This window comes from Malaclemys terrapin, chromosome 7 (genome assembly GCF_027887155.1).
Source record: "Malaclemys terrapin pileata isolate rMalTer1 chromosome 7, rMalTer1.hap1, whole genome shotgun sequence".
Lineage (NCBI taxonomy): Eukaryota > Metazoa > Chordata > Testudines > Emydidae > Malaclemys > Malaclemys terrapin.
The window spans coordinates 61,593,600-61,665,688 of NC_071511.1; the positions used below are offsets into that span (position 1 = coordinate 61,593,600).

The 72,089-nt window shown below is 46.1% G+C and overlaps 1 protein-coding gene across 1 annotated transcript; it reads right to left on the reverse strand.

The window, feature by feature from the left end:
• Positions 1-25,107: 25,107 nt before the first annotated feature.
• CXCL12 (C-X-C motif chemokine ligand 12) lies at positions 25,108-45,760 on the reverse strand. The gene is made up of 4 exons (XM_054033546.1): positions 45,633-45,760; positions 39,692-39,809; positions 36,380-36,466; positions 25,108-28,497 (listed from the first exon to the last, which is right to left on the reverse strand). The coding sequence occupies exons 1-4, from the start codon at positions 45,691-45,693 to the stop codon at positions 28,482-28,484; spliced, it is 282 nt and encodes a 93-aa protein (XP_053889521.1). The 5' UTR covers positions 45,694-45,760; the 3' UTR covers positions 25,108-28,481.
• Positions 45,761-72,089: the final 26,329 nt, after the last annotated feature.

Sequence of the window (72,089 nt, forward strand, 5' to 3'; positions counted from 1 at the left end):
ACAGATGCCCCTGTCCTGAAGTACAACCAGCCAGGAAAGCCACTGACACTCCAGTGTGATGCTTTGGAGAAAGGATTGGGTGTAGCTGGTCATCTCTGCCAGCAGTGGCCTGTCACAGATGCCCAAATAGAAAAAGAGCTTCTGGCAGTGGTCTTTGGAGTGGAGCAATTCCATCAGTACACATATGGCCACCCAGGAATAGTGCAGTCAGACCACAAACCCTGGAGACAATCACGGCAAAGCCCCTTCTTAGTGCTCCAGAGAGATTTCAGCATGTCGATGCACTGCCAGGGAGAGCTTGGTACTGTCCAGAACAATTAGTGGTGTTCACTGGCACCCTGAGCAGAGCCTGTTTACCCAGCATCTGCAAGCTGGGGGAAGAGGATCAGGATGTAATAAGGCATGTCAATGGGTTTCTCTCTGGGGTTCAACAGTGAGACTGATGGAAATCAAAGAGACTGTGTAAAAGGGCATCCAACCACACGCCGTCAAGACAGCAATGCTAGCAGGGTGGCCAAAAGACAGCAGCCAAGTGCCGGTAGGAGGAGAACCATATTATCAAATTAAAGATGAGTGGAGTGTGCTGGATGGAATCATATCAAGGCCAGAGAGCTGTTGTCCCCAACTCATTACATAAGGATGTCATGCAAAAATAAAAATTAAATAAAAAAAAAAAAACAAAAAAAACCCAACAACAACTTCCTGCCTCACACCTGGGCATTGACAGCTGTCCGAGACAAGCTTGAGAGTGTGTCTTCTGGCTGGGAATGAAGGAGACTCTGCTACCACTTGAACTGCCCTCCCGACTATGGGAAAAGGTGGAAGTTGACTCATTGACCTTCAAGGGAAAGTAGTACTTGATTACAGTTGACCACTAATCAAACTTTTGGGAGATCGATGACCTGCATGATATAAGAAGCAAGTCTGTGATTGGCAAACTGAAGGCTCCCTTTGCAAGACATGGCACTCTGGACACTGTATTCACTGACAATGGACCCCGTTTTGCCTCAGGAAAATTGAAGGAATTTGCACGCAAATGGGAGTTTGACACCAGAGCCTCATCAGCATTCCACTTTACCATTACTCTGTGGGTATCAGCTGTGAAAACAGCTAAGAGACAGTTACATCAGGTTGTTTCTTCTGTTTCGGATCCCTTCTGAGCATTTTTGGCGCACAGGAATTCCCCATCACAAGGCACCAAAACTAATGGGGCCAAGAACCAAAACACTGTTACCAATGAGGGGAGATCTGTTGCAGCCAGAAGGAGGGGGACACCATTGTGAGAATATGGCCAAACAGTCAGAGAAAGCAGGCACCAGAGTACAACAGGACATCCAAGGACACACCAGCTCTGGAGACAGGCACTGCTGTGAGGATCCAGCCATTAGAGGAATCTGTGAAGGAATGCACTAAAGGAGACATGAGGGGTGCAGTGGCATACAGGTCATACAAGGTGACTGCAAGAAGGACAAGTGACCCAAAGGAACAGGGGGCACTTACAAGCCAGGAGACGACACCCAGAGAGAGCCTACAAAGATCATCACAGACCAGACAGAACCATGCAGGGGCCAATCCCATAAGATGGGAAGAGACTCCACAGAGAGAGTTTGCTGGCTCAGAGACAGAGAGAGGTCCCATCTGGTGCAGTCACCCGTTGAGGAGACCAAACTACAAAGACTATGTAACCAGCTGTATCTGTAGAAAAGATAATACTTCAACTTGGCTATGTGCTATCAGCCTCTGTCAGAAGGGATGTGGGGTGGGGGTGAGGGGGTCTGGGCATCAATTATTTGTTTTTAATAAATATTTATATTAAAATATTTGTAAAATAGAGAAGATGTGTCATGACCAGTGGAACGAGACTCAAAGGGCCCATATTCCCTGGAGGGACGGTTATTGGCAGAACACCAGGAAAACAGCATTTGTGAGGAGTTGGGCTGGAAGCAACTCAGCCAAGTGGACAAACCAGTGCACGGAATTTAATAAAGTTCCATTTGTTCCACTTAACCTGCAGCTTCACTCTTTGCTAATGAAACAGGCCCCGCCTTCCCCATCTCCCTGCAGTACCTGATGAGGGTGCGTCTGTCTCGGCTCCTGCTGACATGAGTTACACCAGCGTGGCCCGCCTGTCTCACACACGCACAAATTATATGAGGTTTCTACCACTGTAATGATGCTGTCATCAGCAGAATCTAGTGCCGTGCCAAGTGTTGGGTTTGGAGGATAGGGTAAAATATGTTACACTAAATACTATGTCGTTCCTATAACCTCAGCTATAAAACTTTCACTCTTCTCTACAAAGTCCCATCTATTTCTTGCAGTAAACTTGCTTTGACCTGGTTATCTATTACACCAATAATTGGTCTCTAATTAGTCCATCTGCTAAATTCAAATTCACATGATTTATGTTTATTACATGAATCTGTAGCATAATGGTCTCATCTGACATATGGTTTCTTGCAAAGAAAATGTGCCTTTCCCAAATAATATTCTTGTGTGGATAACAGTATTCTTGAAACGTCTGAATGACTAGAGTGGATCGAAAATAGAAATTCAGATACTGAAATATTTGTTTTCAGTTTGAAGCAGGATAAAATATCTAAACTTGGCATGGAACAAAAAGTTCCAACAATTTTTTGGTTGGAACGGTCTAAATTGTTTCATAAGAACATAAGAACAGCCATACTGTGTCATACCAAGGTCTGTCTAGCCCAGTATCCTATCTTCTGACAGTGGCCATTGCCAAGAATGAACAGAACAGGTAATGATCAAGTGATCCATCCCCTATTGCCCATTCCCAGCTTCTGGCAAATAGAGACTAGGGACACTAGTCCTGCCCATCCTAGCTAATAGCCATCAATGGACCTATCCTCCATGAACTTTTCTAGTTTTTTTTAACCCTGTTATAGTCTTGGCCTTCACAACATCCTCTGACAAAGAGTTCCATAGGTTGACTGTGTGTTGTGTAAAGAAATACTGCCTTTTGTTTGTTTTAAACCTGCTGCCTATTCATTTCATTTGGTGACCCCCTAGTTCTTGTGTTAAGAGAAAGTAAATAACACTTCCTTATTTACTTTCTCCACACCAATCATGATTGTATAGACCTCTATCATATCCCCCTTAGTAGTCACTTTTCCAGCTGAAAAGTCCTAGTCTTATTAATCCCTCCTCATGTGGAAGTCGTTCCATACCCCTAATCATTTTTGTTGCCCTTTTCCAATTCCAATATATCTTTTTTGAGATGGGATGACCACATCTGCACACAGTATTCAAGATGTGGATATACCATGGATTTACATAGAGGCAATATGATATTTTCTGTCTTATTATCTGTCCCTTTCCTAATGATTCCCAACATTCTATTAGCTTTTTTGACTGCCACTGCACATTGAGTGGATGTTTTCAGAGAACTATCCACAATGACTCCAACAGATCTTTCTTGAGTGGTATCAGCTAATTTAGATCCCATCATTTGGTATGTACAGTTGGGATTATGTTTTCCAATGTGCATTACTTTACATTTATCAACATTGAATTTCATCTGCCATTTTTGTTGCCCAGTCACCCAGTTTTGTGAAGTCCCTTTCTAACTCTTCGTAATCTGCTTTGGACTTAACTATCTTGAGTAATTTTGTATCATCTGCAAAAGTTGCTTTCTCACTGTTTACCCCTTTTTCCAGATCATTTATGAATATGTTGAATAGGACTGGTCGCAGTACAGATCCCTGGAGAACTCTGTTATTTACCTCTCTCCATTCTGAGAGCTGACCATTTATTACTGCCCTTTGTATCCTATCATTTAACCAAGTATCAGAGGGGTAGCCGTGTTAGTCTGAATCTGTAAAAAGCAACAGAGGGTCCTGTGGCACCTTTGAGACTAACAGAAGTACTGGGAGCATAAGCTTTTGTGGGTAAGAACCTCACTTCTTCAGATGCAAGTAATGGAAATCTCCAGAGGCAGGTATATATCAGTGTGGAGATAACGAGGTTAGTTCAATCAGGGAGGGTGAGGTACTCTGCTAGCAGTTGAGGTGTGAACACCAAGGGAGGAGAAACTGTTTCTGTAGTTGGATAGCCATTCACAGTCTTTGTTTAATCCTGATCTGATGGTGTCAAATTTGCAAATGAACTGGAGCTCAGCAGTTTCATTTAACCAGTTACTGATCCATGAGAGGACCTTCCCTCTTAATCCATGACAGTTTACTTTGCTTAAGAGCTTTTGGTGAGGGACCTTATCAAAGGCTTTCTGAAAATCTAAGCACACTATAGCCACTGGATCCCCCTTGTCCACATGCTTGTTGACCCCCTCAAAGAATTCTAGTAGATTGGTGTACCATGATTCATGTAACGTGCTGGGTAATAATATGGAAGACTCCATGTTTCTAAAACTAAACTGGCTCTTTATTATAAGAACTATTTATTGAGATGCTGCACACAGACTGGCTTCCTGGTGCCTCCTCCAAACTCTGCCCTCTTGCCACCTGTGCTCCTCCCTACAAGTTCCACACAGATTGGAACAGAAATGCTTTGTTTTGGCTTGACATTAATCTCGCCATCTGCCCGAGCCACTTGAGTGCCACATAGGAGTTGCAGTTTTTTGTCCCACCTCATTCTAAGTGATGGGCCCTGCAAGCTGACTGGACTCCATCTCACAGGATACCCTGCTGTCACTCCCTATGGCTGAACTGCTGTAGTGGCACATGGGAAAGGAAACTGCAACTCCCATGAGGCATTGCAGCAGCTCAGGTGGATTGAGAGATTACTGTAGATTCAAACCAAAATGTTTTGTGTTTCCGTTTCATCCCTTCCTGGTTGCTTTGTGTTAGTTTTTCTAAATGAGCTGCTGTTGATCGAAGAGGAATTGTTTTGGGGAACTTGGTGGCCTGTGTTATACAGGAGGCCAGGCTAGATGATTACAGTGGTCCCCTGAAATCTATACATCTATTAATTTTCCTGATGGAATATTTGACCAAATCTTTTTTCCAGAGAAAGTTTTGATTTCCAATGGGAAGATGTGCCATGTGACTTTTCCCGGCCAGCCCTAGGAGTGGGTTTGCCTGGCTGTGTGTAGTCCCCTCGGTGCTCCTCAGTGCTTGTGCTGTGCAGCAGCTGGGAGGGTGGACTCTCTCCTGTTTCACTGCAACGCCACTTGCTTCCAGGCAGCTTGGGAAGCCCTGCACCTCCTCACGCAGTTCTCTGCCAGCCTCCCTTCCAGACTGAGCCATTCGGGGATTTTCCTCTGTGGACAAAGATTATTTTCCTTCTTCTCATACCTTGAATAAAGGGTGACTTACGGGAATACTGGACTGAGACTTGTCTTTAATTCTGGCCCTCATCAAATGAAGGGATGTCAGTTTTAGAAAGGGTTATAACCGCTGTCACATGGCTGGGCTCAGCATCTACAGGCTTCTGTGGCGGATAAACCCAGCTGGGACAGGGGAATGCTCCTGGTGATTTGGGGGGTGGTGGTCAGATGGCCACCTGCTACTGCCTTGCTCGTTACTTGTGAGGTGGGATTTCCACTATAAAACAGCTTTTAACTGCAATAAAGATTCTTTCTTGTCATGGGAGGTAGCACATAAGGAGCACAATGGGGGAGATTGAATTTAACCATTGTTAAGCCATAAACATGTGACAGAAACAAAGGGCTGGTGCTTTTCTACATCTGTGATCATTAAAGCAGCTTTGTGCCAGAGAATTAAGTTTGCCAAGTGGATGATCCATAATGCAGATGGATCACTTTGCATATTAAAAACTGCCCTTTGCACAAGCACAGAACTTTTATCAATCACATCAGTGACAGAGCTAGGAACAGAACCTTCTATCTAAGGTACTTACTTGGCCCCACCAGTTGAGTATCTAGCACCTCACAGTCTTCACTGTATCTAGCCTCACAACACCCTCATGCTGTAAGGAAGGGCTACAATCCCTGTTGTCCAGAGGGGAAACTGAAGCACAGAGAAGGTGACTTGTCCGAGATTATGCAGGAAGGCTATGGCAAAGCAGAGAACTGAAGGAGGGTCTCTTGAATTGAGGTTAGCATTATAAGTACTGAGCCATCCTTCCTCACCAGAACTCATGATTTCCTGGTGTCTTTGTTGCACAACACCCCTTCCCATTACAAATATAATTTTTGAGATGCAGTCTGGCACTTCTGGTCAACACCCAAGAGGGAGAGGGAGAGGGAGAATGAGAGAGAGAGAGAGAGAGAGAGAGAGAGAGAGAGAGCTGCCCCTGAAGAGCCAATGGCTTGAGCCCCGTGCTTTTTGCAAATGTGAAATACAGTAACACAAAAGAAAACATAATTAAAATGGCAAAAATGAAATACTCACCCTGCAGCGCCCGCTCCTGCCCCAGGAGCTGGGCCCAGCTCCCTGCTGCAGGCATTGTGATGTGGCATAAGGGGTTGCAGGAGACACAGGGTGCCTCTGTCACTACCCAGGTACTTCACTGCCTGGCCAGTTCGTGTGACCTCACAGTCACAAACACACACCAGGCTGTCAGCTTGTGTGTATTTATTCTTTCCTTGCAAAGCATAACAGTGTAATACAGGCTTAGAGCAAGAGGCGGCTTCCCTGCGGCCTCAGCCCAGGCTCACTCTCTGAGCTTTCCTTCTGAGCTCCCCTTGGTTCCTGTTCCTTCCACTTGTATCCTCCCAGGAGTCCCAATTACATCGTTAGCTCAGGGCTTGCCACCTAGGTGCTCTTAGAACGTGTTTAATTGCTCATAGCTGAGCCTGCAGCCTTCTTCATGCTGCAGTCACAGCAGTGACCAGAGTGCTACTAACAGTACCTTGTCACGGTAGCTTTTCTCAGGTTTGGGCTAACTGCCCGCCATCATCACGTTGAGGGGGCAGCCAGGTCAAACCTGAGTGGCATTGTGTGGTCCTGTGCCCCAGGTCGCAATGCTCAGAGACAGAAGCCACTGCTTTGGGATGAGCATGAATGCTCTGCAACTCCCCCCGACAGCCTCCCGCCCGCTCCCCCGCACAGGATACCCCCAGGGGTAGGGCCTCACCCTCCTCACACACCCCCACCCCCACCAGGGCCTCTCAGTACTCCTGAGGGCAGGACTCAAGCATTCCAGCAATAGGGCCTGCCCCCTAAGCCCCCCACCCTGGTAGGGTCTCCCCCCAGGCAGAACTCAACTCCCCAGGGAGTGGAAATGGGTCAAACAAAATAACAAGAAATTGCCCAAAAATAAAATGAAAAAATATAAAAAATAAAGAGAATTTCCTGGCGCTCTATCAACAGCCCAGTAGTTAGGGCCTGCCCTGCCTGCTTCAGAGCGTATTATTGACTCTTCTGGCTAGTAGTCTTTGCTTCTTCATGAAAAAACTTCAGACGGTCTCAGTTTCACCTTGATTTTGAATGGGAAAAAATTCTGAACTTGTAAATATTCAGGGGTGGGGGAAACTCTTTCCTGCCCAGCTCTCCACATTACTAGTGCTGGTCACAATTTTTTAGATGAAATATTTTCCTTCTGAAAAATGGGGCTTTGTAGAAAATGAAATTTTTCATGGGCAAAGAATTTCTTTTGTTAGTTTTCTTTTCAGTGGGAGGGCTTTGAAATGAAACCAAAAATGTTCATTTCCCTTCATGCAAAAATGTTGTTTCATTTCACTCTTTGAAAAAAAACTGAAACATTTCTGAAATATCATAATTTGAGGATTTTGGTTTTCCCCTTTCTCCCACTTTTTTCCTCATTTTATTTTATTTGGCACTGACTGCAGCAGAATGAATGATTGGGTCGAAAGGCTGGTTTTATTCTGTTTTACTTTTTTCTTTTTCTTTTTTTATCAACAATTTCACTTTTGGATGAAAAATTTCAAAATGAAACAAAATTCCCCTTTCAAATTAAAAAAAAAATATTTGTCACTTTTTAATTTTTTTCCCATTGGACTCTTTTCTCCTTTCTGTCCTCTCCCCCTCCACACACACTTTTCCCACTGGAAAAAAAGAGGGCAGGAAAGTAAGGAAAATTCTAATTTCTACGAAAATTAAATATTTTTGTTTCCTTCAAAAAAATTGCACACAAATTAAATTTTACATTTCAACCAACTCTACTTTTAATGTTGCTGCTGCTGCATTCCTCACATGTATCTTTGGGAAGCTATATGATTTGCAGCTCTAAAGGCTTGTTTAGTTACAAGTGACAATCTCTGCATGGTGTAATGCTCTCTCTTGTGTTTTATTTGTTAACAAACATTGAACATACGGTTGGCCTGAGAAGGAATCTTTTTTCTGTGTCCTTGAGCAGGAAAGCCTATGGTGAGATGTGTCTTGGGCCCGAATGGCAAATCCTTTTCAACAGGATTCCAGCCAAAGTCTAAAAAACTGCGAGGGGAGGATGAAAGTTAAAGATAATCTAGTTAATTCTTGTGAGGACAAATGTTCAAACAGCAGCTCAGATTTGTGGGTCCTGAGTAACCAGTAAAACTAAGTAATTGAAAAGTCCCAGGGGAAGGTATTGGACCAAGTCCCCATCTCAGTTAGCCAGAGAAACACCACTGCCTTCGGTAGAGTTACTTTGTGCTTATATCTGTGTACCTGAAATCAGTCAGCCCCATGGTTTTGGTTCATGGGCAGATCGATCAGCAGGTTTGTAACTTTTCAGATAAATCTAGGTCCTGATTCGGAGCTCACTGAGACTAGTGTAAATAAGAAGTAACTCAAGTGCAGTTGTACCAATGTAAAGCTGGCATGAGAGAGGGGAGAAAAAAGGTCTTATCCTGCTTTCTTTTGCTGGAATGTTTCCTTTTGACCTGTACATTTCTGGGTTTTAAAGATACCTGGCGTGAGGGATGCAGTTAAGAGAAGATGAACCATGTTTCAGTTTTGAACAAATCTGGGTTATTTTGTATTTCTTTCTTTTATATATTTTCTGCACTTCTTGGTTTTGTCAGAGACAAAGCAGAAATGTGAAAAAATTGTGCTCGAAGCAGACTATTCTGGTGGCATTCCCAAGCAAAATTAGCATCGGGCATCTCATATGAATGCCTGTTCTCCCAAGGTCTGATTTTAGAGACCAACGAGAACTGGAGGTACCAATATTATTGCACAGACTTGAAAGAAAAACCCAGAGCTGGACAACACCAAAGTTTGGATCCCCTGCTAGGTATGAACTTTGAAGCTCTTGCCCATCTCTAGTGCAGATGAGATCTGGAATCACATCTGAAACTCTGGCTGCTCCTCTGAGCTTAACCTCTGCCATTTTTGAGATTCACCCATCGGTAATACACATATGTTGTGCTAATAACTGAACCAGAGGCACCTCAGAGAATCATGGCAGAGCAACAAATTCTTCTCTTTTTGTTTTATCCTCCTATTTTACATTCTCTCTTTCAAACAGAGCTGAGACAGGACAAAAAATACTGTGCACTGCACATCTGCTATGATCAGAAAGAGAAAGAAACTGATTGCAATGACTTAATATAAAACAGACACAAAATGTCACATTGTATAGGTCCATAACTTGTACCTAATTCTAGCCCATCACAGAAACTTCCCTTGACTACCACTGCTTTCAGGCCCTCCTGCTGTCAAAGCAGTAGTGCTGTGCACCCATGCACTAAGTGGGAATGGTTTTCCCCTCCATACCCCCTTAATGTCCCACACATTATTCCCACTTGAGTAACGCAGGTGGAGGGTGTATGGAGTCCCCTCTCCACAGATCAGCAGCAGCGATATGAAGGGGAAACTTGTTCCCAGAACTCTGATTGACTGGGGAGGAGCAGACAGGAGAAGGCTGCTCCCAAGCTTTGGTTGGCTAATAGAGCTGGTCAGAAAACAGAATTTCCTTCTCATGGGAAATTCTGCTATTTTGAATTTTGTTTTTGGTCTGAATCAGAACAAAAAGCTGAAATTTAATCATCTCCTGAAGGAAGAAAAATCTGTGATCCAAACCGTGATTTGGAAACAGCAAAATGTCTTGTTCTAATAAGTTAAAAACATTTCATTTCAATGCTGAAACATTATAATGTTTTATATATTTACATATATAAATATTGTATATATTGAATAGAATATTAGCATAATTGTATAATGTAATACATAATATCATAATGAATGTTATAATGTTAAAATCTAAACAAAATGAAATGAAATATGAAAGTCAAAGGGAAATGTTTTTACCTTGACAAAATGAAACATCTTGATATTATCAAAATGAAACCAGAAAGTTGCAACTAATCTTTCTGACTTTCCTGTTGTCAATTTCTCCAAAATCGACATGTGCCAACAAAATGTTTTGATTTGGCAAAACTGCCTTTTTTGCAACTGAAAAGTGTTCCATCAAAATTTTTTCTGACAGTTCTATTGGCTGGAGTGCAGGAAGGAAATCCATCCCTACTTCCTGCTGCCAGCGCTCCTCCGATTGGAGAATGGGATTCGCCTTTTCAGAAGGGATTGCATGGGCTGGCAGAAAAGGCATGTGCAGCTGCTGCTGGGACAAACAAGGCAGCCAAATGACTGAGAGCTGGGCTGGGAGATAGGCACCAAGGCTGCCTTTCTCTGTGACCCCAAAGAACCTGCACTGCACCTGCACAGGAGGATTGGGCAAACCCCAAGAAGAAGGAGGCCCTCGATAAGTGACTGAGGGATGGATGCTGCAGGCACTGGGACTGGGTTTGCTGATCAAGGTGACTGTTGCTGATAACACTGGAGTGTGCCAGGAACCATGGGGTTGAGTTCTCTCAGCTGAGCCTGGGACTAGCCAGTTCAGCCTTCAGGCAGAATCAACTGATGAGCTGAAAGGAGCCAACAGGTCTGTATCTAAGCTCAGCAGTAGCAGCACATCTGGCTGCTCAATGCTTATGAGTGCAGCTGCAATTGCTCCTGTGTCAGCCTTGTTCCTAGCCATGCTCCTGTCCTGCTCCAACCCTGCTCCCTCGCCCTGCTTCTGACTACAGCTCTGACCCTTGGTTTGCTTCCTGGTTCCTGACTCCTGGTTTGGCCTATGGCCCTGGCTCCCAGTGCTTGTCTGCAGCTCTAACACTAGGTCAAACCGCCCACATCCTGGTCCTGACAGAGTGATTCCTAGGTAAATTCCTGTCCCCCACAAAGGCTCTAGGAGGGGTCTCCACGCTAAGGTAATGGGTGGGATTTATGGAATTAAATACCAGCCACGGAAACACCCCTATTACACTGTGTGATATACTTAGAGCTGGTTGAGAATTTTCTGTCACAATGTTTATTCAAGAGAAAATGCAGCTTCTGAAAAATTAAGTTTTCCCAAGAAAATTCTGATTTTGCAGAAAGTTTTGAATTAACCATTGGGAAAATTGCAATATTTCATTTCCAGTCAGTCTGACATTAATCTGTGTCTGCCTGAGCTGCCACATGAATCATGGGAGTTGTAGCTCAGCTGGTTCATTTCCCCCATTCTCTTCTATGGACTAGACTCCTTGGTAGGACTACATCTTCCATGATGCACTGTGGTCTTCTCTCTAGTTAAACCGCTGCTGTGAATCAATGACACTGATGCATCATGGGAAATGTATTTCGGACTGAGAGCCTGGCCCATAAAAGGCATGAGGCTGTCCTACAACTACATCACCCATAAGTCACCCTGGTAGATCAGGCAGATGCAGTTCAATGTCAAAAGAAGCTGAAAGAAAATGTTTAGTCATCTTCAAATTGAAATATTTTGGAAACTTCCATTCCATAAAAAGTTTCGTTCTCCTGGGTTTTGAGCCTGTTTTGGGATGAAAACAAATATTGAAATACTGGGATTTCCTGCAGGATGAAATCCCAATTTCCAGCCATCTCTAATTATTTCCTGGGATGGGATGCAGACATACACAGACACGTGAGCCCTATTCCCCAACCCCTATGCCCTGATCCATAAACCACTCTGTGTTTTCTGTTACACAGCAGTGTCTCTATGGGGTTTGAGGAGAGCCAAAATGATGGTGGAAAAGTTCCATCAGATGCTTCCCTGCTTCTCATGGGTTTCCAGAAGATTGCACAGGTGTAGCTGACAGTCAGCTGACCCTTTATTCATTAAGGTTGAGAGAAACCAGATCATGACAGAGCCTAGAGTGTTATGCTGCTTTTACATCTTCTTTTCTAAAGCAGTTATGTTACTGAGGGCCAGACTGCGTTCTCAGTTACCCTGGCATAAATCAGGAGTCACTCCACTGAATTACACTGGTGTCAAGGTGCGGTGAGACCAGGATCAGGCTATCAAAGCAATGACAGTGACTGATCTGGGCACTTCCATGTGTTGCAATTAGGTTTTGGCACTGGGAAAGACCTGAAGTCACAATTTTCTCAGAGAACATAATTCTTTTGATTTTGTACAGACAAAGGGAAAGGCTGGCCAAGCAGGCATCCAGCCTGTCAATTCTGGGAAGCCTGGAGAAAGGTGACAAAGAATTCCAAAGTCAGCAACAAATAACATCGCAGCAACAAAGAGAGAAGTCCTAGATCAGGGAAAAGTGGTGGAGAAGAGGAGCCAGAATGGCCAGGCACTTGGGATTATTGATACAGAGGATGACCTAGGTCAAGGGGAGAGCATGCCACATGGGAACGGCAGCCAGCAAACTGCAACAAAGCAAGACTTCCCAGATGCAGCACTTCCCATCCTTCTGATTCATCCTCTGCTGTCAGGTGGCCAAAACACCACCTACCTCATCACTGCTCTGCAGTCTCCTCTGGTAGCTCATTAGTTCTCCAATCCCTTAGTCCATCTGAGACTGAAATATTTCCCCTCAACCAAAATCTGAATATGGGAAAAGGGGGGAAAGTAAAATAAGATGATTCATATTTTTTACTAGCTTGGCAAATGGTACCATGTCTTGTGTTATCCTTTTCAGGCACAGAGAATAGACAGATAGTTACACTCACTGTAACCTTGATTTTAGATTCAGAGACCAGCAAAACAAGAATGAATTTAGTCAGACTGCAAGCTTTTTGGGGAGGGACCATCTTTTTGGTTCTGTGTTTGTACAGCACCTAGCACTGTGGGGTCCTGGTTCATGAAAAGGGCTTCTAGGCTCCACCACAATATACGTAATTATAATGAACAAAAGTCAGCTCTCTGAGAGAGAGAGAGAGAGCACAGTGTGTGTGTCTCCTCTAATAATCTGCACTGAGCTATAATAACAACAGGAACATTTAGCATTTAAATTTCCAGTTAAAAAACAATGTTAAACTAAAGTTAAGGTCCAGACTAGTACGTCAGTAACTTCTGGATTTAAAACACTATATGTTGTAATTATCCCCAAACCAATGATTATATAAGCAGAAAATCCAGAGTTAAAATTAAATTTAAAAGTAATCCAGGCATGTTAAGAGATGGAAACACACAGTTAATTCATACTCTGTCCTTTGTGGTGTGATGCAATAACCTTATAGTTATGACTTCCACTTCAGCTCAAACTGATTTTAAAACACATTTTAATAGTTTTCCCCTCATGACATTACTACAGGGCAGAGTTAAGGTTGTTTTGGTATATTTCCATACCTTGACAGGTCTGGGTTTCTGATTTAAAAGGGGAGGGATTCTTAACCATTAAAAGACAGCACTTCTAGAATTTGCTTATTCAGACCTTTGTGTGAAACAAATGTTAAGAAAAACAAACCGTTTCATATTCCTGTCCCTTCTCAATTGCTCAGGTTTCACTTCCATGGTGTCTGTGATGTCATACACCCATTAGGGCTCCAGTAGACCATGGAGTCTTCCAGGTTAAGCAGTGTTAAGATGGATGTGAATATCTAATGTAAAAAAGCCCCCCAAAATAATCCACCTTTCAGACCCTCTCTATGGGCCGTCCAGGAGAAAAAAGGGCTTTGTAATCTCAGTAGTAGTCAATATTTCTTATTTTTGTGAAAGTTTTTGACAAAAACTAAAAAGTTTTAGTTTAATTTTTTTCTTCAAAAGTTTTTGCTTTTCAGTGGAACCCAAGAAACTTTTGTCAAAATCAGACAGTGCTGGAAATGACATTTATATCAGTTTTATGGACAGGCACAGTTCCAGGTGCAAAGGAGCTTGGAAATCATTTTCCTGGGTATGGTGGGGGCCAGAGAGTATGGGTTACTCACACTGACCAGTATCCAGAGAATTTCTCCTTAGGCCATGCCTACACTACAAATGGACACAAGTCACATTGGCAAGAAGCAGACGCTGTTAACATATCACTTGTGCATGTGCATCAGCGCTGCGCATGCTCACCAAGAGTGCTTGTTTCAATTCACAATACACCATGGGTAGGTCTCCCAGTGTGCAATTGGCCACCATCCAGCACACTATTTGGGAAGTTTTGGCAATTCACGGTGGGCCAAAAATGAGTTGAGCAGGGGTGACTACTCTCATGCTACTTTCTCCTCCCTATGACGCCATCTCCATCCCATAATTTTTGCATCTATTTTGAAAATCCCATGAACTCATGTGGGACTTGATGCCATCCAGTCTCTCTGACAGAAGCATGGAGCCTGCACAGCTCTGTGCTATTGTCATGAGCACTGCAAGCACAGGAAAGCCCGATCCTTTGGTATTGGTAGAGACTCATGAAGAGCCAGGTGGAGCATGATGACTTCCTGGTGGGCAAGTTGCTGTGGGACATAGCGAGAGCCAATTCAAGATTGTTGTTGGGTTTATGGAGCCGCTACAGATGAGGGAGTCACACTTCTGGGCCCGAGAAACAAGCACTGACTGGTGGGATCCTGTCGCAATGCAGGCTTGGGATGACAGACAGTGGTTGCAGAACTTTTGGATCCACGAGGTTAAGTTCCTGGGTCTGTGTGCCAAGCTCATCTCCACCCTCCAGTGCAGAAATACCAAAATGAGAGCAGCACTGACAGTGGAGAGGCGAGTGGCAACCCACGGTGGAAAATTGCAACACCAGATCGCTATCCGTCAGTGGGAAATCACTTTGAAGTTGGAAAATCCACTGTGAGGGTCATTAATCATGGCCTGCTAAGCTGAGAGTCACAGTCCTGCAATGTGCAGGACAGAATGGATGGATTTGCAGCAATCGAGTTCCCAAATTATGGCTACCTGGTTAAAACATTCTTGGATGGTCTGATCCTCATGCTGGGGAGCAATGAGATCAAAGGTGTCGTCTAGAGGATGGTAGCCCAGGGCAGGAAGGGTCTCCATCTCTCGTGAGTGGAGATTAATAGGGGACCTTTCAGGAGGTGCCTTCCAGGGGTCCGGTTCTCAGGACAGACTCTTTCCAGACCTGATTGGGGAGCCCCAGCACAGGCCCAAGACCAACTCAGCCCTTGAGCATTGCCTGGGGTGAGAGGCACAGAGTGTCTATTCAGGAGCATGGGGAGGTGCTTCCAATCCTGAACAGGATTACGGACCAAGGAAAGTGCTCTGCTATCCCCACCCTGAGACGCCCCACCTGGTTGGCTACTTGTAAAATAATAGAGGTGGCTGGGTAAGTATGTCTTTCCCCATGTATGCAGGAAATTTGGACCGTTCAGTTGGGTTCAAGGACTTTGGGTGGGAGCAAGTCTCAGTATAGGAGCTTTTGGCCACAGCCAGAGTCCATTAATCCTACTACCCGGTGTGGTCCTGTCTTGATGGGAACCAGGAAGATCTTATGGCCTCCTGCTTTAGTGGGTTTGAGGTCTTATCTCATTGGATGAAGCGAGACCCAAGACAATCACACTCCATCATGGGGTACTCTTGCCACACGTGTCCCGGCTGACCCCAATGATAACATAGGATTGAGCCCTCTTGCACAGTTGACAAAGGCCCCCACGGAGTCTAATGCCTTGGAGTGCTGGGCCCTTGATATCCCTGGGGAGATAGGGATTATGTCCCTCATGGGGGCCCAGTACTGTGGGTGCCTTCTTGTTCTGGGGGCCCCAAAACCCAGGCCAGTTCCAACAAGCTTTGAATTACCAGCTGGCACAGGAGCTCCTCTTCCAGCTGGTGGTGGCCACCACCCATGCAAACATTGTAGAAAGACTTTGAGGTTATCAGAGTGAGTCAGTTCGGTTAGGATCGGCCCAGGAAAATCCTCGTGGGAGCGCTCAGCAAGATTTGTGCAAACTTCCTGGCTGCCTCAGCCTGGAACAGCAGATTCCGTCCACATTCAGCCAGCTGGGCCTCCTACGTGTGCTGCTGGGTGGCTAGGAAGGCCTCCTGGAGCTGAAGATTTCCTCCATGGGCCCCTCTTGGAGGCAGGGAGGTTCACATCCCTGTTCAGGTGCCAAATGTAAATGAGTTAGCCACCCCCAGTGCCCTCTCGTGGCTGGGGTGTCTTGCCCTTCATTCTCCCTCTTCTAGGCCCGTTTAGAGAAACTCCACACACTTGCTTGTCCAGTCACCACGCTGACTGGGGTCTGGGTTTATTCAGACAAATAACTCAAAAGGAAAACTCAAAGTCCCAACAATCTGTCCCCAGGCATGGCTCTCCCCTCAGAGCCTGGGTGAGCAAAAGGATTCCTTCCCAGAGTCCCATTCAGAAATGACCCACCCTGGGGTTTGACTTGCAGCTGTCCTGCTCAGAGCTGACTTCCTAGAGTCAGCCCTGTCAAACAACTGCTTCAGCTCTCTTATAAGGAACCAGCTGCTGGAGATAGGGAACCTCCCCACGGCAAGTGTCACTGGTTAGCTCATTTAGCAAGCCTGCTCCAGGCTTCGAGTCTCCTACAGACAGCTCCCTCATGTCCTCTATCTCCCTTTGCTCTCTCACAGTCTCCCTAGACAGCCCGTTCCTCTCAGGGACCACAAATGAAGTGGCCCTAACTAACAAACACAGACGGCAATGGGAAAATAGGGAAATGGCCCAACAGCTATGAGCTTCTAAGACCTGTGATGAGGCTTGGGATGAGGGGGAGGAATAGCTCAGTGCTTTGAGCATTCGCCTGCTAAATCCACAGTTGTAAATTCAATCCTTTAGGGGGCCACTTAGGGATCGGGGCAAAAATCTGCCTGGGGACTGATCCTGCTTTGAGCAGGGGTTGGACTAGATGACTCTCTGACCCTGACATTTTATGACTCCAAGTTGTGTGGGGGGCACTGAGGTCTGTCTGAGTCAGCTCATGGAGAGAAGAAAGGGCCTGAGGAGAGGAGGGGTAGGTCTGCTGGATTTGGAGGAAAGAATGTGGGACAAATCTGGGATGTGGGCAGAAAAGGAAGAAGTAGGAGCTCAGGCAGTTCATACAAAGGAAGTTAACATCATCAGGTGAGCACTTGGGCTGAGCCAAGCTCTGAAGAGACACAGGGGAATGACAGGGCCAGGATTTTAATCCTTTCCCAGCTCTCTGCCATGTCTCTCCCTTTCCAAGGTGACCTCAGCCTCCCTCATCTGGCTAACCATGTGCTGAGGCCCTTTTAGCTCAGCCCCCCAGAGAACTGTCTCCAGCCACACAGCAGCAGCAACAGCCTCGTGCCAAGCCTCTTGGCCCTTTGACCTGCTCATGGTAGTGATCCTGGGCAAGATGAGGAATGTTCATCTGGAACTGGGACTATTTGTTCTTAAAGGTGATCTGCAAAGGAATAAGAAAAGTTTGATCCTCTTTTCTCCTGCACAAGGAAGCCCTGACGGGTGGTTTTTTTAAATGTATTTGTTTAATTCTGCTTGATTTTACATTGAATCACAGATTTTAAGGCCAGATGGGACCATTTCGATCACCTAATCTGACCTTCTGTATAACACAGGCTAGAGAACTTCACCCAGTTACTCCTACATTGAGCTCAATACCTGTCTTTGACTAAAGCATCTTCCAGAAAGGCTCTGAAGACACCAAGAGATGGCGAATCCACCACTTTCCTGGTCCAATGATTAATCACCCTCACTAGGAAAAATCTATACCTTATTTTCAATCTGAAAGGTCTGGCTTGAATTTCCAGCTGTTGGTTCTTGTTTTCCTTTTCTCTGCTAGGTTAAAGACTGGAAATACCCTGCCTTTTTGTCTGGAAGATCCTATGGATGACTTGAGGGCTAGTAGCTTTATAAATAGAGGCATCTTCACTGGGGTTCTGGGCTGGCCCAAATAGACCTGTGATCACAGCAGCTCCAAGTCCAGATTCTTACCACCTGGTCTTTCCAGCTGGCAGTGATGTCATCCTACTCCTCTTTGGACAATCTTGTTGCCCTGTCCTTTGCTTCTGTATCAGAGCACCTTGGGCAGAGCACTGCAGAATCCTACCGGGCTCTCAGCTCTTCCCTCCAGACTCAGACGGCTTACTGTTTTCCTTGCCTTTGTTATGTTGCACATGGAGGTTTTTAATTTCAGCCCAACATGGATGGAGGCCTGGGTTATGCTGAGCTCTGCCAGGCTCTCTGACCTCTGGACTTGGACTCGTTGTTTCATACTGTGGTTCCCAACTGCCTCTGGATCTCTGCCTTGGCCCCAGTTCAGGGCCGCCCAGAGGATTCAGGGGGCCTGGGGCAAAGCAATTTTGGGGGCTCCTTCCATAAAAAAAAGTTGCAATACTAAAGAATACTATATTCTCGTGGGGGCCCCTGCAGGGCCCGGGGCCTGGGGCAAATTGCCCGCCCCCTCTGGGTGGCCCTGCCTCAGTTGAGACCAGGCCCCAGCCATCAGCCTGTGGCCAACAGGCAACGTGGTTCTCTCTAATGGACAGTGGAGAGAGCAACGCAGGCAAAGCAGAGGTTGGCTGCTGTGGATGTAGCTCATGGCTGGAGTGCACTGAGGGGTGCAGCTGCTATTTGTACAGGTAAAGAGTGCCCTGCCTGGCCTCTTTCTGCCCTCCCTATTGGCTGGAAGCCTCTTTTCTCGGAGGATGCCTGCAGACCAGCTGGAGAACGTCTGTGTATGGGTGGATCAGGGACATCAAAGGGTTCTTAGCACAGTCAGTTTCTCCTGGGCAGACAAAAGTCAAGGATTCTCAGCTCCCCCTATAGAGTAAACCACTCCCATGGCACCCTTCATTTTAGGATACTGCAGCACTTTGCAAACATCACTTAAGCCTTGTTGGATCATTTAATCCATCAAGGAAACCCAGCAGCCTGTCTAGGGCTCCTGTTTAGCAATGATACAAAGCAACAGAAGTTTAGTAGAGCACTAGGCTGGGGGTCTGCCTGATAGTGAATCACCAGCACAACTTCCTGACTTGCAGAAGAATTTGCTGGAGGCCTCCCACTGAAGAGCTGGCCCATCCGTGCCCTGTGAGCTTGTCAGACTTGGCCAGAATGCAAAACAAGATGGCACGATGGACACAGGCCATAAGGGATGTCTAATCAAAGGGCCTGATGCAGCATCCATTAAAATCAAAGGGAGACTTTCTGTTGACTTCAGTGGACATAGGATGGGGCATACACCACAAAGAGAAAGCAGCGGCACTATAGAATTGTTTTTCCATGAAAAGAGATTAGAGCAGGGGGGCTGGGAGTTGGGATTCCTGGGTTCCATTCCTGGCTCTGGGAGGATTGTGAGATGTCGTTGCTAGAGCAAAGGAAGGTAGGAAGCAGGATTCCCAGCTCTGGAAGAGGAGTGGTATATAGTGGTTAGTACAGGGAGGACTGGGAGTTTGGATGCCTGGATTCTATTGGGGTGGTTAGCGTGTAGTTCTACTCTAGTTGTTAGAACAGGGAGTGTTGGAGTCAGAACTCATTAGTTTAATTCCTGGCTCGGGGGTGGGTGTGGGGGATGCACCTGGGATTGAGTGGTTGGGGGCAGGGGAGGCACCTGGTTTCCATTATCAGTTCTACCACTGTTTGTGCAAGTCTCCTAACGTCTCCGTGCCTCAGTTTCCCTGACCATAATATGGACATGACATAGCTTCAGCACGGACTGAATTCCTCAATATTTGTACAGTGCTTTGAGACCCTCCAATGAACAGAGCAACAGAAGAAAACTTAACATTGTGTTAAAGCTTTTTGCTTCCAACTTACTTTCTGATCTCAGAGCCAAAGCAACTCTCCAGATAAAGACACCCATGATCCTACAGATGTTCTGAGCCCAAACCCACACTCATGTTAATAGCAGCCAATTTTGAACATGCTGTTTTGTGCATGTCCCTTTGCAAAAGGAGAAACCGCGGTGGGGCAGAACCTACATTGCTGTCAGCAGAGTGAGTGCTTCTGCAAGGAGCTATCTGAGTGACTGCTGCCCTGGGGCCCTGAGCATTTTCCCTTGGAAGGAGAACATGCTTTGCTTGGAACTGGGCTGAATAGTTTCAGTGCGATGGAGCCTATTGGCCTATTTGTGTTTGGTGTCAAATAAAATAAATAAAGATATCCTATCTCCTAGAACAGGAAGGGACCTTAAAAGGTCATTAAGTCCAGCCCCTTGCCTTCACTAGCAGAACCAAGTACTGATTTTGCCTCAGATCCCTAAGTGGCCCCCTCAAGAACTGAACTCATATCCCTGGGTTTAACAGGCCAATGCTCAAACCACTGAGCTACCCCTCCTCCCTCTAGTAATGAAGAATTCTCTGAGCTGTAGTGAAAGGCTGCCATGGAACCAAGGCGAGCAGCAAACTTCGGAGTCTTTCAAGCATCCAGAGGTTGTTTTGTTTGCACTTTGATTATTTTGAATCATGTTTAATTTGCAGTTGTAATGGAAACCAGTTTGGGTGGAAAGCCAGCCCCTGGGTATGGCGTAAGCAAAAAGCATAAGGATCCAGAGCATTGAAGCAGCTGGCGTTTGCTTTCTCAGCTACATGCCAGTTGGCTATTATGATTATCATCCTGCGTTACACATAACACTGGCATACCTTACCGTGAAAATGCCACCATTATTGCCTCTCTAGAGCAAATGTGCTAGTGGACAAGAAGAAAGATGTTTGTTTGTTAGCTGCCAGGCTAGCAAACTCGCTTATCGCTTGTACAGCAGCACTGCAGGGACTGATTGCAGGATCTCTGCATCTAAAAGCGTGCATCTTTACTGCTGAGCTGAGCTATTGGCTTCCATAACTGTAAGGCAGACTCATAAATGGCTATATGTGGATTAGCCAGTAGAGGGGGGCCAAGATCCACATTGTTAGTGGTGGGTGGGGTTAGACAAGGATCTGAGAGTCAAGCTGGGTTCATTCCTTCATATCTGTCGTCATCAGTAAAAAAGGTTCTGCAGGCCTAATTCTGCGCTTAGTGACACCTGTTTGGGCCATTTCCCATAGATTATGCCCTGGACTACACAGCCACACTGGGGTGCCAAGAGAAGTAAGACCCCAGCCCCTCACCTTGGGTCTGAGTATGCAGAAGTAAGCAGGTGTTGCATGAACTCCACGCCCTGAGCTGGTCGGCATAGAGCTGGAGGGGAGGGCTGGGGCGTGGGCTGAACCACAATGCACAGCCTAGCAAAGCTGAGCCAGCACAGAGGGGGAAGTATTTCAGTTATTCAATTCAATGAGGTATACAAGTGAGAAAAAGACGGACTCCTCTCCGGTGTCTATCACAGCGTTGCCAGTTTTATCATGAGCCTTGCAATATTTGGTGTTTTTCTTAAAGCCCCAGCTCTGGGAGTCATGTGATTAAGTGAAAAATCTCAGCTTTCATTAACTCCCCTCATAAGTGTCTTTCCCTCATGGTTGTAGAGCAGGGGCGGCAAACCTGAGCCTGAGAAGGAGCCAGAATTTACCAACGTTCATTGCCAAAGAGCCACAGTAATATGTCAGCTCCCCCCACTCCAACCTGCAGCACCTCCTGCCCGCCGGCAGCCCCACCAATCAGTGCCTCCCACTCCCGCCCCATGCCTCCCGACTACTGCAATCAGCTGTTACATGGTGCGCAGGAGGGTCTGGTGGGGAGGGGGGGAGAGCAAGGACATGGCAGGCTCAGGGGAAGGGGTGGAGTGGGGCCAGGGCCTGGGCAGAGCAGGCGGTTGAGCACTGAGCACTCCCCGGCACATTGGAAAGTTAGCATCTATAGCTCCAGCCCTGGAGTCAGCGCCTATGCAAGGAGCTGCATATTAACCTCTGAAGAGCCACATGTGGCTCCAGAGCCACAGGTTGTCCACCCCTGGTTGCAGAGAAAAGCCGGGGGTGGGTGGAGGGAACAGGTATAAACCGGGGCTTAAAGACAAACATTTTTTCAAAAAGAAACAAAAGAACAACCAACATTTATCATTGTTTTACAAAACACATGATCCTCAAGCCAATCTCATGATATTCTGAGGCCTGATTAAGGGGTTTGGAACATCTGGAGTTGCTGATGCTGTTGTCAGAGGCAGATCACACATTGTGTATGGGCCCTGGATCCCTTTGTCTGTTTCGGACCTGGCGGCAGGTTGCTCGGCAATGCGATGCCATCTCTGACATCTCTTTCCTTTCCCCCAGCGTCCGACACACTTTCTCCTCATTGATGAGACATCTTCTCAGAGCCTGGATTGGTTGAGGCCTTCTCTGTCTCACACTCCCACATACCTGGGAGATTGGAGAAGAATTGTTGGTGCTTGGTCTGTTACTCCCTGATGGGTTTTTCACTCTACCCTGTATTGGTTGTCGTGTTCTCCCCTCCTGTTACGGGTGTATTTTACTCTCCTCCACAAGGGGGTGTTTAAACCCTCCCTGAATATCAGGTACTATTTTTACTCCCCTATCAACCAGGGGGGTTTATTCTCCCACCTCCTTCACCCATGTGACAGAGGAAGTTTAAAAAAAAATCCCAGTAAGGGGGGGAAGGAGAAGAAAAAGAAAACCAAAAATGAGTGGGAGTTTATTAAAACACCCATATTTATGGGGTGTGAAAATATGGGGCTTGGTTTGGGTTGTTTAAAATAACCCTCTTGGTATGGAGGGGAACCCATATAGGGGGGCAAGTGACAGAATCCCAGCATGAGGGGAGGGTTAGGGTTAGGGTACAGAATGCCTACCTATATGGCAAGGAGTGTAACACCCTGAACTGGTATCCGGGGTGCATGTACAAATATCTAAGTATGTGGGTGGGTACGTAAAAGCAATCTTGGACTGGAGAAATTAACCAAGACACCGGGGATAGGCAGGACAGCTCAGTGGTTAGGGCACTAGCCAGAGACTTGGGTCTGAGTCCCTGCTTTCTCCCAGACTCCCTGTGTGACCTGGGACAAGCACTTAGTCTCTCTGGTCCAGCTTCTCCAAGAGATTTAGGCACCTTACTCCCATGATGTCAATGGGAATTAGGCACCTACTTACCTTTGAGGATCTGGGCCTCAGTTTCCCCTCTGTACAATGGGGGTAATAGCACTGTCCTACCTCCCCGAGGTGTGTGCGGACCAGTGCCCTGAGCATCGGGGAGAGCTGGGATACTGAAGTAATGGGGGCCAGGGAAGATTTGTATGAGGGGTGTGGGGGGGAGGGGGCAGTTAAAACCTCTATGTGGGGGGAGGGGTGTTAAACACAGCCCCTGTATGAGAGCGAGTGACTAGGCTCCCTCTGTGGGGTGGGCTAAGCTCCGTTCAGTTCTGTGAGGCTTTGCCAGCTGTCCCTGTGTTACCAGCATGCAAGGGAAAACGCCCCCTTTGGCACAGACCAGCACAAATTACTGCCCTCCTGGAGCAAGCAGGACTGCAGTGCTGGAGGGGATTGGGCTGACACGCTGCCCACAGACAACAACGCCCGTTCCCCCATGGCTCTGACTCCCTTCTGCACTCAGTCCTGTCCCTGCACTGGGTTCTTTATTCCTGCACGGCTTGGCAGACATGGTGAGCGTCCCCTGAACGACCCCACCGTCCTTCCAGTGGTAGGTGCTGACCTCCTGAAGGCTGGAAGGGAAACACATGAAATTTGTGCAGTAATTTATATTGGGGCTCGTGTGATTTGTAGTCGCTAACGACAGTGCTGCAGGCTCTTGCCTCAGTGCATTAAGACGCACCAGTCAAATAAATAGATAGCAGCTTTATAGGACACATGCCATCCATCCACGTCTGCAGAGCATTAACTAAAACTCCCAGCATGCACTGGGTCTCATGTAAAATCTGGAGCGGCTCAAGGCGGGGGAGGTGAAATAAGGGAATAGTATAAATTCTGGAAAAGTTCCCAGGTTTTGAGATGGGCTCAGCTGCACAGCCAGGCTGTGGGTCCTGACTGGAATTTCCAACCCCCACTCCAGCCCCGGCTCCCAGGGGCTCAGGCTTGGTCCCTTCCTTATCTATTTGTCTCTTTCACCCCCTTCCCATTCCTCACCACATTCTCCCCACTTAGTGACCAGCTTAGATACCGTGTCCAGGATGACATCTTCCCTTCACGTCTTATTAACCCTTTCATGCAGGTCTCTCTAAAGATCTCCTTCCCCTCAAGGCCTGTACCTTGTCCCCACCCTCCCGGACCTCTCTGTTGCTTTGGAACATCATAAATGATTTGGAGAAAGGGGTAAACAGTGAGATGGCAAAGTTTGCAGACGATACAAAATTATTCAAGATAGTTAAGTCCAAAGCTGACTGTGAAGAGTTCCACAAAGCTGGGTGACTGGGCAACAAAATGGCAAATGAAATTCAGTGTTGATAATTGCAAAGAATTGCTCATTGGAAAACATAATCCCAACTATACATACAATATGATGGGGGTCTAGCTTAGCTGTTACAACCCTGACTCCATTGAAGTCAATGGCAAATCTCCCATTGACTTGGCTGGAGATAGGATTTCGCCCAGTGTCTCCCTGAGTCTGATCCTACAAGCTCAACTCTGCCAGGCAGCGCTCCCGTCACTACAAACAGGACACATAGCGGCACTGCCAGGAGACATTGGGTGTGTGGAGACATTGATTTTGATGCCTTAACTGACTCCATTGGAACAGCAGGCATTACCTCCATGTCCAGAGAGCAGTGAATGTTCTCCTGGCCCTTGGTGCTCCCATGTGCTGATAGCATGTCGTGCTCTGGCACCCCGACATTAGACAACATGTTTCCCAGGCAGAGTATAATTTGCCTATATATGTTTGTTGTTCTTTTAAACATCCTGTGAATGAATAAAAGTAAAGGGACCTGGACTGAGAGGGGCCTAGCCCCAGATCTAAACTCCCCACACCTTAGAGAAGTGCAGATCCAGAAAAATAATGACGCTTTAAAATCTCTCAGCATTCTGCTGTCTGCAGAGTCAGGCAGCCATCTCGTGTTGAGTTCAGTCCGAGCCTGTGTGAGCTCAGGGAAACTTAATTTGAGACTGGGAAATTACCAGAACAAGAAAGAACCAATGTAAATGCCCTTCTGACTGTTTGTGTGCGGGGGAAAAACATATCATTTACTAATGTGAAACAAGTGCAAATTTCATTTGGGTATAAATTTTATTAAGAAAATTATAAGTGCATACACATTTACCAAAAGTCATAATATAGATATAAAAAGTGTTTATTTTCAAAATAACTATATGAAAAGGAATTATTTTAAAAAGCACAAATGTATATAATATCTCCATAAAGCTGCCTTTCAGAAAAACTTTTTCACATTATCTGGGAAGTGTTTTTTTTTCCTCAATAACAATACAAAATACAGTATTCACCACATTCTTACAACACTGATTTCTCAATGATCAGAGGTTGGAGGGTGCATGCAGCCCTTCCATGGTGATGTATATGCCTTCTTCTCTGGGGTCAATGAAGATCCGGATTTGCAAACAAGGCTATTATGTAATTGGATGGTGGTAAAGGTTAAGTTTGTATTTTGGTATGAGTACTGACAAGTGCCTATATGCTGTAATTGACATAGATCAGTACAAGTTTTCAGAGAAGAGGGGATCGTCAAGATCCCAATAAAGGCAAAATAGCAACAAGAAATTATAGGAACTGCATATTCAATCAAATGTGTACATTCAACTCGGAATACAGCCTCCGTTGGAAAAGACCAACCACAGTCACCCTTGCTCAAATACCACACCGGTTAATAACACATTGAAAATTCACCCTTCACACTTTCTCAAGCAGGACTCAAATAAGACATCAACATCTAAAGCTACTACAGTTGTAAAGCTCATATAAACATGAGTATTGGCACAGTGATAAATACCAGATTTTCTTTCCTTTCTGGTTTTTAAACCTGGGATTCTATGGCTGTCACTTAGAACATAGCCACGCGTGAACATTTCACATTTGTGGAAAATGCTCTTTTGGCACCGTTTCAGTGTTATTTTTTTTTCTTCCTCTTCACATTCACGTGTGGCCAGCCCTGGCATTACTCCTGTATGCTCCTGCTTCCTTCCCCTGAATTTGTCTTTGGTCGACAGCCAAATGTAGAAAGCAAAACTTACCACGGATCCATGTCCGCGGAACCAGATTTATGAAACCGATGCACCGCAACTTGCTAACATCGCAGAGGGCCACAGGAATCATAAAATCATAGAGTCGTAGGCCTGGAAAGGACCTCGAGAGGTCATCTAGTCCAGTCTCCTGCACTCATGGCAGGGCTAAGTATTAGCTAGAAGTGGACCACAATTCAAGTATTAGTGCAAGAAGCTTTCAATTGTACAGGGATTGATTTCTCTAGTGTAAATTGCCTGTCTGTCATTTCTGTTTCCTGATTAACACTTCTGATGCAAATACTATAGAGCAAACAACAGAACCCTCAGAGACCCCAGCGAATAACTTGCCCATAAAATAGGTCATTAATGTTCCTTTCTTCCACAAAGCATCTACTTCTCTGCGTGACTGGGACAGCCCTCCAAGTGACCAATGCCCTTCCGTCCGGGTGATCGGTGCTGCTGCACCAGCCTTGCTGGCTGTTTTTGTCTCCAGCAGGGGGAAATTGCCATGCATGGCTTACAGTGGCTTTGCCTGTCTACACTAAGGTTTGCACCAGTTATGATAGCTGAAGGCAGGGAGACTGCATGGGGGAGAGCCAAATGCAGTGCTCTGAGCACTGACCCACTGAGGCCGGCTCTGTCACCCAGGAGGTCAGTCCTCACACTGAGGGCTGTTTAAAGGAGGTCGTCATGGAAGGCAGAACATGGTTTTGAGTTTTAAAGGGCCGCTGTTGTGGTAAATGCACCCCTCGAGTCAGAAAGCGAGATTTCAATCTAAACTGGATTCAATGGGAGCAGGATTTGAGCTGGTGCCCAGTTCAGACAACGTGCGTGAGGAGTCACTGTCCAGCAGGTGGGAGAGACAGATTATAATTCTGTGTTAGAATAGAAATTAATAGGCACTTTCTCCAAGACATCTTTAAAAACCTGGGGGTAACCCCTGCCTCTGATGCAGGTATGTACTCTCCAGCCATGTCACTGGCAACTGCAGACACCTATATCAGGAGGGAGTCTGGCCCCTAGGTGATAAAACACACAATGTGGAAGATGCACTAATCTATGGTTTTCTTGGTCACGTAAGCTCTTTTTGCCTTTACACAAATGACAGAGGGTCTGATCTTGCTCCGATTGAAATCAGCTGTAAAACTGCCATTGATGTCAGTGGTGCTGGATCCCTACTTCACAAATGCCTACAAAAGCGGGTGCACAAGACATAAAAGCACCAACGTAGTAGGAAAAAATGATGGACCAAATCACCCGCACTGTTTTCAGGCAGAGCTCCTGCTTGGTTTCTGCTTCAAAGCTGATGGGGCGACCTGGTGCCCACAGAAGCACATCCTGCACTAGCACGATCATTTTGTAGGGAGGAGAATACTTAGTTTGCCACAGTGACCAAAGTGGAAAATAAGACATCCCTGGGACAGACAGAATGGTCCTTTGGCATGTAAGTTACTTGCAACGGAAGAGAGTGCTTAGTATAGCAGCCCTTGCATGCCCAGAATACAAGCTCCACATAAAGGAGAAGATTCCTTCGGAAGAAACCCACCTAATACACAATGTTGGGTATCACACAGATATTTTGCTACTCGCGGTTTTCCCCATTTCTCAGTGCACAGAGTAACAAAGAGATTGCCCCGTCGCTGAGATACCTTTCCTCTACGTTTCCTATTTCATACATCTTTATATGTGGCTACAGAGCTGGGAAGAAATAACAGGCCTGCGGAGTTGCAGGAGGTGGCACATGTCTCCTGAGTGATACCTTGTTGCAAATGGAGCTATGGATACTAGATCGTTTCACCGGCAGACAGAGGCATCTCCGCCTGGGAACTGGGAACGTTTGCCTGCACGTACACTCGCAAAATCTCGCTCTACTGTGCAGACTTGGGCCAGCCCCAGTGTTGCTCTCCTGCCCTGTGTCCTGTCTCAGGTAGGGCTGCAGACAAGCTCTGGTTACAGAAATGGGAAAATGCATTGCTTTTTGTGCTGAGTCATTGGGAGCATAGGAACATAAGAATTACCCCATCAAATTGCACCTCACAGCTCCTGCTAGGTAAAAACTCTTGGATGCTGGCATGAACTTAACAGCGATTGCTAAATAATACAGGCAAGGAAAACGATATTATACTGTAGGGTTAGTCTAAATTCATCGCTGCCACCAGTGCTAGATGATAAACCAAACTACAAAAAGATTGTTTTTTCAAAAAAACAAACACATTACTCCATAAAATTGTACTGTGAAAGCAAGCCAATTTGTGCAAAAAAAAGAGAAAAGCCTTTGGAAATGCATGAAGCCTTGCCTTTGTGCTGCATGATAACAGTGAAATGCATTCATTCCCTAATACTGGTTATCTGCTCTCTGGGTCCTACAGTAAGAAATCCTGTAGACGGCTTACAATGCTTGCCTCTTACATCTTGAACCTCCTGTTGATGAAGAACAAAGTGAAATACTATTAAGGTTTCTTTCAGTGGATAAGAGCTTAGTTATCAGGCCTAGTCACATAAGGGCTGCCACTACATTGTGTGTCAAGACAAAAGCAAAGGCAGTTTGGCTGCGTGGTGCCTGAGGGAGGAGCTCTTGAGACCCTGAAGCCTGAGCCCAGCATTGGTGGTTATTTTTGCAGGTAATGCTGATCATAGTTAGTAAAGTGTCCAGCGCTAAGCAGGAAAAGGGCTACTTAGGAGGCTCATTCTGGACCTTGAAGCCTGAGCAAGGAACGCTGCTGCGCACAGAGATGCAGCAAAAACGAATGGGGGAAGTGGAGATAGTGCAGGGTTAAAATATGATCAGAACTGGCCCGGGGAGCAAAATGCAAGGCACTGGGACAGCTCTGCAAAGGGGGATGGAGCGGAGAGCAAGGAGCAAAGGCAGTACAGCCAAGTCACGCTGCTCTTGTGCTGCACGGACGTACATCACCATTCCCTCATCTCTGAGCCACTGGGCGGAATCTAGCTCTGAAAGGGGACAGGCCAAGCCCTGCTCTGTTCAGCTCCCCTTGGACGTCAGAGCAGATGGCAGGCAGGTGTCTGCCTTCCCCTGGAGTTAGCTGGGAGTGACCATTTGCTTGGGGTCATTTGCTCAAGGAGAGGTGGTCCGTTACAGCCTGGTCCCTCAGATCCCAGGAGCTCACTGTGCTCTTTCTTTGGTGCATCTGAGGAGGATCAGCTTTGCAAATGGCTGTGGGTTAATATCAGGCTATTAAAAAAGCTTCAGACCCAACCCTACCCCAGCCAGCTGTGCAGAAGCACATTCTGTCCCTTGCTGTTACCTATCTGAGCAGATCAGCCTTTGTGTGATGAGACCCAATGACAAGAGCTGCTCTCAGCTCGCCGCGATCAGTAGCCTCGGACACTCATTTGAACCATGACAGTTACTAAAAGTTAAGCAATTTTCTTCTCTCAGAAAGACACAGAAGATCTTAAGTCCCATACCCTGCTCTCCCTAGCGCCGGAGATCTCAGGTCTGTGCATGCGGAGAGAGCAAAATATGGGAGCCAAGATCCACCATCCACAAGGGAGAGGAGAATGTTGCCCATCTGCATCACGACATGTACAATCCTCTGCCAAAATGTAGCTAATCACTCGGTCTAATCTAATAGTCCCAAGAAAACAGGTGGCTTTCCTTAATACCCAGAAACATGGCCAATGTAACAGTCTGTGCTGCACACCTACATTCAGGTTTTGTCATTTAAAACATCAATAACAAATCCACAGTTATTTATCTCTGTCACTTAGTTATCAGAAGGACAAAACTAAGCTCAAGACAGGGAGCCACAAGCAGCTGAATCCTTAGCCTGCCTCCGATTCTGGCTTGCTGCAGGGCTTGCTGTGCCTCGGTTTCCCCACCTGTGAAATGGGATGATAATACTTTCTCCATCTACCGACCTCATGCACTTATCCTGGGAATGAAGCAGCTAATGTCCATAGGGTGGCTCGGAAATACAAAGCACTGGTGAAGCACTAAGTATTTTCCTCTGTCGGGTGTTTTAAGTGGGATGAAACACGCTATAGGACATTAAAAGGTTTTGCATTTTTTAAATAACAAAGCTGAAATATGGTATTTCACGTCTTTGTGCACAGTGTTAATTAGCAAGTCCAGACTGTGTGAGTGCCCATTGGAGGCTCACTGGTGGTGCTAATATTTCTCCAACAAAGGGCCTGTGTTTTTAGAATATGCCATTATATAAAGGTGGGTCTCTTTTTAACAGTGTGAAATCCCCACCCTCTCCTGCTGGCAAGTGCTATCATAAGCAGGTGCTAATACACAGCACGCACAGGCCTTTCTTAGCACCCACGGCAGAGTGGGGAATAGTCAGACAAATCTGCCTTGTGACTTTCAAGCTGGGTTCTTTAAGCAGTTTTTGAACTGAAGAAAACGCATTACTTTAATCAGTGTAAATGCAACAAGGCCATTTGAAGAGTGTGAAAATGAGTCCTCTTTGACCATAATTTCTGAGACCCTGACAATCTTTTACTGTATGTATCCTTGCAACCCCGCTGGCAGGCAGGGCAGTGCTATAATCCCCATTGGGCAGGGCACACAGACTCAGCGACTTGCACAAGATCACAGAAGAAGGCTGCGATGGAGCAGGAATAGAACCTGGGTCTCTCCCAGACTAACGCCCTACCCACTGGGCCATCCTTGCCCTTTGGGAACTGGCACCACACAGTCAAATTGGGCCATGTGTCTCTTGGTGCTGCTATTTATTTAATAAGGATCATGAAGTGGTCTAACTCCAAAGAAAAATAGAGAGAGACAGCCATAGAAATTGGCTAGATACAAAGGGACTGATTTGCATTGACACCAAGACCCCTTTACACCACTCTGGCAAGGTAAAGTGGCCTTCAAGTGGGTATAAATTACAGTAACACCCACTTCCCGGCACTCACTGCCAAAGTGGGGTAAAGGAGCCTTAGTGTAAACCAGAACCAGGCCCAAAGTGTTCCAGTGACAAGCCATTTCCACATGATAAATAATCACCATCAGAATATTTCTACAGCATCTGGCATATAAGGATCTCAAAGCAATGTACAAGTACCAATTAATGGGGCTGACTACACTACACACCTCGTTCAGCAGTGTGATGGGTACGTGCAGCTGCATGCTGCATGAAAAGCAGACTGCGTCCACACCACAGCGTGTAGCTGCATGTGTCTGTGAAAGGCTGGGGCAGGAGGGCAGTCAATGGGGAAAGGCTGAGCACTCAGCACCCCCGAGGATCAGGCCATCAGTGGCTTGCCCGTGATCACACTGAAAGGCGGCAGCAAAGGCCCAGTGTGTGACACAATCACTGGAAGGGCTTTATAGAAGATCAGGAGATATGGACCATGACTTATTATCCTTAGTTGTTATTTACAAAGGAGGAACCGCTGCCACTAATTGATTGACAAGTGCTAGAACTAAGATTGCAGCCGGCCACAGGAGAGTTTGAAGTTTCCTTATTTCCCCCAGAAGACTCAAGAGGAATCTTTTTCTATTTTACTTTCCTCTCTCTTCCAGACCCACCAGCTTTCTTGTTTGTACCAGAGCGGCCAGCTGAGCTTAGAGAGCTCCAATATCTGAGGCTTAAGGAAGGGTTGGAGTCTAGGCTACACTAATGCTAGATGGATGGACAAGGTGCTTACTCTGCCCTCTCTTTCTTCTTGGATCTGCTAACTCCTAAAGGGCCCCATTTTTCAAATCTTTACTTGAGTGAGGAAGGAGGATTACCAGGGTTGAGCTGTAAATTATTACGGGAAGGGAATTACGGGTTGTTAGCAGTTTCAAGAAAGATATAATTTGTGCTGTGCCGATCAAAATGTATGTGAGATTAATAATGTCGACTAGCATGGTTACGCAGTAGTCTTTAAAGCCAGATAGAAGATCTGGGCTCCCAATTCCCAATGATGTTAATTAGGGCTGTTGATTAATTACAATTAACTCATGAGATTAACTCAAAAAAATAATCGCGATTAATCACAGTTTTAATTGTACTGTTAAACAATAGAATACCCATTGAAATTTATTAAATGTTTTGGATGTTTTTCTACATTTTCATATATATAGTATTCTGGTTTGTAATTGAAATCAAAGTGTATATTATTTTTATTACAAATATTTGCACTGTAAAAATGATAAACAAAAGAAATAGTATTTTTCAATTCACCTGATACAAGTACAATAATGCAATCCCTTTGTCGTGAAAGTGCAACTTACAAATGTAGAATTTTTTTTGTTACATAACTGCACTTAAAAACAAAACAATGTAAAATGTCAGAGCCTACAAGTCCACTCAGTCCTACTTCTTGTTCAGCCAATCTCTAAGACAAACAAGTTTGTTTACATTTACAGGAGATAATGCTGCCCACTTCTTGTCTACAATATCACCAGAAAGTGAGAACAGGCATTTGCATGGCACTTTTGCAGCTGGCATTGCAAGGTATTTACGTGCCAGATATGCTAAACATTCATATGCCCCTTCCATGCTTCGGCCAACATTCCAGAGGACATGCTTCCATGCTGATGACACTTATTAAAAAAATAATGCGTTAATTAAATTTGTGACTGAACACCTTGGGAGAGAATTGCATGTCTCCTGCTCTGGATTTTAACCACATTCTGCCATATATTTCATGTTATAGCTGTCTTAGATGGTGACCCAGCACATGCTGTTCATTTTAAGAACACTTTCACTGCAGATTTGATAAAACGCAAAGAAGGTACCAATGTGAGATTTCTAAAGATAGCTACAGCACTCGACCCAAGGTTTAAGAATCTGAAGTGCCTTCCAAAATCTGAGAGGGACGAGGTGTAGAGCATGTGTTCAGAAGTCTTAAAAGAGCAACACTCTGATGCAGAAACTACAGAACACGAACCACCAAAAAGAAAATAAAGTTTCTGTTGGTGGCATCTGACTCAGATAACGAAAATGAACATGCATCAGTCCACTCTGCTTTGGATTGTTATCGAGCAGAGCCCATCATCAGCATACACACGTGTCCCCTGGAATGGTGGCTGAAGCATGAAGGCACATATGAATCTTTAGCGCATCTGGGCACGTAAATATCTTGTGACGCTGGCTACAACAGTACCATGAAAACGCCTGTTCTCACTTTTAGGTGATATTGTAGACAAGAAGCAAACAGCATTATCTCCTGCAAATTGTAACCAAACTTGTTTGTCTGAGCGACTGGCTGAACAAGAAGTAGGACTGAGTGGACTTGCAGGCTCTAAAATTTTATATTGTTTTATTTTTGAATGCAGTTATTTTTGTACACAATTCTACATTTGTAAAAAGAAGAACAGGAGTACTTGTGGCACCTTAGAGACTAACAAATTTATTAGAGCATAAGCTTTCGTGGACTACAGCCCACTTCTTCGGATGCATATGCATCCGAAGAAGTGGGCGCATCCGAAGAAGTGGGCTGTAGTCCACGAAAGCTTATGCTCTAATAAATTTGTTAGTCTCTAAGGTGCCACAAGTACTCCTGTTCTTCTTTTTGCGGATACAGACTAACACGGCTGCTACTCTGAAACCTACATTTGTAAGTTCAACTTTCATGATAAAGAGATTGCACTACAGTATTTGTATTAGGTGAATTGAAAAATATTATTTATTTTGTTTTTTTACAGTGTAAATACCTGTAATCAAAAATGAATATAAAGTGAGCATTGTATACTTTGTATTCCGTGTTGTAATTGAAATCAATATATTTGAAAATATAGAAAACATCCAAAAATATTTAAATAAATGGTATTCTATTATTGTTTAACAGTGCGATTAATCGTGATTAATTTTTTTAATCGCTTGACAGCCCTAATGTTAATATATTCTACTGATGTCACATAATTGTGTATATTACATGAAGGTGCAATGAATATAAAGCAGTAATAAAGGGTAAGCAGAATTAGTGAGCAAAATGCTTTTCTACTGAAAACCATCCTGGATATTTCACTATCAAATCAAACCCATTCATTTTTCAAATCAAGTATTAGACTACTGTATTTGGAACACCTTCCGTCCCCCATAGCTGCAGGATCATAGCGCGGAAGAAACCTAAGCATTTAAGCACCGGCATAGAGTAAGCTTGACACATAAGTAAACCAAGTGAACTTTAAGCAATTTGCAAGAAACCCTTCTATAAAATGTATTAATTTTTTTCCAGAAAAAAAAATTCCCACATACAGCTGGGGGTTGTATCATGAAACAATTAGCCATTTTTATTGCTGGTGCAGAGAGGGTAATGTCACATTTGATACAATTTCAATACAAGTGAAAAAATATAATATATGGCTGATTGAAATTGATACTCTACATTAACATTTATAGATCTATAATTATTTATTTTACAGGCTGTTAGTAGTTTGGAGGGATATCAGTTTTTGAACTACCAACGTTTGCATGGCTTCAATTCAAATATATGACTTGTTTAATGAACTATAAATATATTCTGAAATACATGTAATTGAAAAAGTCAAAGCTGTGCACTAAAATATATCAAAAACATGCCCCATGGAAATATGACAGAGCGAGACCAGATCATCTATGGATGATCTTGGAGCATGGAAATTTCATGGGTGCCAGCGTTTCTGATTGGAACATGAAGATCATGCCACAATTGTAAGCTTAGTGGACACAAAACATATGCTTTAACTGAACCAAATTCTCATCTGTTACCCTGGTGTAAATCTGGAGTAAATCTACTGAATTCAATACAGCAGCTTCAGGATTACAGTAGGGTAAGTAAGATCAGAATCAGACCTGAGACCAGAATTAGGCCCTTTGTTCTCAATGGAGCAGACCCAGGTCTCCACTGATGTGAGAGCAGAAGGTGACCCAGGGTCATTACTTTGCAGGTTCAGCAAGGTACTTTAGCTCTTGTCTGTCTTTAAGGGGGCTACTCACGTGTTCCAAATTAGACAGATGCTTAAGTACCGTGCTGAACTTAGGCCTTAATGCAGCACAACGCTGCTTGACAGCAGGTGGAGCTACCTGTAGGTGAAAGGCCACATTCTGCTCTTAGCATTGCCTGTGCCGAACTCCAGTGCCACTCCAGTGCAGACAAGCTCTGTCCACATGGACTGAAGTTGGCCCAAGGACAACAGGACGGCACGCCGGAGGCAAAGGAAGGCACAGAGCAGGGCAGGGCTGGAATCGCTAGTGATTTGCGTAGTGGTTTCCATGCGCCCCACTCTCTGTAGCCTCACCCCAGTCCCAAAGGGGTTTGACTGCCTTTGGGGGAGGGTGCCCCCATCCCTGGCTATTGCGAAGCCCCCATGCCAGGAAGAATTCTTATTCCTGGCTCCTGAAAGCGCTTCAGAAAAGTAGAGGATGGAGTCTCTGCAATGCACCAGCCTACTCCTCCTCCTTTTCCCCTCTGATGCCCCTGACCCCTCCCTCCTTGAGGTGTCTCTTCCCCTCTGCAAATATCTGGATTCCAGCCCTGCCTCACACGGTGAAAAAAGCAGCAGCTGGGGTGGGATTCCGCATGGCTGAATGAGATGCAGAAAGGGGTGAGGGGTTCTGCGTGCACAGGGGACCTCGCTGCTCCAAAGGCCACTGCTGGCTGGTCCCTTGGCTGAGCCCTTCCCAAGCAGGGAGCTCCCTCCCCTCTTCCCTTGATTCATTTCCCATCTGAGGCAGGCTGCAAAGACCTGTTTGCACAGAAATGACTGACAGTCTCTGTTCTGTGCTCACTCACAACGGCAGCCAATTGACCTGGCTTCTAATGAGCCAGGCTGACTGGTGTGGGACCCTCAGCAGGAGAGCCACATTGCAATGCCATGAGGAAAAACAGGCCTGCTAATTCGCCAGGTGTGGCTGAATACCATCTGGCAGGAATGGAGAAGGTTTGTTAGCAATGGATGTTGCCTTGGCAAATTTTAATGGCAAAGGCATGATTTCTGCCTGCCAATCCCCACTAGCCGTCAGCTGCCGGTGCACACAGAACCCCAGCACAAAGAGGAGAAGGGGCTCCAGAGACACTTTACTAACAAAGATTCTGAGATACTTGTGGATTGTGTGGGAGAGGGGAATAAAGGAAGCATTTTCCTTGGGAGAACTGCTCTTTTAGAAAAGAGGGAAGCCCATTTTTGACTTGCTAGGATACCTCTTGCCCCAAATACTGACAAATATCTTAATATAAAGTATAAAAAATACTGTAAGCCACTGTTTTAATATACACTGGGTAAACTCAGATCCCATCTTCATAGCAATGCCTGATTTCACTGAGTACTTGGTCCATATGATTAAAGCCAGCCCTAAATGTCCTACCCTTTAAGCTCTCAGGGTGTGTTATCTGTAAGTCCGTATGTTTCTTGCCTTACTTGTTTAAAGCTTTCTCCAGATATTCCTGAATCCACTTTAACTTGGGATCAATGCATACTTGCTTACTGTTGTTCTTCAGCCTTGCGCTGTCAAAAGAAAGAGAAGAGTTGTGGTGTGAAGACAAGGGATAACATTGCACAAAAGGCCTCCTGGGCCAAAGTGTGCCCTCCATTCTACCTGCACACTTCTAGTGAAGACAATGGAACTGCACAAGCTTACACCAGATGTCAAATTCTGCTCTCAGCTTCACAAGGGTGAGTCTGGGGTAACCCCACTAACTTCACGGGAAATGCTCTGGATTTACACCAGTTTTAAGGGCTAGCATAATTCAGCCCCTCATCTGAATCTCATTTGTTGGCAGCTGTTGGGCTGCATGGGCGTGAATGAGGAAATAAATTGATTCTCCGGATTTTATTATTAGCTGCCATGTTGCTGCCATGTGGGAGCTGCATTTCATTTGGAAAGAACTGATGAGCATACACAGTCTCTGCAACAGACTAATTAACAAACACCTCTGAACATTGCCCGATGCTCAGCCCGACTCTGAACTTTCACCCAATTTTAGAACAGAAACCAAACTGGACTTTTGAGAGGCTCCAAAAGGTTCTTCTGTTCTTTTTTTTTTTTTTTGAATTCTCACATGAGTTTGAACTTCTGGCAGGGAAAGAACTGGAAACGCCAAGTTGCCAGAGAGGAACAGTCTCTCATGTGTTTTCCACTCGGCCCCGGAAGTGGAAGTTCCAGAAATCTCTTGAGAAAGCCTGTTCTCATGAAATTTCCAGCCTGGATTTGCTGACTCAGGAGGTTTAGATTACAAACGTTACAGATAAAGATCCAATCTTCTGGATGCTTATCTGAACTAAACTCCATCTCCCAGCCTCTGGAAATTCATCTGTCACTGGCTTCTGGGTTCAACTGGATGTGTCAGGTAGAAACAAGATATAGAGCACTTTATCCAGAACATGTAAAGCTCTGTAAAGCCAGGCGCTGATCCTTCAAAGTGCTGAGTACCTGTTCTGAGTGCTGAGGTCCCTCACCTCCAGCTGAGCGCAATGGGAGTTGAGGGCACCTGGCATCTGCAGGAGTTGCTCAACATCTTGCAGGATCAGGCCCATCAATGCCACATTAACAGCACTGGCAATATGTTGTCGAGGCATTACCACCTATTACTATGCATTGATGTAGACAGGCCAAATTCTCCTCTTCATTAAGGACTCATTCCTGCCAGGTACTGAGCACTTTGGCCTTGATCCAACAGAGCACTTAAGCACACGCTTAACTTGAAGCACCCGAGTCTCACTGACTTGGGCCAGACTGCTTAGCTGCTTAAGTAAAGCACATGCTTAAGAGCTATCTTGGATTGAAGCCAAAGTGCTCCACACCTGCAAGACTGAGGCCTTAATGTCTAATAAAAAGTAAGCCAATGAAAGAAGCCAGGGGATCTAAAATGTTGCTAGTTCTGCAGCCGTGTGAATACTCATGTACTGGTCGTACTGCTGCGGACCCGATCCTGCAGTCCTTCCGCCAATAGGGTTTCCATTGGGCCTGGTTCTGATCTCACTTATGCCAGTGTAAATCACTATACCAGTGTAAACCAAAATCAGTGAAGTTATAGCAGTGCAAAGTGTGAGCAGAGTCAGACTCATTGTCTTCACATGGGAACTGCAGTATTGGCCTTATACAGGAGAGTAACAAACTGAAAGCACAAACAACCACTCTCCATGCACAGAGTATTTAAAGATAAAGACCAGCTCCTATACAATTTGCTCAGGGAAAATTGCCCCTGACTTCAAAGGGAATTTGGCTTGGGGAAAAAAAACCACAGGATCACTTCATAAATCCATAATATGGGGTTCCAATTAGATGTTTCAGTCCTAAAAAATGATGGATTTCAAAGTAAACAGCTTTGATTACTTATTTAAAGTACTCACATCCACCATCCAGAACACATCATGCCACATAGCAACTGAATTCAATGTTTGGATAAAATCTGCTAAAATGAGATTTTTAGAAGTTAGCATTTATTTTGTTTTTTAATTTCTGTTGGGTCCAAGGGGCAGAATTCCCCAACATTCTGTGGCATTTGATTTTAGGATTCCATTTCGGGTACATCTCTTTTATGTCAAATTTTAAACAAGGGGGAGGGGGTTGGATCATCTGTTCTGTAGACCATAAACATATTCAGACCATGTCAGGGGGAAAGAAAACAGGTTTTTTCCATTTCAATACATCATGGTCTTTGCCATCTCTAATTACTTCGCTCTCATGTTAATCAAGAGAAAAATGCATATCACATCAAATCTCAAATTTCTGTCATTATGTTTAAACTACTTCAGATCATTCCAAATCCCCCCAAAGCCTTCCCAGTGGGTTTCTCTTGACTCTCACGATGTGTATTAGGCATTCCCAGAAGAACACAAATCCATGTACTTTAGTTGTTTAGATGCATGCCTCTCCGTTCCATCAAGTAGCAATCAGAGCTGGCGAAACACACAACACATCATGTTTATGCCATTTTCAGGAAGAGAAAATTATTTCTCAGTTTGGTCTGAATTGTCCATTGTCCTCCACCAAAATGAAAGGCGGGGTACATGCAGGAAACTGTGTGGGTAGGATATTTTTTTTAATATATATATTTTTACTTGAAAATAAATCTGACTAAATATGTGGATTTTTGAGAAATCACATGAAACCTCACAGGTTTTTGGCATGCAATAGTGGAGAGTTTTTTACAGCTCTGATGGTGCAATTTAAAAGGCCATGCAGAGATCTAGATCCACGGCAGAACTGTTGACAGTAGCAGGAACTGACAGCAGAGGATTGGACCTGATAATCAGGCCTCCCACAAGAGATGAGGCTAGTCAGCACTAGGGCTGCTGGGGAAATGATTTTTTTCCCCATGAAAATTTTCAACAAAAACTATTTTTTTTATGTTTACATTTTTATAATCTAAATTTGTCTTTGTTCTTTTTTTGGATTTTCGTTTTTTTGATGAAAACCCTCAAATTTCCATTGTGGTTTTTTTTCCTGCAAACTCCCCTCCCCCATCAATAAAAATTAATTCTTTTTTTCTGAAAACCGTTAAAAAGCCGTTTCCCGCTGAGGAAATGTGCTGACTGAAACTGTTCTACTTGCTCTGCTCCATACCTTGCAGAAGGTGCTGGGCCCCATGCAAATTCAAACCCAGGCTGGGGCAGTGCATGGAGACTGTGGCACCTTTTACAGAGGTTGGCGAAATCCTTCAGCTCCCTTCCTTGCTCAGCTTACCGTCTGAGGCCAAGGAAAGCCTTAAAAAGCACCCGGAGACTTACACAATCTGCAGCGAGCAATTCGGGGTGGTCAGGATTTTGAGGTGCTTGATGTTGGCTTTAGCCACGTTGCTCTCGTAGAACCTGCAGGGGCATCGGTAGGTCAGGCTGACGGGTTTCTCTGTGGGATGTAGAAATAGAGAGGACACACGTTACTTGTTCCTTCTTGGCAGTGGTGCCAACCTGCAGCCCAGTGGCACCTACAGTTCCTCTCCTAGATAGGCATGAAGAAAACATATAGATTAAGCGAGCCATGGAACAGCTGTGGCCTTGGAGCAGTGTGTCAAAACCCTCTCCCGTTCCCATCCAGGCCTTCTAATCCTTCTGCTTGTGATTTTAGAAGACAAAGGAAGGGGTGAGAAACTGGACCCTAAGAAATGGAGAAGAGATTAGAATAAGGAGCCACTCAATTGTCCTGAGTTGCTGCTGGTAATTAGATGAGATAAAGGATAGAAGAGTGAGGCACTTGTCTGCTCTGTTATTCTTGCCAAATGATTTTGACCTGAGGCCAGATTAGAAGGTAGGCAGCAGAAAGCCAGGAATTCCAAGGAGTCCAAATCAAAACAAGGGGCTCTGCCCAGGTGCAAGCTCCTGTCTGGGAACTGATCCCATCATCTGAGGCAGCGTATGCCAGGGCCTTTGGGAGCTTTCCCAGGGTCCTGCCATACGGCCTGGCCTGTACTCACATTGCTGAGTGCCTGCTGGCAGAGGGCTGCTTCCAGACTAGGTACTCTGCAGCAGGAGACAGGGCATCAACAGTGTGGATTCAGATCCTTCTGAACTTCCTGCACATGACACAATCACAGCCATTCAGGACACCCGGTCATGAGTCATTCCATGCTCTACATGGCCCAATTCCATACTGCTAAAATCAATGGGTAGTTTGCCATCTACTTCAATGGGAGCAGGACCATATCTAGGCCCTGAACTTAAAATTCAGCAGCAGATTTGTATGCAGGACAGCCCAGCTCACTCTTGGGGCTGATCCTGACCTCTGTCCCCAGGCTGAGCTCCCACTGAGGTCTGGAGGGACTGCATTATCCAGCCCCCAGTGTGTACACAGCTGAAATTGTGACTCCTTCCTGAAACGTCTGCACACTATAACAGAGTCGGGGGCAGCATCTCTGGGGCCTTGGGACTTTCATAGGATTTCAAACCGTTTCCCGTTGGACAGTTGTTCAGTTGCTGGTTGTGAGCTCTTTGAGGGAAGCTGATCCATGAAGTTTGGCGCAGGATCTGGGTTCAGATCCAAATTTCCCAGCGCAGCGTCTGAAGGAGTTTTGGATCCAGTGTTGCCTTCCACATCTCTGTTTGTTTTGCTACACAGCACAGCTCAGTACCCAAACAAAGCTGCCCGTAAAGGCTATGGAACAGAAAGGGGCTTTGAATCCCATGCAAGCTGCAAGCTCCTTAAACTGCTGTCTGGGAAGGTCAAAAAAGAGGCAGCCAGTAAAACTGCACCTGATCTACAAACACTAGACACTGACTGATGTTCGTCTCCAGTTACCCTCAAACAAACCCTGGGGCACAATGCTGGGGGATGTCACCATTTCTCCAAGAAGGAAATTACAGGAAAATCCTTATCACAAGCAACCTTTATGAAAGATTGTGTGAGCCAGTGTCTGATCCCCACTGCAGAGCAATTGCAATTGCAGGGAAGAAATATCCCCTGACCTCAGCAGAATCCTCCAGTTTTACTCTGGTGGTTAGAATCTGGGCTGTGCATAATGACCATGGAGGCGGCTGTGTAGGGATTGTTGGTCAGTATCCATAGCATTTCTCCCATAGAGTGAATCAGGGTATTCTCCTGGACTAGATGTGACTATCTACTGACTAGTGATTTTATAACCCAAGGAACATATATATCAAAGTGAGGCCGCACAAGTCTTAAACCCACGCTCTTTTTGCATAGGCAGCATCTCATTACAGTGGGCATTGCAAAGAGCACTGGGGAGTGGGCAGCATGTGCATCAGGTCAGCTCTCCGCATCAGCCCTGGGAAGCCAGGGGACCTCTGCTTGCAGCTGCCCTGCTAGTGCTCCAGCCTAGAGAGGCAATGACTTCCCCAGAGCTCCCCCTCCCCAGTTCAGACGGACACACACTAGGGCTATGTCTCCACTGAGAAGAAGGCAGGTCTCTCCCAGGGGATCACTGAGGCAGGTAGCATTTTACCGGGATAGCTACAGTGCTTCAGAGATCTCATTAAAACACAAGCACCCGGCTCTGACCCACAGGATGCCTCTCCACCTGGAGGTGTAACTCCCCATCCCCATATCTGCTCTGATCCAGCTAGCAGGCTAAAAACGGGATGGAGGTGGAGCAGCACAAGACACCAAGCCCACCATCAGGGCGCCTCTCTGTTCTAAGCCCACTAGCAGATCAGAGCCGGTGCGGGTCCCACTGGCGCTGGAATTTACCCCTTCCAGCTCCACCCCTTGTTATCTCCCTGTAAAATCCTGAGCGGAGGCAAGGCCCTTAGGTGGCCAGGTGAGTCCAGGGTGATACCCCTGGGGCTGGCCGCACCTGGCTTATCCTGCAGTAAAACAGAGCCTCCACTCCACTGTGTTATTACAGAAGGAAAGCCAAAGGCTTGTCTACATGGGACAGCTGTACCAGTTACACCAGCACAACCACACACATATAGTTAAACCCAGCTAGCTCTCCATGTGGATTCTCTTATTCCAGGATACGGTGGCTTTCCCCTCTTTGGCTTAAATCCCTTCCAAACAGGTACAAGATAACATCCCCAAAAAGGCCTCTTATACTGGAATGAGTGTGTCCACACAGGAGTTACAGCAGTTTAAATTTCCACCTGAGTCTCTCATTTCCCCATGTAGACAAGCCCTGAAACCTTACGTATCCTGCCCTACAAACACACCTCTGTGAGGGGAAGACAACAGCACCTGCCGAGCCCACCATGTCTGCTTAGGCAATGGATGACGGGGAGTTTTGCCTGGGTAAGGACGGCAGGGGTTAACTCAAAGGGGCTATTTTACCAGGACACTGACTCATCTGCTGTAGCCAGCTTTCCACCGCGGATCAGAAACCAACTGAGAAAGCAGGCTGAGTGTGGAGGGGGCAATCACCCTCCACTTCCACTGCAAGGAGCAGTCCCTGGGACCCCTTTATCAGGCATTTCTCCCCCCACCCCCAGCACCACTCACCAGTGCTTCCCTGGGCTCCTGGCGGTCCCGGGGGCTTGGGACATCACTCCTATATAGAGGGTTTGGGGGCAGAGGGTTAAATATTGCTGTATTCAGCAGTTTCACACCATGATGAAATTGCTCCACTTTTAATAAAGTGAGATTGAGGGGCAAAGGTCTGCTCCTAACTCACTGTTTCCTTTATTTATTAATGCAATCCCTGACACGCACACACCCCTTAGTCTCTAAACCCACAAACTGTGATTCACCCGGAGAAGTCAGCACCTGCAAGGAACCTGCCTGGAGCTGCTGCCAGAGCAGAGAGGCCCCAAAAGAAAGCAGCATCCCCTTCCCAGGTATGCCGGGGGCGAGGGGCTGCAGGAGCCCACCGCAGCCAGGGCAGCTTGACACAGGGCTGTGCCGCTGTGAACCCATACCCATAGGAACAGTGAGATGGGTTCAGATGGTCACCATCCCTTGCTCAGTTTACCCAGGCTGCAGCCAGTTACAGTCTGCCCAGGAGTTACAGTCCAGATTGGGAGTGGGGGCAGAAGAGGTGAAATAGTGGGAGAGCTAAAATCTCTGCCTCCCAATGCCTAAACGGGGGGAGGGGGGGCACGCACATGTAAGCGAGTCCGGGGCTGCTAGGGCCCAATCCTGCACCCTTCAAGGCAATGGGATTTTTGCCATTGGAGGCAACCGGATCGGGCCCCTTGTCAATATCTTGGGAGTGAAACTAACACAGCGAAATCTCCCGCCTCCCTTTGGGTTTTCTTTCTAGTTCTGCGGAGGAAACCGATGGGGTGAATTCCTGCAGGAAGACTTTGGGCAGGGATCGTGCAAGTTACAAACAGCCGTTTGCTGGAACATATCCTAGCCTAGAAAAGGGACTTCATAGGCAAAGGAGTGAGAAACACGTGTGTGATCAGCAATCCATCTACCTAGAGAAAGATCCCGCGGGGTAGCAAAGGCTAATGAACAATAAGCAAAAAAACCCTTCACGCTCTGCCCCGAGAGACGGGGATTGGTTTTATTAATCTACATTTGAGAACAGTCCGCGTTTACATTTTCCTCCTCCTTAAATACAATTTTGCGCCTCTAAAATGTTGATCAGCTAGTGTCTAAACGCCCCCGGCGCTCAGTTAAGAGAATCCGAATTTATCCCGGGTAGGGTGTTATCTTTATACATCAGATTCATTTTCACGCCAAATAGATTTTGTAAAAAGCACATTCCCGATTTATCACACACAGAGATACGTGCTGCCACGATTGCGCTTAGGAGTTCTTCTCTCTCACGTCAATACAAACATTCAGGGACTTATATCTGAAAAAAGCAACAGAGGGTCCTGAGGCACCTTTAAGACTAACAGAAGTATTGGGAGCATAAGCTTTCGTGGGTAAGAACCTCACTTCTTCAGATGCAAGACGCATCTGAAGAAGTGAGGTTCTTACCCACGAAAGCTTATGCTCCCAATACTTCTGTTAGTCTTAAAGGTGCCACAGGACCCTCTGTTGCTTTTTACAGATTCAGACTAACACGGCTACCCCTCTGATACTTATATCTGAAAGGATCTGATCGCTGGAAGGACCCGGGTGGGTATCAAGGAGGCCGGTGTTTTGCTTGATTTCCCAAGGGCAGGGGCTATTTCATGGAAAACGTCCCATGAACTTAGCAGCAGCGATTAGTTCGCATTTGCAGCCTAATCGCATCTGGTCTGGGCGCACGGACAACCCCGAGGGGCGCACCAGGCTCGACATAGGTTTGCAGGCGGCCGGGTCAAGGCTCTCCGGAGCGCCACAAGACACAGGTGTAAAACCCGCAATCTGCACACCCGCCGCTGCACACCCAGACCCAGAGACACTCAACACACCACGTGCCACCCTCCAGCTGCCCCGGCTCGCCGCGCGCACCCAGGCCGGCAGCGCATGCCAGCCCCTACTAGCAAAGTTACCCGGTGCCCCCAAGATCCAACCCACAGCAGATCCCGGGGGGCGCCAGCTGTCTGGGCTGGAGCGGCCAAGAGCCGAGACATTTTCGTTTGTCTCCCGCTGCTCTCCAAAGGAGGGAGGTTTGGTCTCTCTGCTCCAGGGGAAGGAGTCCCACGGACAAGTGGCCGCCCGGTGCTGGCTGGGAGCAGACCCAGAGCTCCGCAGCTGCTAATGGGTAGCGTGGAGCTGCGCTCTGTTAGTTGGAGAAGGAGGTGTCGCTGTTGTGTAATTACAAACACCGCTAGGGCGGCTCTCGCTTTGCACCCAGAAACGCCTCGGCAGCCTGCCCGAGCAGCTCGCTCCGCTGGCACCCCAGTTCCCCGAGCCCTGCCGGGGGCTGCCGGTCCCTGCTCAGCGATCGCTGCGGCGCACGGGAGAGAGAAGGCGCACGGAAGGGCTGGGGACTGTCCGGGCCAGCGAGCTTTGTACACAACTGGACACCGCTGGGCAAGGACACGCGAGCAAATGCCCACGGGAGGCGGACGCCAAGTCCCAGCCGTGGCGAGACCCGCCCGTAGGGGTCGCTCCCAAACCCCGGGTTGCTGGTTTCTCCTTTCCAACGGAAACCTTGGCTCAGCAGTCGCTGTGGACCGGCCAGCTCCACAGACACGCACCCCCTAGAAGCCGGGGAAACGAGCTGCAAGTGGGCCGAGACTTCTACAAAGTTTCCCTCCCGTGGGCTGACAGCGCTCCTCCCGCCCGCCCCATGCCCCGATCCCAGCTCCAGCCCCACGGTGCCTGGGCAGACGGCTGCAATGCACGGGGGAAAGGCCGCCGCGACCCGGGGGGCTGGAGTGGAGCCATCGCACTTACCCTCCGAGGGGGAGAGAGAGAGCAGCAGACAAGTGAGCAGTGCTAGGGCTTTCCCGTTCATGCTGGCGAGGGGGGCGAGCTGGGAGTGAAAGTCCGGAGGCTGCTGCTGCCGGCTGAGCTCTGCTGAAATGCCTGGTCCCCTCCCCTCTATAGAGGGGGGCGGCGATGCGGGGCGAGGGGGAGGGGAGTAGCCAGCGATGATTTATTGCCCGTGGCATGTTATTACATCCTTCCTCTGCTCCCATTGCTGGAACCCGACCAGACAGCGAGTCGCTCGCAGCCTGAGTCCAGCGAGGCCGGGCTCGGAGCTAGCTGCGGAGCCCGGGGACCCGAGAGGGTAGCCAGCTGCAGAATCGACGCCTCGTTGCCCGGGGAGGCTGCAGGAAAAGGGGGTGGGCAGGCTTAGGGGACAGACCATGAACCCCCAATGCACTTATCGAGCGAGGGGGGAGGGATTAGAGCCTCTCACCCCCGAGCCTGCAAGGAGGGGTTGGCCGAACCCGGGTAAAGCAGGCAATTAAGATTAAAGCGGCACCCACTAAACTGGGCGGGCTGCCCACGGCCACGTGGGATGTGGATCGCTTCTGGGTACCCCAGCCACACTGATCCGGAACCCACTTGGCGCTGGGCCGGAGTCTGCTGTGGGGTAAATCTCCTGGTTGCCATGCATCGACACTGGGGTAACCCACTGCCCCCTTCCCTCCAGCGCATTGACACCGGTCAGTCTGACAGCTGCAGCAGGCCCTCAATGTCTTGGCATCGGGGATGCTTTTCCTTGCGTCTAAACACCGTACCCTCGTGAGCTGAGCCCAGCTCTACATCTTCAGGCCCATCTCTGCTCCTTTGTCTTGCAGATGCCGCTGGGTTAGCCGGCAACTCCCCTGAAAAGGCCCCATAGCCTTGCAGAGCCGGCCGGGCTAATGGGGCCACTTACCATGGGCCATTACAGCATTGTCAAGTGTAATTGACTTGAGCTTGTCTTCACTGTCTCTGATCCAAGCCCACAGGGGCCTGTTTGTTGCCATTCAATCCTTTAAATAAACATTGTGGCTTTGAGTCAAACTCAGGGGCTGCGTTCTAGAGGCGCCCGCATGGGAGGCTAGGGGAGGGGGGCAAGCCAGTTTATAATGGCAATGCTGGGCTGGCAGGGGTGGGCAATGAAGGTGTTGATCAGGGTGATACAGGAGGGGGCTTACACCCAAGCGGGAATACCGAGATAGCTAATTTCTCTAGCTCCAGGCTCCTTTTCTTTACCTGCCCAAAGATCATGGCACTATTAGACACCTTTGAGCTGTTAATAAGGGCTGAAGGGTACCAACTCCCCTACCAATGCAGTGGGCAGGTCTGCCCCCAGGGCCACACCCACACTCCCCTGAAGTCAATGGAAAGACCCCACCAGTGCTCAGCACAATGGGGCCCTGGATCTGGAGACCAATGAGATGAGACAGATAGATGGATCCATCGATCTATTCCATACCCACCATTCTATCTATCTAATCTCCCAGCATTGTGGTATCTGAGCAGTAGTATAATCCAAATTAACTACTCTTATTATATTTTCAAAAGGACCTATGAGATTTTTGGAGCCCAAGTCCCATTGAAAGCCAACACAATTTAGGCTCCTAAGTCAATTAGATCTTTTGGAAATTATAATAAATTTGCATCCTATGGAAATTTGTACAGCTTTTTTTTAAAAAAGAAGTTGTCTTCATTTTTCCTTTACTACCCACACAGAAAACAACAATGAAACAACATAACAACAACGATTTCACTCCTCACTAATGTTCGAGTGGTAAGTACAGTAAGAATGCTGAACAGTACCGCATTCTGCACAGTAAACAAAAGAAAAGAAACGTGTCAACCCCTAGTGAAGCTGCTTAGGGCAGAAGTGGACACAAATATGCATGGAAATAACTACATCGGTTTTACTTCACAGCTCTTGTTATTTCTCTGTGAGGACACTTATTTCTGAATAACAGAATCCTATTTCAGTTTTGAATATTGACATCAGCAGAAGGAAAATAGGACCCTTCGATTGTAAACTCTATGGGCTAGTGTGGGACTGCCTTTGTGTTCTGGGTTTGTACAGCACCCAGCACCATGGGGTACTGGGCCAAGACTGGGGTTCCTGGGTGCTACCATAATCATTAGCATCTGAAATTAGAGTGTCCAGACATAGACTTGCACCAGAGGAATGAAGGTGTAAATTAAAACTGATGCAGTTTCTGTTGATATCTCCTTTGTATGCAGACCAGCCCTTAGCACATCATCTAGAGATAGTCAAATGTCATTCACCATGAGAAAATTAATGCAATAAAAGTCTATCACACAAGAGAAAAAGAAATCATCTAAACAGCAGCTCCTGGGAGAGTGACTAAGAACCAAGTATGGAGAACAAGTTATATATATATAAAACTCTGCACTACTGCACCTCACATAACACTAAATTGGCTCTTTCTTTCTGTCTCCTCGGTCCAAGCCTACTCTAATGTCAATCATCCCTCAGCTGGCTACTCTGGTATGAGCACACTGGCTCCCTCGTGTGAGAAACTGGCTGAGGTGCATCCTTCAGTCCAGACCTCGAGCATCGCCCGGCCGCAGTGCAGGGAAAGTCCCAGCACATCAGCGGATGTGCTGCTCTGAGCATGTGAAGATGGATGGGTTATTTCTTTAGATACAAGAGCAATGATTTAACCGTGCCCTATACTCGGAGCTGGTCACTGGGACAGAACCATTTGCCACCAGAGAATGCAGTGCCATCGAAAGGCTTCAGGGAATTATGTTGGCGTCATTGACATTTCATTTAAGAGAAAACCAGGGGAAAAAACCAACTTTCTGAAAATGTCAAAAGGTCCCGTGTCACCATGTTCAGAATGAAACATTTCCATTGTACAGTCTGAATTAACTTTTCCTTTTGGAATTGTTTATTGTGCATAATAATGGCATCGAAAATGTAAAGTAAAAAAAAATCAAAACAGAATGTTTCATAACATTTTTGTCTCAATAAATGTTTTGATCAAAACCAAACTATATTTTTTAAATTTTCCTTCCTGGGGACTTCTGAAAGTTGCGTGTTACCTTTCAGTTCAGGACCCAGCCAAATTGCAACATCTCATTTTGAGATCTTTCCCCGTATGGAACTTCTATCCTCTGCACAGATCTAAACCAACCTGCAATTAGAAGAAGATGGTTAGAAGAATTTTTTAAAGCTTTAATAGACAGAAAAGGAGTATTCTATAAATACCATAAAGATGTAATCTACAGAAAACTATGTTTTTATCTACTGTGTTGAACGAACTACCTTGCAAGTACTTCCTTGTAATAACAGTAGGACAGAAAAGTCAGCAAGAAGGAAACTGCATTTTGCCAAAATGTAAATGTTTTCTTAGAGTAGCTAAACAAGAAAAGTAGATTTTACTCAGATAAAAAACTGTTAAACAGAAGTTAAGGTTGAGATTTAAAAACATCACAGGGGTGTTTAATCACTCCCAAACTCTAGTATTACAAACCTAGGAAATTTAGAGTTATAGATAATCTTAAAAAAAAAAATCTAAATTAACTGACAGTAGGTGTTACATTTCTTTAAAAAGCTGATTCTTAATTCGTTTTAATTCCCAACTAAGTAATCTATTCTGTACTCAAAACGTGTGGTTATTCTGGGGATGATAAAATGTATTTTTCAAATAGAACAGAATGGTTCAATCCCTACTTTAAATGCAAAACTCAACATAGCTATAAAACTGCAATTGGATCTTCCACTGTGTTTTGGAGATTTTAATTTTTTTTCAGCGCACTGGCAAAGCAAGGCTGAAGGGTGAGAGGTGAAAATTGACTCACTCCTAGTTTCTAACAAAATTTAAGACAGCCTACCTTTTATAGTGGATAATATAGTCATTGTTATATTATGATCAGTATTTCTGACAAATATGGTTATATGCTGTAGTTTTTGTCATAGAATAATATTTGGATCACATTAATTTTTACATATAATGGATTTATTCAACATGAACAAAAAATCTGTTTTGTGGATCTTTAGATGATAAGACTGCCATCATCTAAACCTTAAACATTTTATTATGTAAAGTTTTTTTTTAAAATACTCCATAGATTTTGCCTAAATGAAGCAAAACCAGAAACCTGCATATCTCCATTAATTATGTGAGGTAAGAATTTTTAAAAAGTTCTTTTCTCAGACTGGGAAAATTTTAGCCCTGATTTCATTTTGTTTTAATTAATTCAGTAATAGTTCCCAATATTTCATGGCTTTATTATCCATGTGCTAATGTCAGGGACATGTACTGAGCTGTTAAAATTGACAAATAAAAACTATGTTAAACTACTGCTATTAAATGTCAATCTTAATTCCAATGTAGAGTAAAATACATTGCAGGAAAATTATAATTATCCCCAAACTAAGTGTTATAATCCCAGGAAATTCAGAGTTAATGTTAATAAAATTTAAGAAATCCAAACATGCTGTGGGGTGGAAATGCACCATTAAGGCATACAGACAACCTTAACTCTACCCTGTAGTGACACCATAAAATAATCAGACCATTATGATTAAAGCATTTTTAAGTATCTGTTTCCAGGTTAGATTAAAGTGATTTTTAAAGATGTTATTTTCCCCTCTCTAGTGACATCACTATAGGACGGAGTTAAGGTTGTTTGCATGCCTCAACTGTATCTTTCCATCTCTTATGATGCCGCCATGTGAAAGAAATGAAAAACTCCTTTCTCTTTAAAAATCAGATTAATCTAAACTGGGACCCCACACTAACATATTATAATCATAATTAGGTAAGTATTGACTGGCATCATTACAGGGCAAAGTTTAGGTTGTTTAGGTGCCTCATCTGTGCATTTCCATACCTTGACATGTTTGGATTCCTTCGAAGTTTGACTTTGACCCTGAATTTCTTTGATTTATAATGTTTGTTTTGGATATAATTACAACATCCCTGTAATGTTTTTTACCCTTAGGGTACTGACACATACTATCATACTTAAATCCATCTTAATGCATTTTTTCTAAGAATTGTATATTCATTGTTGTTATTATCTACATAACACACAAGTCTATACATTTTAAAGCCAAAAGAAATGGACAGGTCCTGCCCTGGAGAACTGAGCAACATACTGACAAATGGGAAAACAACCCAAAATATGTTTTAATTATTATTGGGCTAAATTTCCTCCCCAATCTCCTTTCTTTATATTTTTTTTTTACTTAAAAACTGTAAAACAACCCCCAAGCCTTCTTCTTTATTACCGTGTCTGGCTTTCTACCTAAGGCCTTTGGAAAAGGTAGCAAGCCCAATATTCAATATTACGTATTTGTCATTAAAGCAATACACCCTAACAAAAACATGTTTTTTTATTTGCCTCCTTTACGCTGTGCAAAACAAACGGGTTTCAGATGCTGTTCCAAAAAGTCTGTTCCCATTGCAGCTAAATAGATTCCTGTTTTCACGTATATATCGAGATTCCTTAGAGGGGGCAGGGCAAGAGATCAACCAGAGGTCAAGTGCATAACTGTTTGTAGATGGTTAATTAGCACGACAGGGAATGATGGTTGTGGTTTTTCAGTACAATATTTTAAGGTTTAAACTTGCTTCGCTGGGAGGTTTGCAACTGATTTCAGTGGGGGCAAGATGGGTCCTATAGGGCTGAATTCCCCTTTCCTCACAGAGACTCTCCTCCTTAGCTGAGCTAATCTTTCGCAAAAAACCCTAAACTAGATATAATTTGCCTGCTTTCAAGTTTTGTTCCACACCTAGATCTCGGCCCAGGCTTGAGGAAAGCTTTCAGCGAATCCCAGCCAAGTATGCACAAGCGGCTTATTTTCCCCAGAAAGCCAACGTCCAGGAAGGATTTATAGCTGTGAGCCCAGACCGTGCAAAACCTTGGCTTTGGCTCTGCGTGGGTTTCGCTTTGGGGTTTCAGGGCTATTGAGTTTTCAGGCTTCTTCAATGAACCAAAACTAGAAAAAAAGGTTGATTAGCCCCCATGCAAACAGAAACCAGCCAGGTTTGCACATACTATATTTTCCCCCCGACAGGACCCCTCCCTCATTCAGTGCACAGGACGGACGGGCTCTGGGGATAATCAAGGTTGTGTTGTGATGGAGACTGTTTCCAGGACCTCTGCTTCCTCTGTTACAGCAGTGGGAAGGTGTGTACTATTTGTAGTACTGGGGCCAGCGGGTCGAGGCGGCCTGCCCATCAGTAAAGGCCACAGTGCTAAGCTCAATGCCCCCCAGGGGAGAGCCAGGCATGGAAGGAGAGCAGAGTATTGGACTGGAGATCTGGCAGCCTGTGTTTGAGACAAGAAGATGGAGCTGCTAAGCACTCTGGCTTGTTCCATGTCATCCGATGCACACTTTTTCTTTGGTCTCTTGTCAAGCTCAAGGCTGGGGGCGTGCACTGCCTCCTCTGGACTCTGGAAATGGGCATGCACCAAAGCTGCAGTGCAACCCCCTGCAAATCATAGGGAAATTCAGACCCAGAAACAAACTTCCCAGCCATCTTCCAGATGTATCATCAGCAGACCAGCAAGTGAAGGTGTAATACACTGGCCAGTCTGTATGTGTCCTACTGCCCTCTAGTGACCGGAGACTAGAGAAGCTTGAATAAATGTTTGAAAAAATGCCACAAAAATGTATTCCACTGTTTGCAGTGTTGCTGAAGTCATGTCGGTCCCTGGATGCGAGAGAGACAAGGTGGGGGAGGTAATATCTTTTATTGGACCAACTTCTGTTGGGGGCAGGGACAAATTGCTCTGGTTGTCTTCCCCAGACCAAGAGCTCCATGAAGCTTAAAAGCCTGTCCCTTCCTCCAACAGAAGTTGGTCCAGGAAAAAATATTAACTCACCCACCTTGCTGCTCACAAAAATATGTATAAGTCTGGAGAGGCAACCAGCCCATTCCACTGGGGTTTAAAAGGTTTCTGATTTTTGTTCCTCAGAAGTTTTCAGGTTTTTGTTTTATTTATGAAAATTGAAATGTTTTAAGAATATTATTAACATTTTGAAATAAAAAATATTCATTTTTGAAATTAGCTTTTGAAAAAAAAGCCATGTAACTAAGCTTCCCAGCCAAAATTGCCAATGGGGAAAAAACTAAAACAAACACACAAAACAAAAACACCTGCAGTGCAACAACTGAAAATGGGAAAACAACCAGAGAAGAAAAAACGAAAAGACATTTTTGTCAAAAAATGGAAACAATTGAGAAAATCATTCATGAAAATGTCTCTGTTAAAAATAAATTGCCCAATTTCAGTAAAAATGTTTTTCAAATGAAAATGTTTGATCATTTCATAGATTCCAAGGCCAGAAGGGACCATTGTGATCATCTAGTTGGAGCTCCTGGTCTGACCTCCTGTATAACACAGGCCGGGGAACTTCCCCACAATAATTCCTGGAACAGATCTTTTAGAAAAACAGCCAATCTTAGTTTTAAAATTGTCAGCAATGAAGAACCCACCACGACACTTGGTAAAATTTCCAGTGGTTTATTACTCTGACTGTTATAAATTTACATCTTTTTTCCACTCTGAATTTGTCTAGATTCAATTTTCAGCCATTGGATCATGTTAGACCTTTCTCCACTAGATAAAAGAGTCTATTATTAAATATTTGTTCCCCATGTATATACTTATAAACTGTAATCAAGTTACCCCTTCTCTTTGTTAAGCTAAATAGATTAAGCACTTTGAGTCTATCATGATCAGGCAGGTTTTCTAATCCTCTAGTCATTCTCATGGCTCTTCTCTGAACCCTCTACAATTTATCATCATCCTTCTTGAATTGTGGGCACCAGAACTGAACACAAGATTCCAGCAGCAGTGGCCCCAGTGCCAAATACAAAGATAAAATCACCTCTTTACTCCTACTTGAGTATCCCCTTTTTGTGCATCCCAGGACTGCATTAGCCCTTTTGGCCACAGTGTCATGCTGGGAGCTCATGTTCAGCTGATTAACCCCCATGACCCGCAAATCTTTTTCAGAGTCACTGCTTCCCATAGAGTTCCCCAGCCTGTAAGTTTGGCCTACGGTCTGTGTTCCCAGATGTGCACATTTACATTTAGCTGTACTCAAACACATATTGTTTGCTTGCGCCCAGTTTACCAAGCCACCCAGATCGCTCTGTATCAGTGAGCTGTCCTCTTCATTATTGACCACTTCTCCAATTTTTGTGTCATCTGTAAACTGGATCAGTGATGACTTTATGTTTTCTTCCAGGTCACGGATAAAGCGTTGACTAGCATAGGGCCAAGATCTGATCCCTGTGGGAGATTTATACTGGAGGCCATCAACAGTTAAAAGCTAACAGAGATTTTCCTTCAGCTTTAGTGCTGGAGACATGTTCCTATAGCCAGAAGGCCTGAGTCAGTTCTCAGTGCTGCCTGCATGTACTGTAGCCAGTGACCAGGGTGTCTGCACAAGACAGTCAGTACGTGAGAGAGGCAGAGGGAATGAGGGGAGTTGTTGGCTCCCCCTAGAGGCAGGATAGGGAACCCTTCCTGCTTCTCATCTCTGGGGAGTTGAGAGCTTGTGGTTGAGGGGCAGGGTGTCCCATTTCCTGCAGCGCCATGTGTGTCAGATTCAGCATTTCAATTCACAGAGGGCCACACTCTGATCCCACACAGACACATATCCCACCCCTAGAGCTAGGGGCCCCAAATTCCGAACAAAACTCATGAATCCAGAGGTCGGCCAGAGCCACAAAGTGCAGACCTAGCTCTGAGTTTTCCCAGACACTGGGGTGTTCGGCTCTGGGAACTCAGCCACAATGGTTAGGGGCACAGGGGCCAGCTACAAAGTTTGGCCATGAGTGTGACCTTCCCTGCAGCTCAGGAGGGGCAGCTTGGATCCAGGGCTTTGGTTGGAGCCCATCTCTAGTTGATGCTGTGCAAATCCCCCAGCGTGGGATGGGCCTGACAGCAACCCAGGTTGATTCACATGGCCCCAAACCTCCCCGGACCTGTGACAAACCTGAGCTGAATTTCAAAATGTGATTAATGCCCAAGAAAGGTGAGTTTGCGAGTTTTGTGCTCAGTGTCACCTTGTCTCCCCTGTGCTCTGTCTCCTGCCAACGTCCTCCTTAGCACTGAGTCCTTGGCTCCCTCACAGCCATCCTGCGCTCAGTGTACCCATTATCCCACAGGTGGGGAGTGGAGCCTCTTGCAGGGTGGGAGGAAATGCTGCATTGTCTACGCCCTCCCTGGATCACAGTCTCTGCCAGGTACAGCAGCCCAGAGCCAGCTGGCACCAACAGGAGCTCGGGCAGGGCAGAGACAAAGAATGGTTTGGGCCAGAATAGAGCGGGGTGGCATTTTTAAGCAAAACAAAGCAGCTTCAGCGACATCAAAACCCTTCACAGATCCACGTTGATTTCACCAATTTGTTCACTGCGGGGGAAAATACTGGAACGTTTTGCTTCAACATTTCCACAATGAAACTTTTCCATCTGGGGGGGATTGAAATGACCTTTCGGGACAAAATGTCCTGGAATTTTATTAAAAAAAAATTCAAAACTATTAAAACCCTCTGACATTGGATAACGCTTCCGTTTTGTCAAAATGAAACAAATGATTCATTCCGTTGCACCTGGAATGAATCCCCCCTCCTCAAGTTTTTGGTTCATTGAAAATTTCCACATTTTTTGTTTCTGTCCAAGCTGGCACAATTTTTTTTCAACTTTTCAAAACTGCCAAAGAACCAAAAAATTCTGTGATTCCCCCAGCTCTAGGACAGAGCAGCACAGAATAGAAAACATAAGGAGGGTTTGGCTTAGGGAAAGAGAGACGACCCCTTTCTCTTTTTCCTCCCACTAGCCATAGGGCAAGCAAAGTTGGGGATCACATCTCTGGGGAGAGGGAAAGCATTATTACTCCCAGAAATTGCTCCTCTGTTCACATTAGCTAAATCTAAGTACAGGGCTGTGATACGTATGTTATATGCCAGGAGAAAGGAATTAGCACCCAATTATTGTATACACTAAGTACCAGAGGGACCAATGAGGCAGACAATGTAAATATGATCTATTTTTCAAATCACTTTCAGCAAAACTTGTGGTCAAGGCTGCAAGCAGCTGTATGAATCTCAGAGTGACACAGGATTAGGACAATAGTTTGTTTACTGGGGTGGAAATATTTCATCTGCTTGAAATGTTCTGACATTAGACAGCCAAAGTTGCCAGATGGTAGAAATGTTTCCTTTGCAATAAACAATTATTAACGTCACTTAACATTCGAGTCAGTCATACACTAGTTACATGCGTGTCTTATAGCACTGCCCACCAGTGAACCCCCTTGGCAGACCTCATCCTCACATTGAGGGATAGCCGAAGGATAGCATTGAGTTCATTAGGTATGGAGTAGCAAGGGCCAAAGCCTGCCACCTTCTTACCCACAAAAGTAATCTCTACTCACATTAGTAACCCAGTTGACTTGCTGATGTAACTAATGACTATTTGCATGAGTTAGGTCAGCATCAGCTCCTGAAATTTTGCATGGCCCGGGGGGAATTCTGCATAGAGATAAAGCCGAGAAGTACAAAGACAGGAATACATTATTCCAAAGGGCATGAAAACAGAAGGCCAACTCCTCATCTGGGATAGATCAGTGTGTAGCTCTGTCAATGGGGCTACAATGGTCACAGTACTGGGCATCTTTCCTTTATGCTGTAGCATCTCTTCCTAATTTCTCCAAAATTTGCATTTGATGATAAATCTTAGGCCACTCTACTTATACTGTATATTCATACTAATGGTTACAAATTCAAATACTAATAAAATCATAATGGATAATAACATTGTATAGCTATACAGCGTCTTGTACCCTTCTGCAGCCCAAACTGCTTATAAAACTTAAACCAACAGAAAAGTACCCCAAAGAGTCACTCAGTCACAGACCCCTGGGGATGGAGAAGAATGGTGAGGTCATCTAGTCATAGACTCACAGACTTTAAGGTCAGAAGGGACCATTATGATCATCTAGTCTGACCTCCTGCACAATGCAGGCCACAGAATCTCACCCACCCACTCCTGTAACAAATCCCTAACCTATGTCTGAGCTATTGAAGTCCTCAAATCGTGGTTTAAAGACCTCAAGGTGCAGAGAATCCTCCAGCAAGTGACCCATTCCCCACACTGCAGAGGAAGGCGAAAAACCTCCAGGGCCTCTGCCAATCTGCCCTGGAGGAAAATTCTTTCCCGACCCCAAATATGGCGATCAGTTAAACCCTGAGCATGTGGGCAAGACTCACCAGCCAGCACCCAGGACGGAATTCTCTGTAGTAACTCAGATCCCACCCCACCTAACATCCCATCACAGGCCATTGGGCATATTTACCTGCTAATAATCAAAGATCAATTAATTGTCAAAATTAGGCTATCCCATCATACCATCCCCTACATAAACTTATCAAGCTTAGTCTTGAAGCCAGATACATTGGCATACGGGTTAGTTCCCTATTGAAGATTCATTACTATTTTGTCCAGGCTGGTTTAAAATGTCTCAGGACACTTGGCTTCTCCCTCTTCCATGCAGTGCTATTCCACAGTCCAATAGAGCTCACAGTCAAGAAGGTTATCCTTATACTCAGCCTAATTTTCCCTCTCTTCATTTGATCCCGTGACTCCTAACTACCCTACTCTAATAGTTCCTCTCCCTGGACTTTTATGTTTCTCCTTAGGAATCACTCAGCTGAGCTATGGATGTATCGGTCATTTCATTTCCCCACTTAGGTCACTCCCTCCAGCTAGCCCCCAATAATTGGTATTGTTCCTGCTGTATCTCAGCGTACAAACACGGACAGGCCATTTCTAGCATTCATAACGATGTTACTTGATCATCAGGTTTTAGTTTGCACTGTTGTTGTAGTCGGGTCAGTCCCAGGATATGAGAGAGACAAGGTGGGTGAGGTAAAATCTTTTATTGGCCCAACTTTCTTTTGATGAAGGAGAGATGCTTTTGAGCTACACAGAGCTCTTTTTCCAGTCTGGGAAAAGTCTTAGAGTGTCACAGCTAAATACAAGGTTGAACAGATAGTTTAGCATAAGGAGTTAGCCCATATTCTAAGAGACCATTCAAGGTGAAGTAGCCGGTTAAGACCTCAGTAGTCATAGGACAAAAAGGTGGTTAGTGGGTTACAGATTGTTGTAATAAGCCATAAATCCAGTGTCTCTGTTCAGTCCATGAGTTTTAGTGTCTAGCAAAGTTATAAATTGAAGCTCCCAGGCTCATCTTTTGAAAGTGTTGTGTAGGTTTCCTTTGAGGCTGAAGACTGATTGTCTATCTCACTAATACCTGTCAGGGATGGTCTAGATCATATTTAGTCCTGCCATGAGTGCAGGGGACTGGACTAGAAGATCTCTTGGGGGTCCCTTCTAGTCCTACGATTCTATGATCTAGAGTGGTCGCTTTGTGAGAAGTGTTCACCCACAGGTGATGGGGTGTTTTTGTTTTTTAACAGCTCATTACAACAATGTGTAACCCACTAACCCCCTTTTTGTCCTGTGACTGCAGGGGTATTAATGGGTCACTTCACCTTCAATGGTCCTTTAGAACATGTGCTAACTACTTATGCTAAACTATCTGTTTGAACTTGTATTTAGGCTATGTCTACACTACGGATCTTAGAGTGGCACCACTGTACAATGTAAGGTCTTCCGTCTAGCCACTCTACTCCAACAGGAGAGAGCTCTCCCACTGGCATAATTAAACTACCCCCAACGGAGCAGCAGTAGCTTTGTTGGCAGGAGAGCGTCTCCCACTGTCATAGCGCTGTCCACTCCAGCACTTTTGTTGGTGAAACTTACATCGGTCAGTGCTAGTGTAGACAAAGCCTTAGCTGTGCCACTCTGAGTACCTTTCCCAGACCTGAAGAAGAGCTCTGTGAAGCTCAGAAGCCTGTCTCTCTCACCGACAGAAGTTGGGCCTATAAAAAAATATTACCCCACCATCAGGTTTTTGTTGTTTTTACTTTTTAATTTGGCAAAGCACATACTGCACAGGAAGAACTAATCCATGATAAATTTCATGTTAAGACTCCAGAATGAAATAGGACCATGCAATTTTTTGGGGTCTTTTGTTTTTTCAGTGGGAAAAGTGTGTTTTTTTTCCCCACCATGTAAAATTCCAAAATTGACAGAGGGATTTTGTTCAAAGTTTGCTAGAAAAAAATCACCTTTGGGCAGCAAAACAAGCATGGAAAATGCATCCCCAAAGATTAAAGTTTTAGGAACTTACGAACCTCTGAAAAGAGGGAGTTAGAATGGAATCTGCTTTGCAAGCTTAATTTTAGGGGCTTTGGTCAGCTGAAAGTTGTTTCACTCAGAAAATCTGCATTCACATTATGACATCCCTGCTGTACTAGAAACCTCAGACTTGGCTTGTTTTGTACAACTTGTCGAGATCTAAACATAAAGCGTGTTTGAAGAATATTGGCTGGGGTTCTGCAAGTTTACATTTCTTTGGCATGTTCTCAGAAAAGGTACTTAACTCAGAACGTTTGCAGTCAAAAAACTGCAGAACTGCTCTGGCTAGAAACTTTAAACTAATCTCGTTTCTTGATCTAAACATTAAGTCATGTTTAAAGAACATCAACCCAGTGGCAGTGAATTAGTTGAGTAGGTGTTTAAAACTGGCATATTTCCCAGCTATGTCCCATTCACAAAAGGGATATTTCAGTTGATTTACAATTGATTTTTTAAAACTTCGAGAAGCACATGCTGTACAAAAAGGGCTGCGAAGATTTAGGGCCAGCTGCTTGGCCCGCTCCAGCCCCTTTGTGCAGTTCCAGAAGCACAAAGAGGGTAGAAGTTTCTTAGATCTTAGATGCAGCTGGGAATGCCCAAGGGTGGAGAAGTGCATGGCAAGCATAGAGGTAACATAGCTGGTGTCTATATCACCCTGCTGTGATTCCCAGCATAGCAGAGAGTGTGTCAAGGGCAGGGAGGGGGTGTGGCATGCTCCGGCTGTTCCAGGCCGGGGGAATGTAACCCGCCGACATACAGGACAGCAACTCCATGCTCTAGGAGCCATGATTGCCTCTCTTGTACCCACTTCCCCCAACAGAAGTTACATGAGGCAGAGAATCTAGCCCTTAAAGCTCCTTTGTTTCTGTGCTATCCCCCATGGAAAAGAAACACCTCCGAGGAGGGCGATTATTTTTGTCCCAGTGTGAAAAGCCCCTTTTCCCACCCCTCCCAGCTCCAAAAAGCAGAAGGGTCAGACTTCAGTGAAAGGAAGCTAGGCGGAAATGGAGCACTGAAAATGTCAGCCCCAATGGTGAACAGCTTGGAAAGTTAGAGGCTTCCGAAAACTATGATGGTCTAGCGTTATAATGGAGCCTGATTTGCAACCTTAGTTATAACAGGAGCCTGCTATAATAGCACCAGGAAAACAAAACAAAACACAACCTTTGCTAAGCCAGAGGTAAGGCTGAGAGTGCATGAGTCACTTCTGGGTATACACCCTTGCATGCTGGTGGTAGTCATTAAAAAGGCAAGTGTCAGAAACTTATGAAATTCAGAATGAAGGTTAACATTTAATAGAAAGGCAAACATGTGACAGCCTGGAAAGGCTGGTTTGTAGGATTGGGTCCAGAATGCAAAATCAGTTTTAGGCCAAATCCCTTGCTCTGGGCCCAGGACAGAGTGTATAGGAGCCGCCTTTTCCCACTCGTCTGTCAAGAAGAAGAATGCACGGGGGCTCACCAGAAAGTCACCGTTGTGCTCTGCTTTGTTCCCTTGCAGGACATGTTCTCAGAGCAGCCACACTGCAAAAGCTCCATGCACCAGTGTTATTAGGGATGTGTTTGTACTGGTCCGTTTTGCACAAGGGAGGCAGGTATATGATGGGCTCATAAACGCCAGGGTAAGGTCTTTGTTGGCATGATTTACAGCCTCGTTGGGTCTGTGGGGACGTATTGTTCTCTTTGCCAGTTCTCAGAGGCTGTCAAACAGGTGACCTTAAGTGGAAGCAGTGAAACAAAAGCCTGTTAGATCTCCCTCGGAAGGTAGCTTGTTCCTCTAATGCAAATGCCTCGGCCAGGTGGGCTGCCTGCAGCTGGGATGCAGGGGATAGAATGATTGTTTTAAAGGTCATAAAAATCCCTCAAGTCCCGTCTTCACTTGCAAACGAAGCAGGTGGTAGATGCTTTCCCCACTGATGTGTGTAAGTGACAGGGCCGGCTCCAGGCACCAGTGAAGGAAGCAGGTGCCTTGGGCGGCCAATAGAAAGGGGTGGCACTCTGTCCGGTATTGGGGCGGCACGTCAGGGTCTTCTGCAGCACTTCGGCAGCGGGTCCTTCACTCCATCTCTTCTTCTTCGGCACCACTTCGGTGGAAGCTCAACCGTTTTGTTTTTTTTCCACCGCTTGGGGCAGCAAAAAAGCTGGAGCCGGCCGTGGTAAGTGAGAGCCGAATCAAACCCACTCAGGGCTTGTCTACACTAGCACAAAACCAGATGAATAGTGCTTCGCCTGGGCAGCTCCAGAGGTGAGAGAAGTCGAGTAGCCTGAGCCCAGCGAAGGTTGATATAACATGGCAGCAAAAGAGCCTGAGCCCTGTTTTTAATGTGTGGCTAATCACTGGGTTCATTCTTGGGCAGATATCTGGTTAGAGGCTCACATGGCTACCACTACCATACAACCTTCAGTCTGTGCATATACCCTGTCTTTAATGACCTGATCACATACTATTCCCTCCACAGGGCCTTGCTTCATTCAGTGCAAAGAATGGATGGTGCTCAGGGGTACAGCAGCTGCTCAATGTTGCTTTTTATATCATCCTCCTCCTCCATTGTGCAGTCCCTGCCTCATTCACCACCCACCAGCTGCATCCGGCACAAAATATGTAATTATTCATGTCCACCTGGGTGGTTCTACTGGGCTTGTACCTGCAGGGTCTGAGCTCTTCATGGATATCCATGTATTTATCCTCACATGCCCCTGGGAGGTGGGGCAGGGTTATTATTCCCCATTGCACAGATGGGCAACTGAGACACAGAGGCGTTGAGCATAACATTTGCAAAACTGTCTGCTAATTCTGGGTGTCCAGCTTGAGTGACCCAGGGCCTGACTTTTCAGAGATGCTGAGCACCCATAGCTCCCACTGACCCCAGTTCCAGGTGTGAATGAAAACAGGCTCTAGAACTCTCAAGGAAACAAGGAACACAGCACTACTGGCCACCTGTAGAAATTTTGGTTTAAGTGACTCACCCAGTGTTACCCAGAAAGTCTGTGGCAAAGGCAGGGCTAGACCTCAGTTCCATGGCATGGGAGCCCACCGCCTTTACTACTAGACCTGTGGTCTGCGGACTCCTGGGGGCTCGCAGACTATGTCTTAGATTTCCAAAGAGATCTGCACCTCCATTTGACATTTTTAGGTGTCCACAAATGAAAAAAGGTTGAAAACCACCAGACTAGACCCTCTTCACACCCCCTCCAGTATGAAACTTACCCCTTGTGAGGATCCAGGGCTTGGGATACTTCAAATGACACTGCATGTTCACACACACACACGCACTCTGCACAGTGCATACATACATACACATGCACGTGCTCTCAGCACATTACATACACGCACACTGCACAGTACATATACATGCATGGACACAGCACATAGCACACACACACACTGCATAGTACATACATGTATGGACACATACTCAGCACATTGCACACACACACTGCACAGTACATGCATCTACACACACACTGCACAGGACGTGCACACACACACATATACTGCACAGTACATGAATGCACACATACACACACGCTGCACTACGCATTTAAGTGCAGTGCACATTGCGCACACACATACAACACAGCACAGCAAACAACATTTGCACACACACTGCAATTACATGTTCCTCCTGGCTGCATAGTGCTGAGCTAAAATTCTGATAGTACTAGACGAGTCAGTGACTGTATGACTCATGGTAGCTGAACCACACAGCACAGTATTATGTGTCTTGAATGACACAATTACAATTGTATGATACTTTTAATTGAGAAAATACGGACAAATACTTATGGAGTCATAGAGTTCAAGGCCAGAAGGGTCAATTCGATCCTCGATGGATAGCACAGGCCAGAGGATTTTGCCCAGCTCCCCCTGCATTGAGCCCAGTAACTCGTGTTTGGCTAAAGCATCCTCCAGAAAGACTCCAGTCTGGATCTGAAGCCATCGAGAGATGGAGAAACCACCAGTTCCTGAGGGGGTTTGTTCCAGTGGTTAGTCACCCTCACTGGTAAACACTTGGGCCTTATTTCTAATTTGCACATGTCTGGCTTCAGTTTCCAGCCATGTGTTCTGCTTTCTGTGCTAAATTAACTCCCCCTAGTATTTTCTCCCATGAAGTTACTCACACTGTAATCAAGTCACCCCTAGGATTGCCAACTTTCTAATCGCACAAAACTGAACACCCTTAACCCACACCTGTCCCAAGACCACGACCCTTTTCAGAGACCCTGCCACCACTCACTCCATCCCCTTCCCTCCATCACTCACTCTCCCCCACCATCACTCACTTTCACTGGGCTGGGGTGCAGGAGGGGTTGAGGACTCCGGCTGGGGGTGCGGGCTCTGGGGTGGAGGCGAGGGATTGGGGTGCAGGATGTGGTTCGAGGTCTGGGCTCCAGGAGGGATTTTGAGAGCATGAGGGGGCTCAGGGCTGGGGAAGAGAGTTGGGGTGCAGGAGGGGGTGTGGGGTGCAGGCTCTGGGAGGGGGATCAGGGCTGGGGAAGGGTCTTGGGGTGCAGGCTCTGGGAGGGAGTTAGGGTGTGGGAGAGGTTCCGACCTGGGGCCGGCAGTTGGAGTGTGGGAGGGGATTCGGTGTGTGGGCTCCAGCCAGGCAGCACTTACCTCAGGCAGCTCCCAGTCAGTGGCACAGTGGGTCTAAGGCAGGCCCCCTGCCTGCCCTTGCTCCGTGTGGCTCCTGGAAGCAGTCAGCATGTCCGGCCTGGTTCCTAGGTGCAGGGGTGGCCATGCGGCTCTGCGCCTGCAAGCACCGCCCCCACAGCTCCCATTGGCTGTGGTTCCCGGCCAATGGGAGCTGCAGAGCCAGCTCTCAGGGTGAGGGCAGTGCGCAGAGCTTCCATGGCCGCCCATGTGCATAGGAGCCGGACATGCTGGCCGCTTCCCGGAGCTGCGTAGAGGTAGGGCAGGCAGGGAGCCTGCCTTAGCCTTGCAGCACTGATGACCAGACTTTTAACGCCCTGGTCAGCGGTGCTGACTGGAGCAGCCCGGGTCCCTTTTTGACCTGGCATTTTGGTTGAAAACTGGACACTTGGCAACCAAGGCCGGTGCTTCCATTAAGGCGAATTAGGCGGTTGCCTAGGGCGCCAAGATTTGGGGGCACCAAAAAGCAGTGCCCCCAATTTTTTTTTACAGCGTTCCTCCCCGAGCGCGCGGTCGCCGCTCCACTTCTCCCGCCTCCCAGGCTTGCAGTGCCAATCAGCTGTTTGGTGCCGCAAGCCTGGGAGGAGAATTAGAGCGGGAGCGGCGTGCTCGGGGAGGAGGCAGAGCAGAGGTGAGCTGGAGTGAGGAGGTACCACGGGGGTGCCTCAGGGCAGGGGTGGGGAGCTGCCACAGGGCTCCCCACCCCAGCTCACCTCTGCTACGCCCCCTCCCCGAGCACGCTGTCACTGCTCCACTGCTCCCGCCTCCCAGGCTTGCAGCGCCAATCAACTGTTTGGCGCCACAAGCCTGGGAGGGGAGGAGAATTAGAGCAGGGGCGATGTGCTCGGGGAGGAGGTGGAGCAGAGGTGAGCTGGGGTGGGGAGCTGCCGCATGGCTCCCCGGGGGGGGGAGCTGCTGCAGGGGGGGAGCCTTAGGGCGGGGAGCTGCCGCAGGACTGGGGGGGCAGGAGCGCAAGGTGGAAGTTTCGCCTAGGGCGTGAAACTTCCTTGCACTGGCCCTGCTGGCAATCCTAGTCACCCCTCAGTCTTCTTTTGGATGAGCTCCTTAAGTCTCTCGCTCTCAGGTATGTTATCCGCCTCTTTACCCATTTTTCAACACCCTTTTTAAAATGTGGACACCGAAACCGAATACAGTATTCCAGTCTTACCAATTGCACTTGCCTTTTTTGCAGCCACATCACATTGGTGGCTCATCATCATCTTATGAGGACCCGCACACTGAGGTCTCGCTCCTCCTCTGTCATTTCCAACCAATAGACCCCAAACTTGTAGCAGAAATTCTTATTATTAAACTCTAGATGCATGACCTTGCACTTTGTACTATTGCATTTCATCTCATTTCTGTCATTCCAGTTTTCAAGATCAGCCAGATCTTCCTGTATAACATTCTGAACATCTCCTTTGTATTGACAATGCATCCCAACTTTGCAGCATCAGCAAATTTCATTAGCATACTCCTACTTTGTGCGAAGGGCATTAATAAGAAGATTGAATAAGATTGGTCCCAAGACCAATCTGTGAGGAACTCCCCTAGGTTTCTTTGACAAGACCTATTTTCCATAAAGCCATATTGACTGGCATTCATTATATCCCCATCCTTTAATTCTTTATCCACTGAATCCCATATCAGTTCTTCAATTATTTTGCCCAGGATTGATTTCAGGCTAACTGACCTATAGCTACCCAGGTCATCTTGCTTGCCCTTTTAGAAGAGTGCATGTTAGCACTCTTCCAGTCTTCTTCAATTTCCCTGGTCTTCCAATATTTATTAAAAATTAACAGCACTAGGCCAAAGATCTCTTCAGCCAACTCTTTTAGGATTCTTGGGTGCAAGTTATCTGTGCTTGATGATTTAAAAATGATTATCCCTTTCTCTTACATCCTCTTCAGTTACTAGCGACCTGGAAAGTACTTCATTATCCTTATATACTATGAGAACATCATCCTACTTCTTTCCAAATACAGACAAGCAATATTTATTGAACACTCCTGCATCATTATTCATAATTTTACCATGTAGTAATGGACCTATACCATTGCTAGGATTTCTTTTTTTCCTCATAGACTTAAAAAACTCCTCATTGTCCTTAGCCCTCCGAGCCATGGATTTTTCCCAGATGTCTTTTGCTTCCCTTATCAGTTTTCTGCACTTCATAACTTCTAATTTATATTGATTGCTATCTATTCCCAGTAGTTGCATATTGCTTTTTTAGTTCTAGATAGCTGTACTGCAGGGTCTGTACTGCCCATGGTGCACTGGTATGTAGGAAGGAAATGCTGGGAAGGAATCAAAATTCTAAAGCATCGAGTGTAACTCTAGCTATTAAGAGTTTAGGTCCAGCAGATCCTTGGTGGCCTGGGACTGCCATCTCTAGCAGGGTCAGTGTCAAAAGGATTATTTCACTGTCTAAAGGCCCAGTGAAAACAGGACTTCTCTCCAAAACCTCCCAGTCAGAGGGGCTGTACTCAGCCTTAACACCAGATGCTGCAGAGTCAGAGGAATAGGAGTTTTCCAGACATGGCCACTCCTCAGGCTGTGAGGGTAATGCCAGGTTCATGGGGGGAAACAGCTCAGAGCAGTGACAAAAGGCCCTGCTGGGGGGCAGGGACACAAATGGGGCAGCAGAGCCGTCAGGTGCCACCTGGTCCTGCAAGATGCTGTGGGGTTTGAGAGCCCGCAGCGTCTCACAGGAGATGCTCAGCACCTCACAGGGTCCGGCCCTCACTGATGCTGTCCTGACCCACCCTCCCTCCATATCTCTCTGCCTCCTCACAGTCTCTCCCCTCCCCCATTCACCCAAACTCCCCCTGTTCTGCTTCTCCTTCTCCCTTCACCTCTTCTGCCCTGTACACCTCTCCGTTCTCCCCTTCATTCCTTTTCCCCTCTCCCTCTGCTCTCTGCCCTGTCCTGCTCTATTGCTCCTTTTCCCTCTTTCGCCTGGTCCTGTGCCTTTCACTCCTCTTCTGCACCTCCCCATCCTGGAGTCTGTCAGACACCCACCACCGCATTGTCTCTCTTCCCCCAATGACCCAAACTCTGCTGGTGGCAGTAGACTGGGCCCTTCACGGCGTGGCAGGCACATGCAGGTAGAGTTGCTATCCTTGGCCAAGAACAGTCTGACCCCTGATGGGATTCTGCCAACTACATCCCATTTGGCTCAGAGCAATGACCCTGCACCTACAGCATGGGCCCATCTGTCCACATGGCCAACTCCTGTTGTGAAGGAGGAGCTTTCCACCCACTGTTCCATCCAATCTTTGGGAGTCCCCCCATCCTACCAGAGCATCACTCCATGCACAGCTTGAGCATCAGACCTTCTCAGCTTCTCCATGGCGTGCTCACAGTCCCTGTGAGAAAACAGTGTTCAAACCCTCCTATGCCAATCCAGCATTAAGGCTGTGCAGACAAATACATGTCAGGAGTCACCAAAGTTAAAACAGCTGGAACACGGTTCCATTGGCCACACTGCACCACTGGAACTGTCTTTTTCTTACTAAATGTGCTGCTTTAGGTATTTTTGTTGAGGAGGCTAACTGTCCAGCATAAAATATATAGGATGCAAAATACAGGCAAGTTGACAGTATTGTAAAAATCGTCACTTCTGAGTGTTTTATATCATTTCATTTAAAGAAATGAAGAGAAAAAAGGGAACTTGCTTGTACATTGAGATAGCGATTCTAAACACGTGCTTAACTTTAAGCATAATTCAAGCATAGTTGTTCCGGGTGCTTAAATTTAGGCCTATGCTAATGTGCCCTGCTGAGTCAGGATCCTGGTTGTGATATGGGAGCCAGAAAAAACATAGCTGGCGTTTTAGAGCCCAAAGAGATTTTGCAGGGTTAGTAGTTACAAACAGCTTCGTACTTGTAAAAAAGGCACATCTAATATAGACGTCGCAGAGGGGCAAAAAGCTAAGACCCCACAATGCAATTTTCACAGTCAAGCTTCATTGTCCAACCACACTTATGGGGTCATCCAGATGATCCCAATGAAACTTTGGAAGGTTACACTTCATTTAGGTGTATGGAGTAAGTCCCCATCTTCGTTGCTGCTTCATTTTCTGCAAAGCAGGGCTAACAGGACGATAGCAACATATCCATTTACATTGTCTTCACAATGGAAAAAATCCTTTTTGTTTTAGTGGAAGCTCAGAATTTGCAGTGGCTGGCAGAATTCCGGAGTAATGAGAGGAAGGCACTCGCATTAAGGGATTTTTTTTTTTCATATCCACAATTTCTATCTGATATCTCTGATATAGGGGATTCTGTAGTGTGAATTTCAATGAGACATTTTAGTGGTTCCGCCTACCCCGGCCCTGTTTTTCAACAGGGCTGGTAAAAAAAAAAAAATCCATTATAACTTTTTTTCAGTGGAAAATTGGGGTTTTGACAAACCAAAAATTTTTGTGGAGTGTCGGCTTTCCTTGAAAATTTTTGATTTTTCATTGAAAAACCAAAATTCAAACATTTTCAGCCAAAAAACAAAATAATAAAATAAATAATAATAATAATAGTAATAATAATTATACAGGTTATCAACAAAAAGGAAAATGTTCCATGAATTCCCACCCCCACCCCATTTTCCACACAGTTCTAGAGCTCATTATATTTTTTTGAATTTCAACAATATTTCTAAACCTCAAATTTCAACCAAAAAATCAAATGTGCTCCTATTTTCTAACCAAATATTATTAATATTATTAATTATTAAATATTATTAATATTATTATTAATGATATGAATATACCTACCAGCCGCAATCAGGGATCTTGCCCAGTCGTGTTAGGTGCTGCATGTTATATAGAAGCGATACATGTGATGTGTGTGATATGGAAGAGAAGTTTGGGATTAAAATACCCTATTGATCCCCATTCTTTTTGTCACTCAAGTTCTTTGGTGGTTGCTTGTGGTCTGAACAAGGGACCAACTGAGGGAATCAGGAGGAGAGATCCCAGAGGCTGTGTCTGCCTTCTTTGAAAGCATCAGGGTACCCAGCTGTGCCTCTCTGCTCCGTTCTCACCCCTCCCTCTCCCCACAAGCCAGGGAAGCTAATTGCATGGCTAAGCACAAGAGCCAGGGAGAGGTCTGATTGATTAGAGGCCCTGGCCTTGCTTGCAGATAGCCCTGCTAACAGAAAGCACAGGAAGGGTTTTCTCCTCCAGAGTTGTCCAGTGGGAATGTTCCAGCCTTGCCTTTGACTTTGTAAATCTGCAACATTTTGGGGGTGGGAAAAATGGCCCCGCAGGCCATGTCATAAAACCTGACTGTCGACCCAATGAAACCCGCCTCTCTCCACGGGGACACTTCATACAAGAGGGGCCTCACTCCACACTCAGTGCCTGAGACTGCACAAGGAGAGGGCTCCTTATTGCCTGACCCCTCCATGGGGGGGTGAGGTCTGAGTCTAGGAGAAAGCCCCCTGGCTCTCCAAAGACTGCCTCATGCGAGAAGGCTACGTGGAGGGTCTGACAGTGGGGTGGCGCCTGGAGCAAGCCAGATGCATTGCTGTGCACCAACCCCCCACTCTTTCTCAGGTCTCTGGGAGGCCTCCTAGCCTGTCCTGCTCCATATAGGTAAGCCTGAGTGTGAAGTGAAGGCCTTTAACCACACACAGGAAGGGACAGAAACGGTCTCTGATCAGGAGCAGGCACTTTGCTCTTTTGGCTCCTGTTGCAGAGCAAGGTGGGTCTCTCTGATTCCAGTGCTAAGATGAAGCTGAACCAAATTGGGGAGGATCCCAAAGCTCTGCAGCTGCTATGGAAATCACATTCACACACATAGATAGGGGAGACCTTTATATTCACAAGCTTCAATTTGGAGGGACATCATCAAGTTACAAACTATGTAATCAGAGTGTCACAAAACCCAAGGGTCTTGATGCAGAAGTTAGGGCCTTGGATACAGTGTGCATCATGTTATTATGACAGGTGTGAGCTCGTGGCGCTTTTACAAGTTCTTTTTCTTAGCATTTCTTCAAAGACTAAAAGCTTGCTTACATTCTGTGTTGTTAGTTATGTTGCTGCACATTCTTTTGGGGGTGAACTTTGGTCATCAATGGGCAGGTTTGCGCTCTGCCTTTCTCTCTCTGAACGAGAGTCAGTTCTTGAGGCTGAGTTGCTTGCTGGGAATTGGGCAGCGGTGGTGGCCTGAGATTCCTGAGCGATGGGATTTCCTGCATGTTGTTTATGGCCGTGTCTGTTCCAGGACTGGTGTCTACACTGTAAATTAAGCAAGTTACCCTAGGAATATTCCTAGACTCTATATCATTGATTTCTTCTCCACTGGGAAACTGACCTGCAAGACCCTGGATATCTTCTCCCACGCAGCAGAGGGGCAACACTGGTGTCAGTAACAGGTCACTAGTGTTGGAAAACAGGTATCAAAAGAGTCCAAAGGAAACTTACTTTGGGGTGTAAAATACCTCATCCACCAGGAATTGGGCAGCAGCAGTTGCCATGCTTTCTGACAGGAGCCTCTGCAGAAAAGGAGTAATTAGGAGCTTTCGTGTCAGTTTCAAACCTCTCTCCTTTGCATTAGCTGGTGATGAATTTTGCATGGCTGAGTTATGCTTTGCTAGGCTGCAGCTGTTTATTTTGAAATCTCTTTCTGTGCTACAGGGAATTTACAAGGCAGCAATATTTCTCCTTTATAGCACTTCCTTCATTCACATTCCTTCGTCTGGTCAGTCACGGGGACAGGGCCGGCAGGGAGAGGTCAAGGGTTGCTAGAGGATTGGAATGAAAACATGTTTTCTCACGCAAAAATAAATAACGGAGAAATATCTCCAATGCAAAGGGGAAACAAATTCTGAGCTATCAGCAGAGACCTACCAGAGAGCTACAGGGTGTCCAATCAAGGCACTTAATAGCACTTAGCGACTGACACATATTGTACAAAACATGTGTATCCTGCCGACTCCCTATTCAGCCTACTTAGGCTTTAATTGTAGATGTTTTCATAGTTTCTAAGGCCACAAGGGATCACTGTGATCATCTAGTCTGACCTGTATAACACAGGCCAGAGAACTGCCCCAAAATACTTGCTCTTTGAACCAGAACAGATCTTTTAGAAACTTCCAATCTTCCCTTTAAAATTGCCAGTCATGTAAACAGAGAGGAGCTGAAACCCCACATGCAAGATCCAGCTATTCCAGAGCCCAATCTGGACCCATGTCCAGAGCCGAAGTTGGCAAATGGCCCTTCTCTGTGGGATTAACAATCAGCAGATTTTGAAGCAAAGCCATTGCCCAGTGACGGAGAGCACCATGTGTGCATGGCCCTTCTGGAGAAGGCTGCATCTGAAAACAAAATGGGGTAGAATTAGGGACTTCCTTCCCTTTAAAGATCCCGTACTCAGAAAACGGGTCATAACAGATGCATACACCATAATAATGGGCTGAATGAACATCCCAGGAGTGAACACTCTTCAACTCAGCCCAAATATCATAACTGGAGCTTGTCTCTGTTTTGTAATTATCTGTGCACCTAAACAGGTGTAGCAAAGCAGGAATGGGCTGCATTAAGAGCCTATGAGGTGGTTTGAAATAGCTATGCTCCGTGGAATCTCAGGTATGAATTCCAGCAGAATGAGCATTACCCTTCACACCTATGAGGTAGATCAACTGACTTGCATGAAGTTGACTGCTTGTGTGCAGTTTGCACCTTCAAACTGAAGTCTTCCCTGCGCTACATGGACTTTAAAGGTAACTTAGCAGCTTTTGTAGGAGCAGGGGGTCTTTCCCAATAACCTTAGCCATATTTACTCTTCCCCACTATTCTTGCATGATGTGCTCTGCACTGTTTGTCTTGCTACTGCCCGCCACCCCAGAGATGGCTGCATTTCCGCCTCAGATGATTCCTACAGAGGGAATCTGTAAGGTGCTTCACAATGAATGGTAACACCCTTAAAAGGAGCAAAAAGGAAAATATATTTGGGATTATTGGCCTCCACATGTGGCGTCTATCATGAACCAACCCAGCCACATGGGGATGATGGCTGCTTGTCTCAAGCCAACAAACCATGGGATTATAGAAACCTCCTTAAAGCACCCAGGGGTAGGGCCAAATTCAGCACAGATGTAGCAGCAGGGAAAGACACAGTGGGGTGTCAGCTGGCCAGAAAACCCTTGTGAGCAGCAAAGCAGTGCAACTTGCACAGATTTAGCATTCAGTGGCTCCAAGATCCTTGGGTCTTCTTTGGGTCTCTCCAATCCAGATGCCGTGTTTCTGCACAAGAACTTCTGTGTATCATTAGTGTTCAGCTCACCCTGAGTCCCTCACTGGCAGCAGGCACTGAACCTGAGACCTCTGGGCACGCGTCACTACTGTCTGAATTAAGAGACCCACCTCTGTTCACCCAGGCTGTAGCAGGCTCCCTTCTAGGTGTGGCTCACGGCCACTAGAGGGATACAGAGCACCACATGGAGTGGGCGTGGCTTATGCTGGTGTGCACGTTGGCCTCCCTACACTCCTGCGCAGCATTCACAGATGAACTGCTCTAGAGCGGGGTGGACACTCCCA

What these genes read in the sequence shown, in the direction of transcription:
- CXCL12 (XM_054033546.1), bottom strand. Translation starts at nt 45,693, where the DNA reads ATGAACGGGAAAGCCCTAGCACTGCTCACTTGTCTGCTGCTCTCTCTC. An exon ending in CTCTCTCTCCCCCTCGGAGG is followed by an intron (nt 39,810 to 45,632) that starts GTAAGTGCGATG and finishes TACATCCCACAG; the next exon opens with AGAAACCCGTCAGCCTGACC. An exon ending in AATTGCTCGCTGCAGATTGT is followed by an intron (nt 36,467 to 39,691) that starts GTAAGTCTCCGG and finishes TTCTTTTGACAG; the next exon opens with CGCAAGGCTGAAGAACAACA.